Below are 72089 nucleotides of genomic sequence, written 5' to 3'. Positions count from 1 at the left end.
GACGACAAGTTCCTCGACAAGGATTACTTGTAAATGTATAATAACATGTTTTTAAATAACGTATTTTATTTAATAATTAATAAATATGATATTTTTATTTCATGATTAATTTAATAATTTATTTTATTGTTATCAACATATATATAGCGCACTTCTTTTCTCCTCCTCTTCCACATCCAAGGCTCAAAAGAGTCTTAACTTCTTTTCCTGCTCTTGGTGGCTCCAATGATGCTAATGATGGTGGTGTTAAAATGTGAGTTTTCTTCTTTCTCTTCTTTCTCCCTCAAATATGTTCCTCTCTTGTTCTCTCTTTCTATCTTCTTAATTTCGCTAACAATGAGCGAAATGAGAATACGAGTCGATCTCAACCCTCCATGATTATTTACAACCTTTAGTGAGTGGTTAGCTTGGTGATCAAGCTAATTTTCAACACAAACTTTGCATGGCAGCATGCGTTTTTTGTAAACAAATTAGCCCGACTCAAATTTAAATTTGAACTTAGGACGAAGTTGTATTTCCACTACAAATATGCCTAATTATAATTAATTAAAAGTTGAGGGGACCAAAATATAAATAATTTTATTCAAGTCGCATAAAATCAAATTTGGGCATAATATTATGCTATTCTAGTCTTAATTATCTCTTTTAAGGGGAGAAAACATATTAGCCTTTATTTTACAAATAGAAATGTTAGACAACCAAACAATTTTGTATAACTAATTCAAATTTACATACTTGTTCTTTTTCTTCTTCCACCTGCATTATCACCATCATCATCATATCATAAATTTAACGATAACAAAAGTATTAATGACATAAGAAATTTATTAAAAATGACACATGAATTTTTGATAAATGACATAAGAAATTTTGAAAGAACCACAAGTCCCAAACTTTAACACACTTAACTAACAAAACACATCCAAATGTGTTTTGAAATTGAAAAATACATCAATTTATTACAAATGACACATAAATGGCTAGACCTCTTATATATGAGTTTAATACCACTTAATTAACACAAAAAGTTTTCAAAGGACCACAAGTTAAGAAATTTTTTGGATCACGGTTAGAAAATTTTGGTATCAAAATTAAGAAATTTTCTGTGTCATAGTTAAAAAATTTGGGTGCTATTTCTCTAATAAATTCTACAAAATTCAAAACAAAAATATTCTCATAATTTTTTTTGTTTCACCCTCTTAATAAGAACCTGTGTTACAGTTAACAAATTTTGATATTATATTTTTAATGAATTCTGCACAATTCAAAACTTCATTTTCTCCTTCTCCTCCATCATCATCATCGTCGTCATCATCATCATCTTCTTCTTTTTCTTCTCATAATTCTTCTTGTTTCACCCTCTTAACAAGAACCTATGTCACGGCTAAAAAATTTTGATGTCAAAATTAAGAAACGTCTTGTGTCATAGTTGAAAAGTTTCGGTGCTATATTTCTGGTAAATTCTGCACAATTCAAAACTCTCCATCTTCCTTCTCTTCATCATCATCATCATCATCATCATCATCATCATCATCATCTTCTTCTTCTTCTTCTTTTTCTTTTTCATCAACTCTTTTTTATTTCACTTTTCCATAATTCTTCTTGTTTTACTTTTTTAACAAAAATAAAAACAAGAAAAAGAGAAAAAAATCAAACAAAAAATAATAATAAATGTTGTAATAACCATCACCAAAAGGAGGAGGAGAAGAAATTAAAATAAAAGCACAGCAATAATAACAGCAATAAAAAAGACAATGAAGAGAAAATGTACAAAAAAAAAAGAAGAAACGCAAAGTAAAAGAAATGTGTGATTCATATGCATGTTATATAAGTACTTTTTGTTGAGTTTAAATCAATTTAATTGGACTTAGTTAATAAAAATATTCAAATGTTTAACAAGACTATTTTAAAAATTAAAATCTAACTTGTTAATTAGAATTCATTTTCCTAAAATGACAGGATGTTATCCCAAAACTCAATGACACACGCGATGCACGTCTTCTATGTCTTATTATAAAATTGATTAAACCACCAAAAGTAACTATGAAAGATTAATTCGCTGACAAAAGTAACCATAGAAGATCAAAACTCCTCAGATACCCACAATTGATTTGCTCCGTTTGTCAAAAATAGCCAAGTCTAATGTAGCCTTAGCAGAGTGGCATACGTGGACTGTTTACGTTGACGATTACATATGTTGGTAGGCATACGTGCACTCAGTATCATTTAGGGTCAATTTGAACCCTATTGCTTCATTCTTCTTAATTGGAACCCAAATTTCGCAGGGTAACCTAAGCACAGGCATCCAAGGTAACTACAAGCGAAGAACCCTAATTCCTGAATTAATTTATGCTCATAGAATTTGAGTAATGTCAAGGAGAGAGGTAACTACAAGCGACGGAAGCATATTTTCTAGAGCTTCACATTCGAAGATGAAGAAGAAGAAAATTATGGATGGAAGATGTCACTATGGTGAGTATATTGTCTTGTTGGAATCTTTGATGGTTACTAATCCTGGAAGATGGTTCATTCGTTGCCGCTTTTTGAAGGTATGGAACATTATTTATGATAATTAGACAAGTATAAGGTTCCTTTGCATCTCTGATATTTTGATTTTTTGGCTTCTATAGAGTCGAGATTGCCATTATTTTGTTTGGGTTGATAAAATTGATGGGGGATGGCAAAGTTTGGCAAGGTGTTTGATTAGAAGACTCAATGAGCATGAATGTGGTGTTGCTAATCAAGATGTAACAATTGCTCCAACAGACCACAAGGAGAAAAATGTTAACATGGCCACGAAGGTTGAGAAAAAGATTGAAGGTGAAATCAAAGCTATGAAAGTATGGCTTGTGTCCGTGTCTTTAGGATTGTTTCTGCAGTTTACACTTTTTTGTTTGTAATGGTCATGTACAAGTGATTGGTAAGTTTGAGTCCTAAATTTATGCAGAAGTTTAGAACTAGTTTCGGTACAAGGTTGTTTTCTATCAATGAAGAACAATGTAATTCATGTGTGAATGGGATGATATATTTGCTATTTATTGCATTTTTATTCTATCACTATTCTCAATAATTGTTATTCTTTTATAACATTGTTTAAGCATTCTGAGCTAAGAAATTAGTTAATCATAATAACATCAATATCAGAATATAATATGTATTAGCATAATCATAAGCACTTATAAGCATTCATAAGGTTCTAAAAAGGTACATCAATAACTGTTTAAGTAGTATATGTAGCATACGAACATGACATGATAATCCAAAATAAAAATAGAAAACATAACTGATCACTTAGCAGTAAAGTATTGAGGTAAATTACATAAATATAGATTCCAAAAAAGATAAAGACTGTTAATTTTTTTTAATTTGGTGTTGAGTTGCTGCTCCCACTGGATAATCCATAGGTTGTGCCTTGCATAGTAGTAGATGGTCTGGATGGTCTGAATCCAGGAACTGGCCATGTTGGTGTAAGGTGTGATCTTGGTGTTGGCATAAACTGTGCGAACCTGAAAGTTGTGCCTGCACTGGCTCCTTGCATTGTATGTGGGGACACGGTGGGTGGCCTAACAGATGCATTGTATGGCTGCTAAAGAGTGTTCAAAGTTGGAGCCTGAGGCACAGGGTTCTGAACTTGTAATGGAGGAGGCCTCTTAGTGGATCTCTTTGTTCTCTTTATTTTTGTGGTTGGTGGCCTAATTGGTGGTGGCACTTGTGGTGTATGCGGCATATTAGGAGATGGATTCAATGTGGTAGTGGCCTATAAATTAAATTAGACATGAATGTAAGTAAACTTAATTTCTCAAAATATGTTTAAGCAATTAACAAATTTATATTTTTCCTGTGGTTGGGTTCCGACACCCAGAGATGCCTCAAATTCAGCGGCTGCAGCATCCAAGGCTGCCTTTGCCTCTGCATCCTCTAAGGTTTCCTCCCAGTATATCTCAACCAGTCTTTCATCATCCTCATCCTGTGCTACATTAGCAGGTGGTACATGTACAGTTGTTGCTGCAGAAGAGTTTATACCATGTGCTATAGCATCCGCAGCAGTAGCAGCTACTGCCCTGGCTTCCTTTTTAGCCTTGCAACTTCTAGAATTGTGCCCTTCCTGTATAATAATTGAGATTTTATAATAGTTCACAACACAAATATTCATAGACAAATATCCCTAACAATTGTTATGGTGAACAATATTTCACAAACCTTCAAACAGTATTTGCATTTTATTTGACCGTATTTTCTCTTTGTCCTGTAAGGGTCTGGGTTAACCTTGGGAGCATCCCTAGTGGTGTCTCTCTTCTTAGTGGGCCACCCGATAGGCCGTTTGTAATGTGGGAGCAAAATTGGTATAGTGTCTAGCTGTTGCCAATACTCTTGACTAGGCACCAGCTGAACCAAAAATTGGTATGTTGCATTATAAGCACTAATTGTCAGCCATGTGTGTGAAACATCTTTAGCCCTCCTATTTTGATGTGTCAATGCTGCACATGCATGCTTGTAGGGTATGACAGTGAGCTGCCATAGTCTACAAGAACAAGTATAGTTCCCGAGATCAACACTTACTTTCATAGGTAAGCATTGAACCTCAAAGATATTTCTAGCATCATCCGCTGTCCAGAATGGCCTCCAACTACTGCTTTCTTTCTTATTTTTCTCCAATCTACTCTGTTGTACCGAACAAAGCTGTCCATTGTATCCCCTCAACTCCTTATTTCTAGCCAAAATTCTCATAACATAACACCTTATCTCTTCTAGGAGGGTAATGATTGGCTTTTCCCTAAACTTCTTACACTTAGAGTTAAAAATTTCACTATTCTTGTTGGTGATATTATCCACATTTGGCCATTCACTAAAGTGGGATCTTGACCATTGTTTTAGTAGAATGTGGCTTAGATACTCCCAAGCATGTGCATTTAGTTTTTGATTGTTGTCATGGCTGTTGCAAAGTCTTGGGGGGTGGTGCTCCTTGCACACACCCAAACTGCACCCTTGAGGTCTGTGCTTTTCCACTGTTTCGTGAAGTTGTGCCATATATGCATGGCACAATACTTGTGTTATGCCGCCGGCATAATATCTTCTAGAGCTGGAATAAGACCCTGGAAAAATGTATAAACACTTTGTAACTTCAGATGACATCTTTATATGCAAGAAAATGTATAAACACTTTAAATTTTGTACCTTTTGTTGATATGACATAAATGTCCAATAGTTATTCCTCTGATCACCCAAATCTTCTTGCAAAAGTTGAAGGAACCATTTCCAGTTGTCTTTGGTTTCTGAATCCACAATAGCATATGCGATGGGGGCAAATGTGATTATTCGCATCTTGACTAACAGCCGTCAACAATTTTTCACCATAGTATCCTCTCAAGAAGGTCCCATCCAAGTTAATAAACGGTCTGCATCTAGCAAGGAGGCCCTTTCTACACGCATCTAGGCAAATATATATTCTTCTGAACAAGACAGTTGAATCTGGAATTGGTGTGGTGCATATATTTACAGTGGATCCTGGGTTGGTATTCAAAATTTCCATGGCATATTCTCGGAGTCTTACATATTGTGCTCTCTCACTACCTTCAATTCTTTTTTTGCCTTTGCCATTGATCTATAAATTTTTCTTTCACTCAACAAAACATCATACTCTTTCTTAAAGTAATCCTCAGCCTCTCGAACAGTCATCATTGGCTGCACCCTAATTTGCTGCTCTAACTCATCTACAACACACTTTCCATTAGCAGACCGATTATGCACAACCCTGCAACAAGTATGCTCGTTCACAAATGTTTTCACCTGATAGCTCAGGGGATAATTCCTCTTAACACAGTATATCTGCCAAGGACAGTTCTCATTCCAACACAACACCTTCACTCTTGTACTATCTACCCTTGAAAAAAATACTCCTCCCTAAGTTGATATTAAACTTTCTCACAGCCCTCTTAAATTGCTCTAAATATTCAAACTCCATACCTACTTCAAGCCTAACTTGTCCAACCGGTGCATAAGCATTACCTATGTAATAGGAAAAATTGAAGCATATGATTATCAAAGGTATAATAAATAACATGCTGCACAAAATAGTTGTAGTGGATAATAACTGATGTGCAATATAACAAGGATCACAACTTCCTTTGAATTTTGTCTTAAATAATCATATATGAACAACACAAATTAGTTAATATTCATCATACAATAATTTGCACACAACTGCTCAATTCATAAAAAAAAATAAATTATTATTCTAACTTCTAACTTACTAATAATCAAAAGAACACTAAAAAATATTAGTAAATACCTTGTGGGAAGACCTCTGGTTGTTCCTCATCCGAATCTGCACAACTTTGAAGCTCCTTAGACTCATAACAATGTAATCCTGGTTCAAGGTCTGAATATTCTTCAGCCTCATCAACTGGTACAAAAATACCTGGAGCCTTTTTAGGATCTGGGTTCTGTTTGAAAGTTTGTCCAATAGGTTCAGGTCTGCTAGTGCTCCTCCTATTCTGTTTCTTGGTCGCTTCTCTTACTTAATGTTGAGATAGACCTTGATTGTGTTCAGCATTTTGACTTGATGATGGTAGTGGTTGGGACTGAATAATGGAATCAGAATCCTGTACATGATAGGGTTCAGATTGTGGTTCATTACAAGCTTGGGATATATATTGTATTAGTATCTTCAGTGTTGTTGTTGGAATAGCATGAAAAGGTTGAGAACTAGAATTGTATTGTGAATTTAAGGTATTTGTGGCTCTTGTTGCTGTATGGGATTACTAGACTGTCTATTAGTTGTGGTGGGTTGGCTAAGAAAATTTCTGCCTTGTGATAATGATGTCCTTGCTTGTGTATTAGGTTGAGTGTTGGGTTGCATATTGGGATATTGATTGAGTTGGCTATTGGGTCTGGTACCTGATTGTGTGGTGGGCTAGGCTTTGGGATGATCAATTGTGTTGGCCATCTTCGTAACCTTCTTTTTTCTAGGAGTTGGAGTCTTCTTTGCACAACTTTTTTTTCTCCTTTTTGAAGGAGATGCAACATTACCACCACCCTCTTCAATAACTTCTGGCAAGCTTATTGGGTGCTCAGTGTATACACAAATCCTACTATCATTCCTTAATGCAACTTCATACATCTCTATTATGTCTTTATCACTCCTCAACAACTTTAAACCACCATTAAGCTCCATTCCAGGCACTAACCAATAGCATTCATTGATCATGGTGTATCCTATATCTCTAAGGAGGTCATTGATGACAGGTCATCTTAGCCTAGTTTTACTAGTCTTTTTCTTTTATTTTCAATAGATTTTATGCACTTTCTTGAGCCATAAGTAAGCCAATTGGGTAGAATTTCATGTTTCCTTTGATTCAATCAACCATGGATGAATTAATGCAATTACATGAGATTTTGTGCTATAATTTTCATATATTATGAAAGAATAACAAACTCATGATCTTGAGCATAGCTTTGATGTGTTTGGTTGATTGATGATAGGTGAAAAGAGCTTTGAAGAAGGTTGAAGAAAGAAGAAAGGGCAAGGAGCAAGAGAGAACAAAAAGCTTGAGCAAAAGCTTGCCTCAAACTTTTGCTCAAACTTTTGGAAGAGCTGAAAACACACCCAAGAGGAGAAAAGCTTGCGCCAACGTTTGCCTCAAGCTTTTTGGCAAACGTTGGCGCCACACACCAACACCCAGGAGGAGAAAAGCTTGCGCCAACATTTTCCTCAAGCTTTTTGGCAAACGTTGGCGCCACACATGCACACAAGAAGATCCAACGTTTGGCTAAAAGTTTGACCTCAAACTTTAGCCCAAACGTGGACATCAGCAAAAGGGGGTGGCTGATATAAAAAGCTTGAGTAAAAGTTTGCCTCAAACTTTTACTCAAGCTTTTGTGATTTATGTCCCGGTTCAAAATGGGTTTCTCTCCAACTCCAAGTGCAATCAACAGAGGCCTTTTTCAACCCAATTCCATCAAGAGCAAAGGCCCAATTCAAGGCTTGAAGATCATTTGAAGAGAGTGTATAAATAGCTTAGGATTTAAGTTTTTGAGGGAGCTTTCTTTTAGAATTTTTCATAGACTTGCAGTAGAGGCTCATTTTAGATTTTGGAGTTGTTGTTCTCGGGGAAGGAGAATTGAATTCTCTTCCTCTTAGTTTTCTTGTTTTCAATTTCAATTACACTTGTCTTGAATCTTGGGTTGAAGAATTGAGGAAATTCTATCTCAATCTCATCTTGTGATCTCTCTGTTTTCACTTACTGCAACTTTTGGAAATTGAATTTCTGATTTACTCTTCTACTGTCTGATCTTTAAATTTCTTGCAATTGCTCTCTGAATTTGGATCTAGGAAGGCATTGAGATCTAGACTTGGTTATCTAGTCTCTTGGGTCCTGAGATCTGGAATTTTCCTTTTAATTCCTCTGTTAAATGTTTCTTCCAGTCAGTTTATATTTTCTGTTTGAAATCCATTGCAATTACTCTCATCTTCTACTTTCCTGTTCATTGCAATTTACTTTTCCTTGTTTAATTTCTGCAATCCCACCTCCCTAACCCATTTACAATTCAAGTCATTTACATTTCTTGCACTCTAAGATTCTGCAATTTACATTTCTTGCTTTCTAAGTTTCTGCCCTTTAATTTCTTGCACTTTAAGATTCAGCACTTTTACTTTCTTTGCACCTTTAATTTTCAGTCAATTACCCCTCTCCCTTTAATTTCATGCAATTTAGCTTCTGTTAGATACAAATCACTCAAATCAAATCTTGTTCGCTTGACTAAATCAACCACTAAACTAAAATTGCTCAATCCTTCAATCCCTGTGGGATCGACCTCACTCATGTGAGTTATTATTACTTGAAGCGACCCGGTACACTTGCCGGTGAGTTTTGTGTCGGATCCGGATCGTTTTCCGCACATCAAGTTTTTGGCACCGTTGCTGGGGATTGAAATAGATTGACAATGATTAAGTGAGGTGGTGATCTAGATTAATTATTTTTTCTTTATTTTTGGACTAGCACACTAACTGTTCGAGACTTTGTCTCTACTAACTCTAACTGCACTCAAGTTACAGAGTGCTCTGTTTTAGTTTCTGGTTCTGTTTGTGTTTCTGATTTTGTGATAGGAGGAAAGAGCGATGAATCCACACCTTTTGATCCTGAAACATTTTGGAGGTTGAGGAAAGAGACAAGAGATAGAGGGGAGAAATGCTGGGATTCAGAAAATCCCCACTGAGAGTTTCTCACCAAGGGATAAAGTGATATTAAACACCCAACCAATGAAGGTGCCTCCACAATTATCTGAGTACTATACTGTGAATCGGATCCTTCCACATGAACACCTAGAGATCATCAAAGAAGAGACTGGAAGAAAGTTCACAATAAGAAGAGAAAAGCTGAGGCACTATGATTTTCAGCCTCCATGATCAAAGAACAAGATGTCAAGCTAGTGACAATAAAGAAGCGCTTGTTGGGAGGCAACCCAACCTGAGGTAGTTCTCTTTCCATCTAATAAAAAGGCTAAGTAACTTTCTCTATATTGTAAGGAGCTAAGTTTGGTGTTGCACACTAAAACAATTTAAGGGAGAATGAAGAATGCTAAGTTTGGTGTTCCATCAAAAATCTCATTTAAAAACACATTCTTACCTTCTGCATAATCAATGCCAGCTCCAAACACCAGAGAAGCTACTTAACAATTGTTCAATTTTTGGTTCAAAGTCTGTTTTCTATCTCATAACTTACTTTTCTAGTTTAGAGTATGTTTTCTTACTAAGAGCACATGTGGTCTTATGCATATGTACAAACTGCTATATGAGGCAAGGAACTAAGTTTGGTGTTCACTCACCAATCTAAGTTCAGAAGTCTACAAACATACATGCATGCTAACCATTTTTCAAGTGCTTGGGGAACAAGCAACTTTCAAAGTTTATTGTAGGCAATCACTTAAATCTAAGGAAGGATTAAGCACCATCACCCGAAGAAACAAAGAGGGATGCAAAGATCAACAATGGTGCTGAGAAGGAGTAAAGCAAGTAAACTCCAACAGGTTGTATTGTTAAGTGACTGTCTTATATTCAAAACTGTTATGAATGAAAGTGATATTATACCCCATCCATCTTTCTGTTTAGTATAGTCTTTTTGCAATTCAATAATCAAGATGCTTGATCATTTACAACACTGTACTCTCCAAAACTTGTTTGCACTCAATATTTCAAAAAAAATGCATCACATGAAAGTTCTTTGAAAAGAAAGATTGAGAAATTAAACAATTTTGAAGCAAGCAAAAGATTACGAGAAGTGGTGGTTCTAGTTGTATAATTATGTATTGAGGTTGCATGCTTATGAAAGCTTGCATGGGAGCTCATAGGCAGGACATGAAGTTCAAAGAAGTATAGTGGAGATTCTCAAACATTTATTGATCCAAGAAGCAGCAAACAAAAGAAAGAAAACACAAAAAAATGAAAGAACATGGCCCAAGGCTCTGAGCATCAATTACTAGGCAGAAAATAAGAAAGAAACAAGAACTCAAAGAGTTATAATCCTAGTAATGCTTGTGGTTGAATTGTGTCAAAGAGAGAGGCTTGAGCAAGTAAATCCTAAGGGGTGCTTTAACACCTAATACCTTAAAACCAACTGGTTTAGGAGTGTTGATTGAAAGCTTATCTAAAGAGCCGCTTTGAGACATGACACTTAAAGTCAAGGCCAAAGCACAGAAACTATAAGCTGCTTCAAGGTGATTACCTATAGAGAGATCTCCATGATATCATTTGGATGAAAGTCCTAAGACCTAAGACTTCCAATATGTAAGGACAAGTAAGCACTGAAGCCCTTGCATGAGCATATAATTTAGAGTTCACCCCACTATCACTTAATCACTTCACTCACAAGCATTACAAGTTATTCATCAATCCATCTTTATTGAAAGAACATTTGAGCATAATTCCTTTCTTGCTTGGGGACAAGCAAGTTTTAAGTTTGGTGTTGTGATGACAGGTCATCTTAGCCTAGTTTTACTAGTCTTTTTCTTTTATTTTCAATAGATTTTATGCACTTTCTTGAGCCATAAGTAAGCCAATTGGGTAGAATTTCATGTTTCCTTTGATTCAATCAACCATGGATAGCTTTTTGGCAAACGTTGGCGCCACACACCAACACCCAGGAGGAGAAAAGCTTGCGCCAACGTTTGCCTCAAGCTTTTTGGCAAACGTTGGCGCCACACACCAACACCCAGGAGGAGAAAAGCTTGCGCCAACATTTGCCTCAATCTTTTTGGCAAACGTTGGCGCCACACATGCACACAAGAAGATCCAACGTTTGGCTAAAAGTTTGACCTCAAACTTTAGCCCAAACGTGGACATCAGCAAAATGGGCTGGCTGTTATAAAAAGCTTGAGTAAAAGTTTGCCTCAAACTTTTACTCAAGCTTTTGTGATTTATGTCCCGGTTCAAAATGGGTTTCTCTCCAACTCCAAGAGCAATCAAGAGAGGCCTTTTTCAACCCAATTCAATCAAGAGCAAAGGCCCAATTCAAGGCTTGAAGATCATTTGAAGAGAGTGTATAAATAGCTTAGGATTTAAGTTTTTGAGGGAGCTTTCTTTTAGAATTTTTCATAGACTTGCAGTAGAGAGCTCATTTTAGATTTTGGAGTTGTTGTTCTCGGGGAAGGAGAATTGAATTCTCTTCCTCTTAGTTTTCTTGTTTTCAATTTCAATTACACTTGTCTTGAGTCTTGGGTGTTGAGAATTGGGGAAATTCTGTCTCAATCTCACCTTGAGATCTCTTTCTGTTTCTTTTACTGCACCATTGGAGAATTGAGATTTAAATTCAAGTTTTCTTCTGTTTTGATCTTTAAATTTCTTGCAATTGCTCTCTGAATCTGGATCTAGGAAGGCATTGAGATCTAGACTTGGTTATCTAGTCTCTTGGGTCCTGAGATCTGGAATTTTCCTTTTAATTCCTCTGTTGAATGTTTCTTCCAGTCAGTTTATATTTTCTGTTTGAAATCCATTGCAATTACTCTCATCTTCTACTTTCCTGTTCATTGCAATTTACTTTTCCTTGTTTAATTTCTGCAATCCCACCTCCCTAACCCATTTATAATTCAAGTCATTTACATTTCTTGCACTCTAAGATTCTGCAATTTACATTTCTTGCTTTCTAAGTTTCTGCCATTTAATTTCTTGCACTTTAAGATTCAGCACTTTTACTTTCCTTGCACCTTTAATTTTCATTCAATTACCCCTCTCCCTTTAATTTCATGCAATTTAGCTTCTGTTAGATACAAATCACTCAAATCAAATCTTGTTCGCTTGACTAAATCAACCACTAAACTAAAATTGCTCAATCCTTCAATCCCTTTGGGATCGACCTCACTCCCGTGAGTTTTATTACTTGATGCGACCCGGTAACTCATGTGAGTTATTATTACTTGAAGCGACCCGGTACACTTGCCGGTGAGTTTTGTGTCGGATCGTTTTCCGCACATCAGTCATTGATAAAAAAAACCCATTAAGAGTATCAACATTGACCCTTCAAATTTCAGATTTCTCTCCACCTACATACATAGTTTTTCCATCTATTGTTCTCTCAAATTTTCCTCTGTGATAATTTCCAACGTAATATGTAATGTAGCCATCTACGCAAAAGAATAAAAAATCCACCATTAGTGGCAATCTCACAAACTCCAAGTTACTCAAACCCTAACCATCATGGTACCTAACTTCACTATCAATTTGGTTTCAAGAACAATAATTACCACAATATTCAAACCATAAAAAATTATACAGCTTAAATAGAGGAACAAGAATATAATAAAGTTACCACAAAACCAAACCCTATCAGAAATAACAATAATAGAACTAATTTTTCTACATTGAATGAACAACTCTTATAACTCGGAGGTTACAATCATCGAATGACTTAGTTCATAAAAGTATTACCTCATAGAGCCTTCAAGTGTGACAGAGTTTGCCTCTAAACACAGTCCGTTGAAGAAGCAGCAACCTCCTTCTCCAATGTCGTCGCAGGAATGGAATCAGAGCATAATAGGATTACGCAAGAGAAGAAGAAGATGAAAAGCTATCATGTTAGGGCATGATTGATTCGCGTTCAAAAGGGAGGGGTAACACCTCTTTCTGTTCTTCTAATTTCAATGCTTGAAGGAGTAACGTTTTTTTTTATAAACTAAATAAATACAATTTTAACCAAAAAATTAATCCGCATAAGGCATCCTTTTGCCACGTTGTAGTGTATGTGGACACATTGTCTCATGTAACAACATTCTATTAACGTTTAGTCACATTTGACAAATGGAGCAAATCAACTGTGGATATCTGAGGAGTTTTGATCTTCCATGGTTACTTTTGTCAGCAAATCAATCTTTCATAGTTACTTTTAGTGGTTTAGTCTATAAAATTTAAAACATTTCATTAGCCACACTCCGAATAGATTATGTAATTGACTTTGTAATTAACATATATTTTAAAATATATTTAAAAATAATTATATTATTAATTATTAACAAAAAATTTACCTAAAATCTTTTCCACAATTAAAAAGTCATCAAAAATATTTTTAAAAAATTTACTTTTACTTTTAAATAATAAAATATTAAAATATTATTACAATCTATTTTTTATAATTTTTATATATATATTAATGCTCATATATCACGAAATCTACAATGGCATAAATTCTATAAACGATTTAATTTTTGTCAAGGGTTTAGAATGTTTTTCCCTGCCTTGCCTAAGAGTTCAGCGTGTTTCATAATGAAGGAGGAAAGAAATGGCTAAAACCGTTAAATTTGGGTGAGTTGGGTGGGATCTTGGTTCAGTTTAAATTCGGTTCAATCGATTTGGTCTATTTGACCTAATTTTAAGTCAAAACTACTAAAATTAGTGTCAAAATTTATATTTTAATTATTTCTACCCTTCTAACTTATCAAAATTAATTTTCTAATTTCTTTAAATAAAAATTAATTTATTGGTTAACTACTTATTAGTTATCTAAAGTTTACAAGAAGACCACGTCGGAGTGAGATCTGCCTTCTACCCTTCTAACTTATCAAAATTAATTTTCTAATTTCTTTAAATAAAAATTAATTTATTGATTAACTACTTATTAATTATCCAGAGTTTACAAGAAGATCACGCCAGAGTGAGAACTGCCTCCATATTTCTTCCTTCTATTTCTTCTTCTTCTTTCCTCCTCGGTTCTTTCTCCCTCTCGTCCATTTTTTCCTTTTTTTTCTTTTTTTATTTTATAATATTTTTTAGTTAGAGGTAATTAGGAATAAAATTTAAGATTCAATTAAAAAGGACAATTTTAAAACCACGTTAAATTTTAGAGACGATTTTGAACCATTTTAAAACTAAGTTAAATCTTAGGGACAATTTTGTATGAAAAAAAAGTTGAGAACGAAAAATAAAGTCGATACCTTAAAAACTAAAATCGTACTTAACCCTAAAATATATTATCTAAAATATTTTCCACAATTAAGAAGTGATCAAAAATATTTTTTAAAAAATTATTTTTACTTTTAAATAATAAAATACTAAAATATTAGTACAATCTATTTTTTTAATATTTTTTACATATATGTAATGCCCATATATCACAAAATCTACAATGACTTAAATTTTATGAAACACGGACACTTTGCTGAGTTGTCGTATCCAAGCGATACTCGTCTGACACACATATCTGCTTTGTCCAACCGTGTTTTAATAAAAAAAATAAAAAAATTTCTTCGGACACATTTAGATACACCTAAATACTATCACGTATCAATGCGTCCAATCTTATTATTAATATATATTCTTAAAATAAATTTAAAAATAATATATATTATTATTTATCAAAACAAAAAATATTTTAAATACTTTATATAATTAAAAAATATTAAAAATAATTAAAAGAATTTTTATTTTAATATTAAAAAAATATTAAAATATCATTGTAATTTATCTAAAAATATTTTATATTTTATATATATGTTGTGTTCCGCCAACATATCTGTGTCGTTGCATCGTAGCATAAATTTATGGTGTTTTCGTATATATTCGCTCCCGTATCCGTGCATACAAATTAGAAATGAGTTAATAGTCAAAATCGTCCCTAAAAGATACCTCCATCTCCATTTTCATTCCCGAAAAATAAAATTAATCGAATTTATCCCCGAAAAATGTTCAACCGAGTCACGTTCGTCCTTCCGTCATCTCCTTTGCTGAGTTGGCAAACGTTCACTCACATGTGTCGTTAACTGCCAGCGTGGCATACAATCAAAATGACGCAGTTTTGATACAATGCTCTCCTACAGTTGAAACGTCGTCGTTTAGTCTCCAGCTTCTGGGCCACGCCCGCCATATATGAGTTGTGAACCTTGTAACCAAGAGCAGCGAGGAGCTCGTCCATGCCGCCGCCGCCGGAGCTTGGGTCGTGGTCTTCCTCCCACATCTTGGCCTTCCCACTCCACATTGACGAGCATTCGCCTTTGGCCACACTGTTGCTGCTACTACCTTGCTGAGTTGCGAACCTTGTAACCAAGAGCAGCGAGGAGCTCGTCCATGCCGCCGCCACCAGAGCTTGGGTCGTGGTCTTCTTCCTACATCTTGGCCTTCCCGCTCGACATTGACGAGCATTCACCTTTGGCTACGCTGCTGCTGCTGCTACCTTGTTGGCCATAGCTAGAGCCAGCTTCACTGTGATCCCTCTTGATTTCTTTGATTGCAACAAGAGAAAGGGAGAACCCAAAAACGATGGGAATGGAGATAAGATTAGAATTGGGATTCTAATCGGGTCACATAGTAGTGGGAGAATGGAGGGAATGGGAAAAGAGAAGGAGGTTATGAGGTTTGAAAATTGGTATAAGCCGTTGGAGAAGAAAAAAGAATGGGTTGAAAATTGAAAATGGGATTAGGGTTTATCTATTCAAAGACTAATTTGTCTTAATATAAAAGACTTATCTTGTTAGCAACAAAGTACAACATGTCGTCTATCACACTGGCAGTTAACGACACACGTCAGCAAACGTTTGCCAACTCAGTGAAGAAAATGACGGAAGGACGAACGTGATCATATTAAGTATCTTTCGGAAACGAATTCGATTAATTTTATCTTTTGAGGACGAAAATGAAGATCGAGGTATCTTTCAAAGACGATTTTGACTATTAATTCAATTAGAAAAAGAATAAATTTGATAAATCAGCATCAGATATAACTTTTGAGAAATAGAAACTCCCAACATAGTCCCCACCCCTCAAATATCCTTCACCAGCTTACAAATTAGTTCCAGAAAACAAATTGACTCAGTATTTTTAATAAGGACCATCTCAAGAACTCCATTTGCATTTGGACTAATGCATATGATAAGATTTTAGCCGACCTTAAATTTGCAAATTCACTTAAACTCTAGGATCCTGAACCTATATAACTAAATAATTAGTTTCATGTTGAAGTACAGAAGCAACCCTCTCATGGCTATTGTCATTAATCAAGCAATGCCAAAACTGCAGTTTTCTCAAATGGGTTCATTTGAACTAATTGCTTAGACATAGCTTTGTTTGGAAATATGTTATCGGCTTTCATCCGCTCACTGATTCCATATGCTGGCTGCTTGGCATTTATGTACGCTTGGATTAGAACTTGATACTGAGTGAATCGAGAAATGTAGCCAGCTTTCCTCATTTGGTAGAAAATCTTTTCTGCATTATGAATGTCGCCGCTCTTCGCATACTCTTCCATAATAGCCATGAAAGTATCAAACAATGGCTTGTTTCGGTTCTGCTGGATTGCGGTCTGCAAGAGAGTGTTTGCCTTTTCTACTTCCCCAGCTTGGACATGAAGTTTGACAAGAGCATTGTATGTCAATAGGTTAACTTTGCAGCCGCTATCTAACATTCGCTTAACAAGATCTTTACCCTTCAATAGCATATTATGATTAAGATAAACCTTCAGGAGTACATTATAGTTACCAGAAGAGAGTTTCCATTTCTTCGACATAAACTCAAAAATTTCCTCTGCTTTATCAATTTTGTTTAATGCTCCCCATGCTTCAACTGCACTCGTGCAGTCCTCAATTCGAGGGCTAGATTCACAGACCTTCCAAATTCTCTCTACTTCGTCAGCCTTTCCCAACTTTGCATAAAGGCAGAGCAAAGTAGGGCAAACCCATTGTTTCTTTTTCACGTTTTCACCTTCCATCTCCTTCAATATAGCTTCGGCTCTTTCATTAAGCCCAGCAGAGATGTAATGTCTAGCCAAGGCTGCTTGTGTTTGCAAGTCTGGTTCAATGCCTTCTGTCTTCATTGTCTCCACAATTTCCTCCATCCCAGCAATATCATTGGACCCTTTTGTGTCTATCAAAATTTTATAGGTAAGCGTAGAAGGTTTGACATTCTCATTTTCCATCAACAATAACACATCTGCTATCTTCTTCTTGTCAACCCTCTTATACAAAAGAAGCATTTGGTTACAAGCAAATGTTGTACGAGGTAGATCCAAGTCCTTCATTCTATTGAATGTTGCCTCAGCCTTATTCAACTTGTTCTGACTAACATAATTAGCAAGTAAAGTTCGGTATAACAACTCCCTTCTGAAAGACTTTGGAACACTGTCAATAAATTTCTCTGCCATTGGCAGACCACGTAATTTAGCAATCAAATCAAGTCGAGAAGCATAATCCTGCTCTAAGAATTCAAGCTTCTTGTTTAACTCAAGCCACTCGAAGAGCTACAATACCAACAAAAAAAGTACAACAGATTCACAATTAAAATAAGATAATATCATAAGCGAGAAGCTCAAACAAGGCAAAACATGTCAATCAGCAAAAAAGGAAATATATAGTCCTCTTTTCTTTACATGGAAAATATATAGTCCTTAAACACAAAAAAATGCATATATATTTTTTTTCTTTTGAGGTGATAAAGATTTCATAGAATAATGAAAATTTCATAAAGACAATTATTAAAATCAATGAGGAAAAAGATATCCAAAAATATGCCCCAACAAATTATACCAGTGACTATGGTAAAAAGACAAAAGAAGAGCAACAATATAATCCCTCTTATAGAGAAGCCATAAAGGCTGAAAGAGCACTAGATGACCATTAAGGTGAGTCCAAAATTCAATGTCCAGGTTGTTCAAACTTAATCTAGCAAACTAAATTAAATTTACAATATAAGTAATTGGATATTGGCCCCGAGTATCAATCCACTGCAGGAATAGGAAACATTTTCAAGCAGGAAACTGCTAAACGGGAGAGATGCTGAGAGAGAGATTTCCGCTATTAATTATATCACAAACAGGCTGGAAAAATTCAAATATCAAACATCCATAAAAGTAAAGCAATGTCTAATACTCTACTTAATCAGCATGAGTTCACAAATAAAATGAATCGGATTAATTGTAAGAGTAGAATACTATTAACTTTGATCAATTTACCTGCAAAGCCCTCCCATACATTTTACGCCTCCGGAGATTAACCAAGGCCAGTGAGATTTCTTGTCTACTAATGTCTTTCCCTTCTTCAATCCACTTATCCAAAGCCGAACGAACAGACAATCCTGGAGCTTTAATAATCGCCGTGAATATTTTTGACAGACGCTTACTACGTGGTGATTTTTTTGGATCAATCTCAATGTCAGATAACTCCATCTCATCGTGTGATTTCTTAAAATCCTCATCATCATCGCCGAAGTCAGTCTCAACTTCATCATTAATCCCTTGTGTCTGCAGCTCATACGACAGCGCTTCATCCAAATCATCGTCATTGTTCGTACTATTTGCATCAGCTTGTGACGAAAGTTCACGTCTGCTCATAGTAAATTTGGGGGAAGAATGACCTGCATGATAACATGTCATTGTTGACAGAACTTTGCTTCGTGTTATTTGAAAAGATCCACTGATACCAGCCCCATCTTCCACAGCAGCTGGCATTAGCTTGATAGCAGTAGATGCTCCTAGACTAAATCCTTGGCTCCTGCAAACAGTGCACATTAAAAAGTGACTGCAAACTCTTATAGGGACTAGAGCATGACCAAAGGCAAAATGTGAAGCTAAAATAAACCAACACAACCTTTCTATATAATAAATGATAATTCAATGTTTTGTTGCTGGTTCAAGCAACAGAATCATGCACCATGTTATGTAGGAAACCAAGTCTTCATGTTATAGACAATCTACAAATATATAAACTCATCCCCTAAATACTAGCCTAATGGAAACTACAACCCCCAATATATGAATAAAATTGCGCACATTGCAACCCGGTTTAACATTAATTCTTTCTTGCACCCCCTTAGTTTACATTAAAATTAAATTTTACTTCAACTTAAATAACATAAATTGTCAATATTATGTCACCCATTGTTTCTTCCTCCTACAGTCACATAACAAGCTGTCAAGTTCTCATCTCTACAGCTTGCTCAAAAAGAGGAAGAGGCAAATCAAAAACAAAATCCAAGTCCTACCCACCGGGTAGCATCGACAATAGTAGTCAAATATCTTCATAGTACTATGTCATAGATTATTCATGTTCGAACCATACATTTCTAAATCTGTTAATATATGAAATTAGCATCAAAATAAACAAAGTTACAAGGTCTAGTTGCATGAAATGTATTACAGCACTAAACATGTAAACTTTTGCTACGAATTTAAGACGCACTCATTTTGCAATAAAAAGGAAAATTAAGAAACAAAACCTCGATTCAAAGCTCAACATTTAGTTACGAAAAAAGATGGGGAAATACTTCACTTTTTCCATCGAGAGTAGAGAATAATGGAAAGGGCAACGAGGGAGAAGGTAAAGAGTGTTATTTACCTGAGACTAAGACGAATGGAAGCTCGACGAAGAGCCCACATGGTTGACGAGTGGAGATTGAGAAAGGTGCAAAGTTCTTGAAAGCTTAAACCCTAGCAAGTAGCAACAACTAGAAATGTAAAACCCTTCAAAATACTATTAAAAAAAAATAGTATAACTGATCATCTAACCCAATTAGCTGAACATATTCCCAGTTACGTCACAGAACCTATTGTCTAATCAGTAAAACTAATCATTAATTTATCTAATTAGCATCAACTTAACATAAACAAATCTAAACCTAAATTAAAACTGAAAAAACTAAGCATAAACAATTAATAAATAATAACTGAAAAAAATAAAAAATAAAAACTCACCTACAGAAGCAGAAGCAGAGTAAGCGACGGAGCAGCTTCGGAGCTTCAGCCTGAAGCGGAGGGGAAGCACGAGCACAACCTGCAGCGGAGCGGAGACAGACGACGCAATCAGAGGATGCAGAGACGGGCGAAGCACACAGCACGGAGGAGCCAAGACGGAGGAAGGAGAGCGGAGACTGTCGGCGCGGAGGAAGGAGAGGCGACCTCCGTTGGCTGCCGTTCTGTTGGAGGTGACCGGCGCGGTGAGTGAGGTAGGGAGGAGGGAAGTCCGTGCGTCATGAGTGAGTGATGAGTGAGTGAGGTTTTTTATGGTGTGGGGGCGCCGAGGTTTACGGGGGTAGGAAATTAGGGTTTTTCTTTTTTTTTTTTTTTGCAAGGATGAATACCTCCACTTTAGTTTTTTGTATATTGAAAAAATGTTGGTGTAATACTCAATTATTAGATTTTATGGTGTTTTTTAAAATTATGGGAGTAGGATAATACCAGAGTATCGATGTTTTCGAAAAAAATCGGACTTTAATATTTAATTTTATGGAATTGGTTAGTTCTTTTGTCAATAATCCCTCTTTAAAACATATTTATGTGATACATTAATAACTAATTAATTATTTTCCACATATGAACGTTTTCCCATATAAGCAGTGTTGTCAGATTCGGACCGACCCGGCTAGTCGGACCGAAAAACCGGTGAATCGGTGCTATAACCAGTCCGGATGAGGCATCTAACTGGACAAGGAGTCGAACTGGAAAGACCCGTACTGAACCAGTCGGGTTTGATCAGAACCGGTGAACCGGCGGATTTTGTTTAACCCGGACCGGTTCGAATTTTTTTTCTGTGCTGGCAACGACGTCGTTTCTTTATTAAAAAAAAAACAAAAGCTTAAGCTGCTGCTGAAACGCGCCTGTAACCCCAGCCTCCATCCCCTATTTCCCACTTTCCCTTCCCATTCCCAAACGGTTTGAGAGACCACCATCACCATGCACCATGACTCCATGAGAGCTGAGAGCTGAGAGATAAAGAGGTGCGCCACTCACTCAGCCACCTCGTCGCCCCGTTCAGCTTCAACCAGCGCGGCACTCACCTCACCACCATATCCAGAGCAGTGCACCACTCACCACCGCCAAGAAGGCAGAAGCACGTCCACGGTCTATCGTTGCCTACTGCTCGTCGCTCTTCTCTGCTCTTCTGTGCTCTTCTCTGCTCGTCGTTTCGGTCGCCCTCTTCTCTGCTCGTCGTTCAATCCCTCAGGTCCAGGGTCCAGCCGTCCAGTCCAGGTAAGTATTTTTAATTTTTTAAATTTTTGAAGTTAATTTATTATTGTAGATTGATTATGTATGTTGGTTTCTGTTTGATGTCTGTTAGAATTTAGATTGTTGGTTGTTCACATATGTTTGATACTTTGATATCTGTTTGATTTTTGTATGCGGACAAATGAGAACATGAACAAGACCACATGTTTTTCTGTTTGATCTGTCTTGTTTCTTGATATATTTTTGTTTCTATTCAGTTTGTTCATTTGTTGATTACTTGATTATCCATTGTTGGTTACTGTTGTATATTATTCTTAGTAGTTAGTGCCTTAGTGAATTATTGTGTATTATTCTTGGAGATTAGTCATTTAGTCCTAGATCCTGGTTGATTAGGAATTTAGGATGGCTTCATCGAATACACCATCAGAAACACCAACTTCTCAGGAACAAGGATCAACTCCTGATCTAACAATTGGAACCCAAAAAAATAGTAACAGAGGAAAAACTGATCCTGCATGGGGTCATTGTAAACAAGTTTTGGATAAAGAAAACTGCTCTGGTATGTATTTATTGCGAGAAGCTTATTAGGGGTGGAAGAATTAACCGGGTTAAGCATCATTTGGCTGGAAAAGGCGGAGATATTGAGGCATGTCGAAAGGTGCCAGGTGTGGTGAGACACTAATTCAATCAAAACATTGAAGATCTTCGAACCAAGAAAAGGAAAACTCAAGAAGAATATGCAAAAAGTTATGGTGCTTGTGATGACGTTAAAAGGGAATTTGATGAGATTGAACATAATGAGATGCGACAATAACAAGCATCAAGAATTCCAACACCTAGCTCCAGAAAGGGAGTTGGAAAACAACTCAAGGGATTACAATCCTTTTTCCCCGGCAGCAACACCTAGAGCTCAACCAAGTATTAAAAGTGTTCTCTAAAGCAAAGAAATTGTGGAGAAGTGTGATATTGCTATTGCAAGATGGATAATGGATGCCTCTGTGCCATTCAATGCGGTTAATTCAACTTATTATCAACCGATGATCGATGCTATTGCAAACATGGGTGCAGGGTATAAAGGGCCAAATTACCAAAGAGTTCGTGGATATTTGTTGAGTAAATTGGTTGAAGATGTAAAGAAGATGATTGAAGGTTATCATGTGATTTGGAAACAAACTGGATGTACTATCATGGATGATGGATGGACTGATCGTTGTAGGTGTACTTTAATTAATTTCTTGGTTTATTGCCCTAAAGGAACTGTTTTCCTAAAGTCAGTTGATGCTTCTCATATCTCAAAAACTGCTGAGGCTTTATTTAAGTTGCTTAGGGATGTTGTGTTATTTGTTGGTCCTGAGAATGTTGTACATGTAGTGATGGATAATGTTGCAAATTACGTTGTTGCTGGAAGGTTGTTAGAATCGGAGTTTCCTAGATTGTATTGGTCTCCTTGTGCAGCACATTGTATTAATCTAATGTTGCAGGATATTGGGAAGTTTGTGGAAGTGACTGAAACTGTGTCACAAGTTTCAATAATTACGAAGTATATCTATAATCACTGCCATCCTTTGTACTTGATGAGACAGTTCACAGGCGGCCGAGAAATACTTCGTCCAGCTCCAACTCGATTCGCCACTAATTTCATTGCTTTGCAAAGTATTTTGGCTCAAAAGGATGCATTGAGAGCTATGGTGACATCTAGAGAATGGACAAGTTCAGCTTACTCTAAAGAAGCCAAAGCAAAAAAGTTTGTGGATCAAGTCTTAGATTCTAAATTTTGGAATCAATGCACTGATATTGTTAAGCTTACGGAGCCACTTGTTCATGTATTGCGTATTGTGGATAATGAAGATAGAGCTGCAATGGGTTTCCTTTATCAAGCTATGTATAAGGCTAGGGAAGACATGGTGAAGAGGTTTTAAAAAAGAAATAGGGTTGTTGAACCTTATTTGAAGATTTAGATTCACGTTGGGATTTACAACTTAAAAGAAACCTTCATGCTGCTGGTTATTGGTTAAATCCAGCTTTTCGATTTAATTCTGCAGAATTTGACAAGCACAAAGAAACAATTTCTGGTCTACTAGATGTGATTGAGAAATATGCTTACGGTGATGCTGATTTGAATGGTGATGCTAATTTGAATACTAAATTGACAAGTGAGAAGAGAATCTTTAAGAATGCTGAAGGAGACTTTGGGAGACAGTCTGCAATACGTGAGCGAAGCACAGTGATGCCTGGTAAATTTTTATTAAAATTAGTTTTTTATGATTGTGATATGTTTAATATTTGATTTTTATGATTGTGATTATTTTCTTTTTATGTTAAGATCAATGGTGGGAATCTTATGGATGTGGAGCACCAAACCTGCAAAAGTTAGCAATTCGTGTTTTGAGTCAAACTTGTAGTTCTTCAGGTTGTGAGCGTAACTGGAGCATTTTCGAACACATTCACTCAAAGAAAAGGAATCGGTTAAAGCATCAAAAGCTTAATGATCTTGTTTATGTTCATTACAACTTAAGGCTACAACAAAGGTACTTTTTATTATTCTTTCTTGAAGGCATTATTTTAAATTTTTAGTCATAATAAGAATAATCAAGTTAATTGATAATATAGAAACCGAATGAGAAAGCAAAGTTATGATCCAATTTGTCTTGATGCATTTGAGGACCATTCGGAATGGATAATGGAAGATTCACCACCATTTTTAACTCCTGAAGAAGTTGATGCTTTACGGAATGATCTTGCAAATATGTCTCTTCAATCACCTTTAAATGATTTAGGTATGCTTTTCTTTAATTTATTTATAAATTATGATCAACTATGATTTTGGCATGCTTTATAAGATGTTTTATATTCTTTTTTATCTTGAGATGATTTGTGAAACATTATTGAAATGCTAGATGAATTGAATCTGGAAGATGATCGAGATGATGGTGAAGCTAATAATACTTCTGTGGAAAATGCAAATCAGAATGAAACCAATCAGGATGTAGCTCCAGATTTGTCAAATGAAGAAAGATATCCAGACTATGAAGTTACTCCTTGGATATAATCCATGAATTGTTATTTTCATTGTGTTAAATTGAGTTGTTCATGTAATAGACTAATAGTACTAAATTTTATGTTTATTTTCTTATTACTACTTATTTTTAGGATTTGAGACTTAATGTTTATTATGATGTTATTGGAGATATATTTTTTAACTGTTAATTTTTAAGTTTTTAGCTATTTTATACGTTTTACTTATGTGGGACTGGGTTAACCGGTTCAACCAGTGACCCACCAGTTGAACCAGTGACCCAGTGACCCAGTAGCCTGACCGGTTCAATCACCGGTTCGGTTCTAACAACTATGCATACAAGTCCATACAAATCAATATATCCTAATTCACCTCACTCGTGCCTCTTCTAGCACGTATATTTCACGCGCCTCTTAATTTAACAGATTTTTCAATCAACGCACAAATATATAACTTTTTTTTGAAAGGATTTATGTGGTTTCGTGCCTTCTCTCTGCATTCTCTTTTGTCGTTTTCGTGCATTTCTCTATGCATTCTCTTTCGTCATTTTCGTGCATTTCTCTCTGCGTTCTCTTTCTTCGTTTTTCTCGATTTCCTTTGTTTTCTACGTTCGTTTTTGAAATCAAGCTCTGAAATTATTTTAAAGATAATGAATGATTCAAGTTTAGAGTGTCAACTGAACTACAGCGAAGTGGATTTCTGTTTTGAGTCCAATGAAGTGCCTGTGGTGTGGTTCAATTCCAGTTAATGTTTTTGTTAGTAGTTTATGATTGTGGAGGTGAATAATATTGTGAACCTTGCTTGTGAAAATTGTTGTTCATTGTTGATTCTTTGAATTGAATGTAATGTAGTAGTTCTGATGAATCTCTGTTGCATTTTATATCAGACTTTGGTTATAAATCAGAAATATTTGGGTGTATTGTGGGAAAGTTTCGTTATATCTACAGGTTCTGACTTTTTCAATTGAACGAGAGTGAATTGTATTATTGTTTTAGTTGAATTGTTTTAGTTTCTGTTTGATGATGAGTCATGAATCTGATTTTTGTTATTTTTTATGATGATTGTATAGTTGTAGTTGCATTCTATAGTTTATGCTAGCTTTAATATGGTGTATTGTGGACTATTTTGGGTGTGTTTTGTAGTTTTTTTTTTGCGATTTTGATGAGTAGTTTGTTCCCAAGGTTGGGATGATTTTTAACACGCTTGAAGATGCTACAAAATTCTACAAGGATTATTCAAAAGCTGCATGTTTTTCTAAAAGAATTCGGAGCATAAATAAGAAGAAAAATGAAATTAAGAACTAATTGATTATATGTAGCAAAGAGGGGAAATGGAAATTGAAAATATCTCTGACCGAGAAGACAAACCTCTCAGCAGGATTAAATTATCCCGCAATAATTTATATACACGTATTGAAGGATATTGGTGTTTGAATCATTTTGAAGGTCATGTTGCATCAGTCACATCCCTGTTGTGCAAATCAAGCAGAGATGCTCAAATGGAACTAAGCATGTCCATGCGTCGTACAATAGAGAATAACGAGGAAGCCGGAAGCAGGCCAAGCAAAACATACCAATCATTTATCACAGCAGCGGGGGGTTACCATGAGTTAAATTTTATCGAAAAAGACGTGAAAAATTACATCACGAGAAAAGTGCGAAATGTTTCAAAATTAGAAGATGCAAAAGAATTCAGAAAATACTTATTAAAAATAAAAAAGAAGAATCAGAATTTCTTTTTCGAGCTTGAACTCGAGGTCGATCAGTTAATTAAGATTGCTTTTTGGGCGGATGCAAGGAGTAAGGCTGCCTGTGAGTATTTCGGAGATGTTATTTTATTCGATATGACCTACAAAATAAACAGGTAATATGTTGGTTTGGTTTATGTTGTTCAGGTAATGTTGTTTTTTAAATCCGTAGCAGATGTGTACATTGCATATTTTCGGGTATAGAGAGTTATTATTTTGGTGTATTTAACGATTTTGTTTTTGTTTTGTCGTATTCAAGTATAATCTAGTTTTTGGTTCTTTTGTCGGGGTGAATCACCACGGTCAGTCAACACTTCTGTGATGTGCTTTGATGAAAAACGAGGATACTCAATCATTTAAATGGTTATTTGAATGTTGGCTTCATGGCATGGGAGAAAATCCTCCGAAAGGGATTCTCACCGATTAATGTGTATCGATGCAAAAGGCCATCGAGGCTTGTATGCCCACAACAATTCAGCGTTGGTGTATTGGGCACATCATGAAAAAGATTCTAAGCAAATTAAACGGCTACAACAGACACCAAGAAATCGAATAAAAGATGAACCACGTTGTTTGGAACTCTCTTACGAAAGAATCATTCGATAGGAATTGGAATAATTTTCTGATGAAGTATGGTCTTGGGGAAAACAAGTGGCTTTTTAAGTAATGTTGTTTTTCAAAATCTGTAGTAGAGCTGTAAATTGCATGTTTTTGGGTGTATGCTAGTTCTAATTTAGGTATTTTTGCAGAGCTTTACGAAGACCGTCATTTATGGATTCAGTTTATCTCGATCACCACTTCTGGGCCGGGATGAGAAGTACACAAAGGAGCGAAAACATGCATGCTTTTTTTAACAAGTTTATTACGCGGAGCAACTCATTTATCCAATTCGTCAAACAATACGATAATTGCCTAGGAAGCAAAGAGCAAAGAGAGAGAGAGAGAATCGGATGCTGCAGATTTTCACACAGTCATACCGTGTACAACAAAATTCTCAATAGAAGCTCAGTTTCAACACGTGTATACTCTCGAGAAGTTCAAGAAAGTTCAAGCACAATTCAAAGAAAATGTGAAGTGCATCACAAGATCAAAGCATTCCGCTCTAGGCTATACAGTATATGAAGTTGTAGAACAAATTTTCAACTCAACATTCAACAAGTCTGCGGTTACATATGACACGGTAGCAGCCCAAGTGAAATGCCAATTCTTATTATTCGAGTCAAGAGGGATATTGTGCCGTCATGTCCTAAGCGTGTTAAGCTTTGAACAAGTAAACGAAGTGTCACCGAGATACATATTGGAAAAATAGAGCAAGAACGTAAAGAGAAGACACACACATATCAAGAGCAGCCACGACGAGCCACAGTTGGAGCCAAAAAGCAAGAGATTTGACGAATTGGTGTTTCGTTCGCAAAATATATACGAATTTGCATCAGAATCTGAGGAGCTGGCTGCGATTCTGTACCGCGCCTACGATAATGTCATGGTTGAGATGCAAGAATTGAAAGTCAAAAGCAAAGGGGCATGTTCGTTATCTCATGAAGATGCTAACTTGGAAGCCATTAATGAGCTTCAAAGCCCTCCACGGGTAAGAACAAGAGGACGTCCCAAAAATAGATCAGGTTCAAAGATGGAAAAACAGATTGCAAATGCTTCAAAGAAAAAGAAAACGAAAGCTCTAAGCAAGATAAAAGTGATGTTCTTTAAATAGGGGCCAATTGAGTTTAATTTTATTAATAGTTTTGCTAATATGTGAGTTTATTTTTTGCAGTTGAACCTTTTTTATGGCGGATTAGTAGTGCAATCAAATTCCAGCCAATATCATGGACATGTTTTGAATTATCAATTCAGAGATTCAATAGTACATGATAGGTTTTGGGGTGTGGATTGACACTATTTTGGTGTACCAAATGAACATTTTTGGGTGTATTCTACATGCTCTTGTTTTTGACATTTTTTTATATTTTGAGTTGCTGCTATTTGTATTGGAAATTAGTGTCTTGAACTATCTGAAGGGATTTGTTTGTTTTAAATTTACAATACATATACAATTCAATTCCTAAAGAGGGTAACAATTCAAATTTCTGAATTCTCATAAATCTTGGTTAGATTTTCCATGGAAATATATAAGCGCGCAATTTGGGTGTATTCCGGTAATTTTTGGGTGTATTATAAAAGGAATTTGGCATATTAATATATTTGATCTTATTTTTCTTGATTTTTTTGAACCTGTAATTGACAGCTTTTGAATATAGCACAGACAACTTCATAGAAGTTTATTTATGCAAACAAAATTTATAATAAGATTGGATTAAATATTCACAAACTATACAAACAGTGTTCAAACTATTCACAAACTACACAACATTCAAACTAATCACCGTCAATATCATTTGAATCTAATTGACAATATGGACTCAACAATGCTGCAAACGGCATGGACAATCTGATTGCTTCGCTTTCTCGAATGGTTATATCTCTTTCTTGATTCATTTCATCAAACAGAATCTGCGAAGCGTATTCAACTCTGAAATGGTCCACCTCCGCCTACAGTTTAAAGAAATTTCTTTTTTCTAAAATCTGTTAATTTAGTACAGTAATACAGAGTTATATATTTTTAAACATAATTACCTGCGTCCAATTCTCTCAGTCATATTTGCTCTTTTTAATGTTTTCTGGCTCAATTGTCTCGAGCCATTTCATTACATAAACTGGCACAATCGAAGCTAAAAATAAAAATAAATTAGCAAACTAAAATAGAACAATAAGAGAAAATACAAAATTTTTCAGAGCGAGATTTATACTCCATTCTTTGGCCCGCAATGTTGACATATGGCGGTTCAATTTGATAATCATTTTTCCTGAGAGGTTGCCCTCCAGCAAATACCCTTATTCTAGAAATTACATAGCCCTAAAAACAAAAAATAAAATATAAGAAAGGTTATATTTAAAAACCTTATTACACCCAAAGGATCCCATAGTACACCTTATTTTAAACAGCACTACACCCAAATCTTATAATGCTAACAATAGACTTATACCAAAGAATTTATAGAGAAAACAGAATCAACTTACAATAAATTTATTAAGCTTCATTCTGGCTGGGGAGGGACACTTCTTGTTATAGGGGTCAAGAACACGAAATTTTTTGTTTCTAACATCTGCCATCCATGTCCACCAATGATCTACGTAGCAAACATGGGCAAATATCTGAAGTTTAGCCGGAAAGAAAAATGTTTTAGTTTAATTGGCACCTAACAAAAGAATTGTGATAAGAAGTTTTAGAAACAAAAAATTACATGGATGGGATGACAACTTTTTCAAGTCCAAATAAGGGATGAACATTTTGTAGTCTAGAATGTCAAAGGGCTTATTTGATTTTTTATGTAAGAAGTCCCCACCGCCATAATTCCCCAAAACCATATTCTGCATAATTTATATAATTGATAAACCACTATTTCATTGTTTATCCTGTGCTTAATCTAGTAGATTTTATCCATTATTCTCACACTTATTCATACTAATTGCATGGTTTTACGTTTTCCTTCATATTTTGTGATATGATTGAGAACATGCTTCTTGGGCCTTATATTTGCTAATATTAATCCTCTCTTATTATCATTCGATACCTTGATATGTGTGTTAAGTAATTTCAGGGATTACAGGACAGGAATGGTTTAGAGGATGGAAAGGAAGCATGCAAAAGTGGAAGGAATACAAGAAGTTAAAGGAACTGCAAAGCTGTCAGCCAGACCTCTTTGCACTCAAACAGTCATAACTTGAGCTACAGAGATCCAAATGATGCGGTTCTAGTTGCGTTGAAAAGCTAACGTCCGGGGCTTCGATTTGATATATAATTTGCCATAATGGCCGTACAGATAGGTGACGCGAACGCGTGCTACACCCAAACGTATCGCAGTGACGAAAATCAGCGTGGTAGATTTCGCAACCAGCGAATCCTTGGCTATTTTTGGCCCGGTTTCAAGCTCAGAAAAAACAGATTAAAGGTTGCAAAGTTGAGGAATGAAGAGAGATAACTCATAATTCACTTTTTATAATTTAGATGTAGTTTTTAGAGAGAGAGGTTCTCTCCTCTCTCTTAGGATTTAGGATTAGGATTCCTCTTAAAGGATTTATGATTTCTTATTATTTCAACTTACAATTTCTTCTGAGTTCCAGGTTTAATGTTCCTTTAATTTACTTTCCCAACTTAATTTATGAACTTTTTCATGTTAAAATTGATATCTTCATTTAATATAATTTGAGGTATTTTAGAATTATGATTGCTTTCTTTTATTTATATAAATAATTTAGATTTTTCCCTTTTGGCTTTGGTTGAGTCATTGGAGATACTTGAGTTATCAAACTCATTGTTGATTGAAAGTTGGAATTCTTCAAGAATTAATTCGAGTTCCAATAACTCTAGCCTTTCCCAAGGAAAGACTAGGACCTGAGGAATCAAAATCAATTCATCCACTTAACTTATCTTCATAGTTAGAGGTTAACAAAGTGGGGAAAAAAATCCAATTCTCATCACAATTGATAAGAATAATTGGGATAGAACTTCCAGTTCTCATACCTTGCCAAGAGCTTTATTAGTTATTATTTTAACTACTTGTTATTTTACATTACTTGTTCAACCCTTTTGAAAACCCCAAAATATACCTTTGCATAACCAATAATAAGAACACCTCACTGCAATTCCTTGAGAAGACGACCCGAGGTTTAAATACTTCGGTTATCAATTTTATTAGGGGTTTGTTACTTGTGACAACCAAAACTTTTGTACGAAAGTATTTTCTGTTGGTTTAGAGACTATACTTACAACGTGATTACTTTTATTCTTTACCGATAGAAAATCTGATCGTCAAAATGGCGCCATTGCCGGGGAATTGCAAACATGTGCCTTATTATTGGTTATTGTAAATATTTTTCAAAAAAAATTCAGATTTTTATTTTAAAATTTTTATCTTATCTTAACTTAGTTTTAAATTTCAAAATTCAAATCTTTTTAAAAAAATCATATCTTTTTCAAAATCTTATCTTATCTTTTTTTTCAAAAATCATATCTTTTTCAAAATATTTTCTTTTTGTTAGTTTTGGTTTTTATTTTCTCCTACTACTATGAACTCTCACCCCTTTGGCTATGAGTCTGGTTACAATTATGTTACAGGAAGAGAAAATTATAATGACAACATGCACCAAGGATGGGACAATCAAAGATGGGAGGAGCCACAAGGATTTGATCAACCCTCATGGCAACAACCACTTCCAATGGACTATCAACAACCATTCTGTGATGTATATCAAGGCAATGGCTATGGTGAGCACTCTTTTGATTATCAACAACCACCACCATATGCCTATGAATCCCCTCCTCAACATGACTTTGGACCACCATACTCACAAGCCCCTTTCCGCCATTCACCTCCATATGACCCTAACCCTCAACCACCATACCAACTACCATATGAACCATATATAGAACCACTCCAATTCCAACCCAATTACTCCCAAGAACCACCACCTCAATATTCATCATCTCCATATCCATCAATTCAAGAGCATTATGATCCTACTTATGATAGCCGAGCGCAACAAGAGTCAAAGGATCATTTCGAGGAGACAATGGATCGACTCAATGCAACCATTCAACAACTGGGCCAAGCGATAAGCCGACTAGACTCCCGACATCTGGACACTCAAGGAACTCCCATGGCTTCATGTGGAGAATCTACTGAAGAACGCAGCATGAAGGAGAAGCTAGAAACTCCGGTGGACAATGAGCAACATGACTTTGTATTGGAACAATTGGAAGAAGCTGTAATCGTTAAAGAGGAAAAAGTGGTCGAAGACTTAGGAGATGCGGAACCTCCATGGGAAAGTCAGGCTATAGAGCCTCCTTCCAAGGCGATTGAAATTGATGCTGAGGAGGGTGTACAATCTCTAAGGCATATCTTGGTTGAAGACTTGGAAGAGATTGATCAAGAGACGGAGACTAAAGAAGCAGAAGCACAGCCTCCCATGCCCTTGGTAAGCAATGAAGAATAGATTAAATTGGAAGAAAGCTACCAAGAAGAAGAGGTTGAAAGTGAAGAAGCTTGCAAAGAGGTGGAAGTTGTCAGAGAATAGCACAAGGGAGTAAAGCCTGCAACTACCTTGCCAAAGTTGTTGGAGACTCCTCCCCCTAAGTTGCCATCATCCTTCACAACATTCAAGTGGGTAAAATTCATATCCCTTAGCTTTCTAATTCCACTTGAATATGGGCTACTGGAGACGGATGGTCAACTTAGAGCTCTTTGTGGCATTAAGAGTAAGAAGAAGATGGTCAGTGATAAGAATTATCCTGCAAGGTTCATTATGGTTGGAAGCTTTAAGTTTAAACGCAAAGGTTGGTGTAGAGCTCAATTGAATAGGTCTAGGAAGTTGTTTGGATGCTTCAGTGAGAATTCTAAAGCTGAACCACCCGGATGGAATCATGATAATCAATTTGAAGACGGGTGTAGAAACAAGATTTGGGATTCGGGAATATATGATGATCAAATTTGGGAGCTCAAAGCTTGTGAAGAACTCCATCAAAGCTTGAGAAATTTACTTGGTATTAATAGAGCTTATTGGAAGTCCAAGCATTGGTGAAAGTTTCAGGATGAGTTCAAGCACAAGCCACCATGACAGAGAGCTTGCCAAATGTCCAACTTAAGGACTTTAACTAAAAGTGCTATGTGGGAGACAACCCACCGTGGTATGATCGTCCCTTTTTCAGTTTTAATTTTAGTTTGATTTGTTTGTTTTTGAGTTTTGATTGAACCTGGAATCATGCATAACATTTATATTAGCATTGCATTCTGCATTTTGCAAAGAATAAGTGCACGATAGGGAAGTAGATGCAAGATGTTTATTGGCATGCCGGCAAGGGCATGAGTAGCATAGATCAAGCATCACTTCGTAACAAACTATCACGTTTGTATTGACAATTAAATTCAATTAATAAAATAGTAAAGGGAATTTGTGAAAAGCAAGCATTAAATAGTAGAATAGAATAATGTAGAAAAGTGCATGATGCCATACGGGCTTTTTCACAAACACCTAGCATGCATGATAACTAATTCAATGAAAATAATAAATTGGACATGCAAGCAACCCTTTTAAAAATATAATTGCCAAAAAATTTTGTAATACTCCACAATGATTAAATAAATTTCCAGCACCAATAAAAAGGAAAGAAAAAGAAAACATATGCAATGAAAGTAAAAAGAAAGAGAAAGGAAGAAGAAAACATAAATAAAGAACAAGAATAGAAAAGTAAAGGGGGAAGAAGAAAAGAAAAACCTGGATAATGGTGGTGAGAGAAAGAAAAAGTAGAAGGTGAGAATGAGGGAGGAAGGAAGAAGGGGGAGGAAAGAAATAAGAAGGGAAAAGAAAAAGTAGGATTTGGGGAAGAGAAAGATAAGATATTTGGCAATTTAGGATAAGCTGTGCGGCGCAAGCGACGCGGATGCGTAAGTGACGCGTTCGCGCAAATGCGCATTAAGTGAATCGACGCGGACGCGTGACACATGTTATGCTACTGGTGCGAGGGCAGCCTCGCGCTCACACAACTCTCTGTTCGAATTTTTATTTTTTCCAAATGTTGGGTGACGCGATCGCGTGAGTGGCCATTAGAAGGATATGACGCGACGCGTGAGCCATGCGTCCGCGTGGGAAGAATTTGTGCGTTCAGCACCGATCCATCACCACTCTAGCACAACTTTCGGTCGTGCACCCATTTTACATCGAATCCCAGGGCACGCGGCCGCGTGAGTGACGCGGACGCGTGGGAGGCCAATGTTTGCACTTGACACGGATGCGTCAACGACGCAGTCGCGTGTAATGATATGTGCCAAGGGCACGCCTCCAGCCACGCTCTCGCGTGACGTTCTGTTCAATTTCCCTTTCTTCAAAATGCACTAGTGATGTGGACGGGTCAGCGACGCTTACGCGTCGCGTGCGTAAAAATTTTTTTTTTTGAAAAATATTTACAGTAACCAATAATAAGGGACACGTTTGCAATTCCCCGGTAATGACGTCATTTTGAAGAACTGAAGATTGATGGTTTAGAAGTTATAGTAAACTCTCGTTGTAAGTATAGTTACTAAACCAAGCAATCAACCTTTCTTACAAACGTTTTGGTTGTCACAAGTAACAAACCCTTTTAAAATTGATAACCGAGTATTCAAACCTCGGGCCGTCTTCTCAAGGAATTGCAGGGAGGTATGTTCTTATTATTGGTTGTGGGTTTTGTAAATTGGGGTTTTGAAAGTGGGGAACAAGTAAATTAAAGGACAAATAAATAATTAACTATAAAATAAACTCTTGGCAAGATATGAAATTCGGAAGTCCTATCCTAGTTACTCCTATAAGAATGGAAGTTAATCCCACTTCGTTAACCTTTGTGTAAGCAAGGGAACGTCCAATGAACCAATTGGTTAGATTTCCCAAGTCCTAGCCAAATCCTAAGGAAAGACTAGAGTTAGTGGAATTCCAGTTAATTAGCCGACATAACGATCAATCATGAATAGTTGATAACTCAAGAGCTTCCAGTTAATCAATTAAAGCCAATAATATAAAAAGCTAAATATGAATCTTAGATCTGAAATACCTCAAATAAAAATATCAAAAGTAACATGGGCAGTTGTAGCCAAATAAAGAAGTTGAGTTAAACATAGAAATCCATAAACTAAATTGAGGAAATAAATAAAAGGAACATTGAACCTGATATGAAGATGAAATAATCCTGAAGTAAAAAGATATCTTAATCCTAAAATAAATTCTATTCCTAATCCTAATCCTAAGAGAGAGGAGAGAGCCTCTCTCACTAAAAACTACATCTAAACTATGAAAAGTGAATTATGAAAGCATCATCAAGAATGGATGCATTCCCCCACTTTATAGCCTCTAATCTGTGTTCTCTGGGCCGAAAACTGGGTCAGAAACAGCTCAGAAATTGTTGATTGTGAAATCTGGTCTGTACAGGTCGCGGCAAAGTGACGCGGAGGCGTCATCCACGCATCCGCGCGGATTGAAGTTCACAGATGCGATGCGTCCGCGTGGAGTGCGCGTTCGCGTCACCTATCTGTATGGCCACTATGGTGAATTATATATCAAATCGAAGCCCCGGACGTTAGCTTTTCATCGCAATTGGAACCGCATCATTTGGACCTCTGTAGCTCAAGTTATGATTGTTTTAGTGCGAGAGGGTCAGGCTGACAGCTTTGCAGTTCCTTCAACTTCTTGTATTTCTTCCACTTTTGCATGCTTCCTTTCCATCCTCTAAGCCATTCCTGCCCTGTAATTCCTGAAATCACTTAACACACATATCAAGGCATCTAATGGTAATAAGAGAGGATTAAATAAAATAAAATAAAAGCCAAAGAAGCATATTTTCAATCATAGCACAAAATCGGGAAGGAGAATGTAAAACATGCAAATCATATGAATAAGTGGGAAAAGAGTTGATAAAAACCACTCAATTGAGCACAAGATAAACCATAAAATAGTGGTTTATCAGGTAGGTTGGGTGGGAAAAGGGATTTTAAATTTTGAAGGTAGGTGGGATTTATGGGGAATAGTGGATGGATGTGAGTGGTGAAGAGGTGATGGGAAAGAGAGATTGAGGTGATTGGTGAAGGGTTTTTGGGGAAGAGTGTTTATTGGATTGTGTGAAAAAGAGAGAGAGGGTGAGTTGAGGTAGGTAGGGATCCTGTGGAGTCCACAGATCCTGAGATGATCATGTGGGGTCCATAGATCCTTAGGTGTCAAGGATTATCATCCCTGCATCAATGAGGCGTGTAAAACGCCCTCTGCATGCAATCCTGGCATTCAACACCAAATTGATGCTTGTTTCTGGCATTGAACGCCAGCTTCATGCTTGTTTTGGGCGTCCAACGCCCATTTGCAGCAAGTTTCTGGCGTTGAACGCCAGTTCCATGCTTGTTTCTGGCGTTCAGCGCCAGCTCTCCTCAGGGTGTATTTCTGGCGTTTAAATGCCAGGATGTTGCTTGTTTCTGGCGTTCAACGCCAGATCCATGCTCTGTTCTGGCGTTAAACGCCAGCCAGATGCTCCTTATTGGCGTTTAAATGCCAGTAAGCCCTTCCTCCAGGGTATGCTTTTTCTTCTGCTATTTTTTATTCTTTTTTTAATTTTAGTATTTATTTTGTGACTCCACATGATCATGAACCGAATAAAACATAAAGGAAGAATAAAATAAAAGTAAGATTAGATAAATAAAAATTGGGTTGCCTCCTAATAAGCACTTCTTTAATGTCAATAGCTTGACAGTGGGCTCTCATGGAGCCTCACAGGTGATCAAGTCAATGTTGTAGACTCCCAACACCAAACTTAGAGTTTGGATGTGGGGATTCAACACCAAACTTGGAGTTTGGCTGTGGCCTCCCAACACCAAACTTAGAGTTTGATTGTGGGGGCTCTGTTTGACTTTGTACTGAGAGAAGCTTTTCATGCTTCCTCTCCATGGTTGTAGAGGAACACCCTTGGGTTTTAAACACAAGGTAGTTCCCATTCAATTGAAGGACTAATTCTCCTCTGTTAACATCTATCACAGCTCCTGCTGTGGCTAGGAAAGGTCTTCCAAGGATGATGCTTTCATCCTCCTCCTTCCTAGTGTCTAAGATTATGAAATCAGCAGGGATGTAAAGGCCTTCAACCTTTACTAACACGTCCTCTACCAATCCATAAGCTTGTCTTACTGACTTGTCTGCCATTTGTAATGAGAATATGTCAGGCTGTACCTCAATGATCCCCAGCTTCTCCATTACAGAGAGTGGCATAAGATTTATGCCTGACCCCAGGTCACACAGAGCCTTTTCAAAGGTCATGGTGCGTATGGTACAAGGTATTAAGAATTTGCCAGGATCTTGTCTCTTTTGAGGTAAGGTTTGCTGAACCCATGTATCTAGTTCACTAATGAGTAAGGAAGGTTCACCTTCCTAAGTCTCATTACCAAACAACTTGGCATTCAGCTTCTTGATGGCTCCTAGATATTGAGCAACTTGCTTTCCAGTTACATCTTCATCCTCTTCAGAGGAAGAATAGTCTTCAGAGCTCATGAATGGCAGAAGGAGATTTAATGGGATCTCTATGGTCTCTATATGAGCCTCAGATTCCTTCAGGTCCTCAATAAGGAACTCCTTCTTGCTTGGGAGATGTCCCATGAGGTCCTCCTCATTGAGATTCACGTCCTCCCCTTCCTCTCTAGGTTCGGCCATTTTGATTATATCAATGGCTTTGCACTCTCTTTTTGGATTCTCTTCAGTATTGCTTGGGAGAGTACTAGGAGGAGTTTCAGTGACTTTCTTACTCAACTAGCCCACTTGTGCCTCCAAATTTCTTATGGAGGACCTTGTTTCACTCATGAAACTTAAAGTGGCATTAGACAGATTAGAGACTAAGTTTGCTAAATTAGAAGTACTCTGCTCAGAATTCTCTGTCTGTTGCTGAGAAGATGATGGATAAGGCTTGCTATTGCTGAGCCTATTTCTTCCACCATTATTAAACCCTTGTGGAAGCTTTTGTTGATCCTTCCATGAGAAATTTGGATAATTTCTCTATGATGAATTATAGGTGTTTTCATAAGGTTCACCCATATAATTTACCTCTGCTATTGCAGGTTTCTCAGGATCATAAGCTTCTTCTTCAAAAGATGCCTCTTTAGTACTGTTGGATGCATTTTACTATCCATTCAGACTTTGAGAAATCATGTTGACTTACTGAGTCAACATTTTGTTCTGGGCCAATATAGCATTCAAAGCATCAATTTCAAGAACTCCCTTCCTCTGAGGCATCCCATTATTCACGGAATTCCTCTCAAAAGTGTACATGAACTGGTTATTTGCAACCATGTCAATAAGTTCTTGAGCTTCTGCAGGAATTTTCTTTAGGTGAATGGATCCACCTGCAGAATGGTCCAGTGACATCTTAGAGAACTCAGATAGACCATAATATAATATATCCAAAATGCTCCACTCTAAAAGCATGTCAGAAGGACATCTTTTGGTCATCTGCTTGTATCTTTCCCAAGCTTCATAGAGGAATTCACCATCTTTTTGTTTGAAGGTTTGAACATCCACTCTAAGCTTGCTCAGCTTTTGAGGAGGAAAGAACTTAGCCAAGAAGGCCGTGACTAGCTTATCCCATGAGTCCAGGCTATCTTTAGGTTGTGAGTCCAACCATGTTCTAGCCCTGTCTCTTACAGCAAAAGGGAAAAGCATGAGCCTATAGACTTCAAGATCTACTCCATTAGTTTTAACAGTCTCACAGATCTGCAAGAACCTAGTTAAAAATTTGTAGGGATCTTCTGATGGAAGTCCATGGAACTTGCAGTTCTGTTGCAGTAGAGGAACTAGTTGAGGTTTCAGCTCAAAATTGTTTACTCCAATGGCAGGGATTGAGATGCTTCTTGCATCAAATTTGGAAGTAGGTGTAGTATAGTCACCCAGCATCCTTCTTGCATTATTATTTTCGGCAACCATCTCCTCTTCCTTTTTGAAAATTTCTGTAAGGTTGTCTCTGGATTGTTGTAATTTAGCTTCTCTTAGTTTCCTCTTCAGAGTTCTTTCAGGTTCAGGATCTGCTTCAACAAGAGTATTCTTGTCCTTGCTCCTACTCATATGAAAAAGAAGGGAACAAAAAATAATAATAGGGATCCTCTTTACCACAGTAGAGAGATTCCTTTATGTTAGTAGAAGAAAAAGGGAATAGAAGAAGGAAAAGATAAGAATCCAAACACAAGGGTGAATATAGGTTCAGATTCTTTGAGATGAAGAGAAGTGTTAGTAAATAAATAAATAAATAGAAGAAGATGAGAGGAAGAGAATTCGAAAATTAATTTTGAAAAAGAGTTAGTGATTTTCGAAAATTAAAAGAAGAATTAAAATTAAAATTAAAATTTAAAACAATTAACTAATTAAAAAGAATTTTAAAAAGAGGTGAGGAATTTTCGAAAATTAGAGAAGGAAAGTAGTTAGGTGGTTTTGAAAAAGATAAGAAACAAACAAAAGTCAATTAGTTAGTTCAAAAAGATTTAAAATTTAATTTTGAAAAGATAAGAAAAAAGATAAGAAACAAACAGAAGTCAACTTTTTAAAAAAGATAAAATTTTGAAAAAGATATAATTAAAAAGATATGATGGAAAAATATTTTGAAAAACATTTGATTTTTTTTAAATTGATTACTTGACTAACAAGAAACTAAAAGATATGATTCTAGAATTTAAAGATTGAACTTTTCTTAACAAGAAAGCAACAAACTTCAAATTTTTGAATCAATCACATTAATTGTTAGTAAAGTTTTCGAAATTTTGAAATAAAGATAAGAAAAAGATTTTGAAAAAAAATATTTTTAAATATTTTCGAAAATTAATAAGAAAATGAAAAAGATTTGATTTTTGAAAAAGATTTTGAAAAGATAAGATTTTTAAATTTGAAAATTTGACTTGACTTATGAGAAATAGTTAAGTTTTAAAAATTTTTTGACTAAGTCAACTCAAATTTTCGAAATTTATGAGAGAAAAAAGGAAAAGATATTATTTTGATTTTTGAAATTTTTTATGATGAGAGGGAAAAACATAAAAAAAATGACTCACAACATAAAAATTATGAATCAAAACTCATGATGCATGCAAGAACACTATGAATGTCAAGATGAACACCAAGAACACTTTGAAGATAATGATGAACATCAAGAACATGTTTTTGAAAAAAATTTTGATGCAAAGAAAACTTGCAAGACACCAAACTTAGAAATCTTTTATGCTTAGACACTATGAATGCAAAAATGCATATGAAAAACATCATACAACACAAAACAAGAAAATTTAAAGATCAAACAAGAAGACTTACCAAGAACAACTTGAAGATCATGAAGAACACTATGAATGCATGAATTTTCAAAAAATACAAGAACAAGATGAATATGCAATTGACACCAAACTTGAAACATGACACAAGACTTAAACAAGAATCACAAAATATTTTTGGTTTTTATGATTTTATGATTTTTTTTGTATTTTCTTTTATTTTTTTCAAAAAACATATAGGAAAAAGAAAACAAGAAATTCAAAATTTTTAATAAGAATTCTAGGAATCTTTCAATGTTAGCCTAAAGCTCCAATCCAAGGGTTGGATATGGCTTAATGGCCAACCAGCTTTAGGATATAAATCAGGCATGCAACAGCTGATACTTCATCCAACTCTCTATACATGCCCTTTATGTTGACAAGTGGAAGCCTTAATCCAAAAGAATTTGGACATGGCTTTACAGCCAGCTAGGCTTCAACATGTTACCATGAAACTCTAGAATTCATTCTTAAAAATTTTGAATAATTTTTGAAAACAAAAGGGAAATATTTTTTTTTGAAAGATTTTCGAAAAAAAAATTTTTCGAAAATAAAAAAAATTACCTAATCTGAGCAACAAGATGAACCGTCAGTAGTCCAAACTCGAACAATCCCCGGCAACGGCGCCAAAAACTTGATAGGCAAAATTGTGATTTCTGATAATGGCATTCATGTTCGTTCTCTCCCTGGTAATGGCGCCAAACACTTGGTGCATGATACCATGGTCGAAACATAACTTCACAACTTCGTACAACTAACCAGCAAGTGCACTGGGTCGTCCAAGTAATAAACCTTACGTGAGTAAGGGTCGATCCCACGGAGATTGTTGGTATGAAGCAAGCTATGGTCATCTTGTAAATCTCAGTTAGGCGGATAATAAATGGTTATATTGGTTTTCAAAATTAACAATAAATAAAACATAAAATAAAGATAGAAATACTTATGGAGATCATCGATGGGAATTTCAGATGGGCGTATGAAGATGATGTGCTCCTTCTGAATCTCTGCTTTCCTACTGCCTTCATCCAATCCTTCTTACTCCTTTCCATGGCAAGCTATATGTAGGGCATCACCGTTATCAATGGATACATCCCATCCTCTCAGTGAAAAAGGTCCAAATGCTTTGTCACGACATGGCTAATCATCTGTCGGTTCTTGATCATGTCGGAATAGAATCCATTGATTCTTTTGCGTTTGTCATCACGCCCAACAATTGCGAGTTTGAAGCTCGTCACAGTTATTCAATCCCTGAATCCTACTCGGAATACCACAGACAAGGTTTAGGCTTTCTGGATTCTCATGAATGCCGCCATCAATTCTAGCTTATACCACAAAGATTCTGATTGAGAAATCCAAGAGATATGCGCCCGGTCTAAGGTAGAACAGAACTGGTTGTCAGTCACGCGTTCATAGGTGAGAATGATGATGAGTGTCACGGATCATCACATTCATCATGGTGAAGTGCAATGAATATCTTAGAAAAGGAATAAACTGAATTGAATGGAAAATAGTAGTGATTGCATTGAAACTTGAGGTACAGCAGAGCTCCACACCCTTAATCTATGGTGTGTAGAAACTCCACCGTTGAAAATACATAAGTGATAAAGGTCCAGGCATGGCCGAATGGCCAGCCCTCAAAACGTGATCACAGGATCAAAAATACAATCCAGAATGTCTAATACAATAATAAAATGTCCTATTTATACTAGACTAGCTACTAGGATCTATAGAAGTAAGTAATTGATGCAGAAATCCACTTTCGGGACCCACTTGGTGTGTGCTTAGGCTGAGCTTGAGCTTTACACGTGCAGAGGCTTCTTTTGGAGTTGAACGCCAAGTTGTAACGTGTTTTTGGTGTTCAACTCTAGTTTGTGACGTGTTTCTGGTGTTTGACTCCAGAATGCAGCATGGAACTGGCATTGAACGCCAGTTTGCATCGTTTAATCTCGAATAAAATATGGACTATTATATATTGCTGGAAAGCTCTGGATGTCTACTTTCCAAAGCCGTTGCTGGAAAGCTCTGGATGTCTACTTTCCAAATCCATTTTGAGTGCAGGGAGGTCAGAATCCAACAGCATTAGCAGTCCTTTGTTAGCCTTTTATCAGAGTTTTGCTCAGGTCCCTCAATTTCAGCCAGAAAATACTTGAAATCACAGAAAAACACACAAACTCATAGTAAAATCCATAAATGTGAATTTATCATAAAAACTAATGAAAACATTCCTAAAAGTAGCTAGATCCTACTAAAAACTACCTAAAAACAATGCCAAAAAGCGTATAAATTATCCGCTCATCATGTACCATATACATACTCCATTAATAATTCATTAAGTCCATTCCTATTTTACGCTCTTCTACAAGAAACCAAAACCATACCTTGGCCGATTCCTCCCTAAGCTTGGAACACCTCAAAAACCTCTCCTTTCACAAACTCCAAGCTTCCAAATGTCAATTCCTCAAGCTTAATCACCCGGATTTCGTTCCAACCCGCTAAATTAAACTCCAAATCAACAAGAACACAATCTAATTCATACAATATCACTATAATCCTCAAATGGTTCACTAATTCAATAATTCACAAGGGTTCAACAGTTTCTTACCTTACCAAGGCATCAAATGAACAAAACCCAATAGTTTCTTCAAGCTAACTCAAGTCTAGAACATCAAATCACATAATATATCAAACTCAAAACCTTAAATTTTAATCGATCAAACTTAAAACCTTAAATTTTGAAATTAGAGAAGAATGGATGAGTAAGAAATTGCTAGATTCTTACCAAATTGATATGTGGCTTTTGTACAGAATTCCGAGACGAATGCGTGGTCGTTGACGTCTCGTCAATCGGAGCTCCAGATTGAAAGTTATGGATGAAAATTGGAAGGGATGGTTAAGGTTCTTCTTCGCGTTTCCACCCTATTCAGCGTGATTCCATCAAGTGTCTGAGGAAGAAGGCTGAGTTATATATTATATATGCTGGGCCATGGGCTCGGTTTTGGCCCAGTCCAATCGGTTTGGCCTGTTGGCCCAATTTTGTGCCAAAATCTTTAAAATTAGTGTCAAAATTTATATTTGAATTATTTCTACTTCATGAAATTATAAAATTTATTTTTCTATTTTTTTAAATAATAATTAATTTATTAGTTAATTATTTACTAATTACTTGAAATTTACAATAACTGCAACTAACAGAAACCTCTGAACAATAGAAGCTTTTGCCATTATAACATGTGAAATAAATGGTTCTCTTCTTCAAGCTTTTGCCAAACGGAAAGAAATGTGAAATAAAATAAGATGAAATATTGAAGGAAATGTTGGCCTTTTTATTCCCATGTCCAATTCAAAATTTTTAAAAAGCAAAATCAACGGCAATTGATGGTCAAAACCACTGCTCTTTTACAAGAAGAGAAATGGAAAAATTATAAAAATATTGGGTTGGGGAGGAAACAAACTAAACATCCTATCTTCCCTTTCCAAGCTGAACTGCAATTCTATGGTTAGTATTTGCATATATAAAAGGATACTGAAATCAAGACCTTAATCAGAACAGAAGAAGCTAACAACACCAAGTTCGACAATCATAACTCAGAAAGAACAAAAACATCTATAATGAAATATTCATAAGAGACGCTAATCATGTTAAATACTTATATAAGACATAACAAAGTATGTTGCAGAGTTATGTGGAGTATGATACAAGCAAAACAAAAATCATAAGTGTAAGATTTGGAAAAGAGAAAAGGGAGTAGATTGGAAGAGAGGTCCAAAGCACATGTTAATCCTAAGAAAAACTTACTATTCAACAGGATAATCAATTAATCCAAATCTAAAATATTAAGACCTCATTCAATAGAAATCTCAAATTACATAAAGCCACAGATAACCAACCCTTATAATATGCTATTACTCTAAATTTCCATACTAGCATGACATTATAGGGTTCCTTAACTAGGAAATAGCTTTCCATATAAACCATAACTCATAATCAATATGTCAAAAGCAAAGTAGAATGCAGAGGAATAATGAAATCAAATCAAGTCAAAAATTACAATACTATATTAAATGGTAAATAACTTGAAAGTGAAACAAATCATAACCAAGAGGGCAAGGAAATTAAAATTGAAAATTACCTTCAATCATACTAACAGAATGGAATCTAAGTAACCACCAAAAGCACCTATAATATATTCATAACAAAAAATGAATAAGCTCTGTCGCTTGTAATATACAGAAAATAAGAAGTTCATCACAACAACAAAATGAGAACATGGGATGCGATTGTCACCAACTACATTCTCACGAAACAAATGAAGATGTGAATGCTATTCATAGAATATACAACCTAAAACTATTTAGTGTCACAATTAGATCATTGTGAAACTGTGAAAACTATAATAAAGAACAAAAGTGAATCATAGATCATAGAAGCAACATTGGTAGAACTCAAAACTATGCAATTTGTTACTATTCTCTCTTTGGATTAAAGATCCATCAATTCAATGCTGAAACTATCTTCCCTCTTATATTCTAACTCCAATGTGCCCTAAGTCGCTAGCAACTGTAAATTTGAAATCCTATGACATTTGAAGAATTAACACAAGTATTCACAAAATCAAAAGCGAAACATCAACAGTAGCATCTTCAAATTTGAAAGCAACAATACTTGAAATTGCTGATAAATAAAATTGAGCTAGAAATAGAGAGGAAAGAATTGGCAAACCTTGTTGCAAACAGCGGTGGAGTTTAAGGAGAGTGAAGATATGCAGAGAGGGAGAAGATTAGTGAGTAAGGACTCAAGCTTGGAATCATCGCAGAGAGCTAAACAAGTGAGCATCTGATCAAAAACCTCCTCAACCTCCACCTTGGACTTTTCTGCCACCATTAACGATGCTTTTAAGATAGGAACCGAACCTAGCAATGGAGATCTGAGACACTAATGAACAAGAATAGCAATGCAGATCTGAGGGGGGAGAATGGAAACATGAAGAGCGATCAATTTGAATGAGTGAAAGATGATAGACGGTCATTGGCGATGGTAAGGCCTGCAGTGGTAATCAGCGGCGATGGAAAAAGCTTGAGGAGTTTCTCTTTAGGTTACTTGATTTAGGGAATAGAGTTAATGGTCATCTGAATTAAGATGACATAAAAAATATATAATAAAGAATTAGCGGCAATATTGATAATTGCCACTATTAATTTAGAGAAAGTAAGATTACAAATATAAAAATTTGATGATTTAGTCGCAATAGTAATAATTGCCATTATAACATATAGCAATAATGGCAAATATATAATTGCCACAAAAAGATATCTTAAATAAAAGAAATAACGGCTATTATATTATGAGACTTAGTGAGCTCAGCTTTGTTCCTTGCACATACGTGCACTCTTGCTCCAAACCCAATCAGTTCCTCCACAACGGCATGACTTCTTTTGGAGAGAAAGTAAAGTGTTGTGTTGTACTAATTTTGGACAAATGATGCAGATTATCAGTTTAATAGAACAGATTAGGTCTCAAACTAAATAAAATCAGAAGAAAAAAATAACACAATAGAAAATGCAGCAGTAACAAGCTAACAACAACAACATCACAAAAAATCAATGAAAATTAAAATACACAATAACAAAAAAAGAACCAGAGATTCTTTGTTTTTTTCTACTAGAGCATGAACTAGATCTAAAAGTACGAAGAGGAAGAAAAAAATCTAAGAAGAAGATTAAGTAGATTACCTATTAGAAGTGACAGAGACAGCGAAACTAAATTGTAGAAGCTTGCTGAAGGTAGCGACAACGGCGTTGCTTGCCGAGGTGAGGAGATGAGCTAGATTGAAAATCAGATCATAGAAGGCAGTGACAACGGTGTTGCTTGCGATGGTGCAGAGATGAATGACGGCGGTGAGATGAGCGGAGACAAATATTCATATCGAAGCCAAATCGTTGAAGCTTGCTGAAGGCAACAACAATGGAATTGCTTGCGGCGGCGAGTAGATGAGCTAGATTGAGAACTAGATCTTAGAAGCTCGTTGAAGGCAGTGACAACGGTGTTTCTTGCGATGGCAAGGAGATGAACGATGGTGATGAGACAAATGCTGACAAATCTTCAGATCGAAGCCAAATCGTAGAAGCTCACTGAAGGCAGCGACAACGGCGTTGCTTGCAGCAGCGAGGAGTTGAATGACAAATCATTGGAAGATGAACAATGGAAAGAAATTAGGGTTCGTCTTGACATCCTCACTTTCTCGCAACAATACTAATCACAGTCTCATATCCAACATCACTCAAGTTAAAAATAAAATTCTATAGCGGTTCCAAACTGCCACAATCAACAAAAGCCGCCACAAAAACCATGAGCATTATGGCATAAGTTAGCGCTGCCGAAATTAACAAATATAATGGCAGTTCTTTAACCATGCCATAAAATTAGTGCCATTTTTACCAACATTTTTTGTAGTGGTTGTACACATCCATGCAGTCACTGATGCCTCCTCCATTTCTTCCCGTGGTAGGCAATGGTAGCATGAACAGTTCACGAAACGAAAAACCACCCCCCAGACAGGAAGTTGACGTAAATGACGACAAGTTCCTCGACAAGGATTACTTGTAAATGTATAATAACATGTTTTTAAATAACGTATTTTATTTAATAATTAATAAATATGATATTTTTATTTCATGATTAATTTAATAATTTATTTTATTGTTATCAACATATATATAGCTGGTAAAAAAATACTGATTACTCGAGCGTCAGGATAATTAATTTTCAATTTTGTATTTACAGCATCTTTTTATTACCAAAATTGAGGTGTCACTAATAGTTTTTACTTTTTTCAATGACATCGATTGTTTGGCAAAAAATGTTGAATTTTATTAATGGGACTTTGACCCATACAATTTTATCAACAACCTGTTAATAAAATTGGTTGGCAAGGCCATCAATAATAATCAATGTTATTATAGTGAGTAAATGTGGACACTTCTTTTCTCCTCCTCCTCTTCCACATCCAAGGCTCAAAAGAGTCTTAACTTCTTTTCCTGCTCTTGGTGGCTCCAATGATGCTAATGATGGTGGTGTTACAATGTGAGTTTTCTTCTTTCTCTTCTTTCTCTCCCTCAAATATGTTCCTCTCTTGTTCTCTCTTTCTATCTTCTTAATTTCGCTAACAATGAGCGAAATGAGAATATGAGTCGATCTCAACCCTCCATAATTATTTACAACCTTTAGTGAGTGGTTAGCTTGGTGATCAAGCTAATTTTCAACACAAACTTTGCATGGCAGCATGCGTTTTTTTGTAAACAAATTAGCCCGACTCAAATTTAAATTTGAACTTAGGACCAAGTTGTATTTCCACTACAAATAGGCCTAATTATAATTAATTAAAAGTTGAGGGGACCAAAATATAAATAATTTTATTCAAGTCGCACAAAATCAAATTTGGGCATAATATTATGCTATTCTAGTCTTAATTGTCTCTTTTAAGGGGAGAAAACATATTAGCCTTTATTTTACAAATAGAAATGTTAGACAACCAAACAATTTTGTATAACTAATTCAAATTTACATACTTGTTCTTTTTCTTCTTCCACCTGCATTATCACCATCATCATCATATCATAAATTTAACGATAACAAAAGTATTAATGACATAAGAAATTTATTAAAAATGACACATGAATTTTTGATAAATGACATAAGAAATTTTGAAAGAACCACAAGTCCCAAACTTTAACACACTCAACTAACAAAACACATCCAAATGTGTTTTGAAATTGAAAAATACATCAATTTATTACAAATGACACATAAATGGCTAGACCTCTTATATATGAGTTTAATACCACTTAATTAACACAAAAAGTTTTCAAAGGACCGCAAGTTAAGAAATTTTTTGGATCACGGTTAGAAAATTTTGGTATCAAAATTAAAAAATTTTCTGTGTCATAGTTAAAAAATTTGGGTGCTATTTCTCTAATAAATTCTACAAAATTCAAAACAAACATATTCTCATAATTTTTTGTTTCACCCTCTTAATAAGAACCTGTGTTACAGTTAACAAATTTTGATATTATATTTTTAATGAATTCTGCACAATTCAAAACTCCATTTTCTCCTTCTCCTCCATTATCATCATCGTCATCATCATCATCATCTTCTTCTTTTTCTTCTCATAATTCTTCTTGTTTCACCCTCTTAACAAAAACATATGTCACGGCTAAAAAATTTTGATGTCAAAATTAAGAAACGTCTTGTGTCATAGTTGAAAAGTTTCGGTGCTATATTTCTGGTAAATTCTGCACAATTCAAAATTCTCCATCTTCCTTCTCTTCATCATCATCATCATCATCATCATCATCATCATCATCATCTTATTCTTTTTCTTTTTCATCAACTCTTTTTTATTTCACTTTTCCATAATTCTTCTTGTTTTACTTTTTTAACAAAAAAAAACAAGAAAAATAGAAAAAAATCAAACAAAAATAATAATAAATGTTGTAATAACCATCACCAAAAGGAGGAGGAGAAGAAATTAAAATAAAAGCACAGCAATAATAACAGCAATAAAAAAGACAATGAAGAGAAAATGTACAAAAAAAAAAGAAGAAACGCAAAGTAAAAGAAATGTGTGATTCATATGCATGTTATATAAGTACTTTTTGTTGAGTTTAAATCAATTTAATTGGACTTAGTTAATAAAAATATTCAAATGTTTAACAAGACTATTTTAAAAATTAAAATCTAACTTGTTAAGTAGAATTCATTTTCCTAAAATGACAGGATGTTATCCCAAAACTCAATGACACACGCGATGCACGTCTTCTATGTCTTATTATAAAATTGATTAAACCACCAAAAGTAACTATGAAAGATTAATTCGCTGACAAAATTAACCATAGAAAATCAAAACTCCTCAGATACCCACAATTGATTTGCTCCGTTTGTCAAAAATAGCCAAGTCTGATGTAGCCTTAGCAGAGTGGCATATGTGGACTGTTTACGTTGACGATTACACATGTTGGTAGGCATACGTGTACTCAGTATCATTTAGGGTCAATTTGAACCCTATTGCTTCATTCTTCTTAGTTGGAACCCAAATTTCGCAAGGTAACCCAAGCACAAGCATCCAAGGTAACTACAAGCGAAGAACCCTAATTCTTGAATTAATTTATGCTCATAGAATTTGAGTAATGTCAAGGAGAGAGGTAACTACAAGCGACGGAAGCAGATTTTCTAGAGCTTCACATTCGAAGATGAAGAAGAAGAAAATTATGGATGGAAGATGTCACTATGGTGAGTATATTGTCTTGTTGGAATCTTTGACGGTTACTAATCCTGGAAGATGGTTCATTCGTTGCCCCTTTTTGAAGGTATGGAACATTATTTATGATAATTAGACAAGTATAGGGTTCCTTTGCATCTCTGATATTTTGATTTTTTGGCTTCTATAGCGTCGAGATTGCCATTATTTTGTTTGGGTTGATAAAATTGATGGGGGATGGCAAAGTTTGGCAAGGTGTTTGATTAGAAGACTCAATGAGCATGAATGTGGTGTTGCTATCAATGAAGAACAATGTAATTCATGTGTGAATGGGATGATATATTTGCTATTTATTGCATTTTTATTCTATCACTATTCTCAATAATTGTTATTCTTTTATAACATTGTTTAAGCATTCTGAGCTAAGAAATTAGTTAATCATAATAACATCAATATCAGAATATAATATGTATTAGCATAATCATAAGCACTTATAAGCATTCATAAGGTTCTAAAAAGGTACATCAATAACTGTTTAAGTAGTATATGTAGCATACGAACATGACATGATAATCCAAAATAAAAATAGAAAACATAACTGATCACTTAGGAGTAAAGTATTGAGGTAAATTACATAAATATAGATTCCAAAAAAGATAAAGACTGTTAATTTTTTTTAATTTGGTGTTGAGTTGCTGCTCCCACTGGATAATCCATAGGTTGTGCCTTGCATAGTAGTAGATGGTCTGGATGGTCTGAATCCAGGAACTGGCCATGTTGGTGTAAGGTGTCATCTTGGTGTTGGCATAAACTGTGCGAACCTGAAAGTTGTGCCTGCACTGGCTCCTTGCATTGTATGTGGGGACACGGTGGGTGGCCTAACAGATGCATTGTATGGCTGCTAAAGAGTGTTCAAAGTTGGAGCCTGAGGCACAGGGGTCTGAACTTGTAATGGAGGAGGCCTCTTAGTGGATCTCTTTGTTCTCTTTATTTTTGTGGTTGGTGGCCTAATTGGTGGTGGCACTTGTGGTGTATGCGGCATATTAGGAGATGGATTCAATGTGGTAGTGGCCTATAAATTAAATTAGACATGAATGTAAGTAAACTTAATTTCTCAAAATATGTTTAAGCAATTAACAAATTTATATTTTTCCTGTGGTTGGGTTCCGACACCCAGAGATGCCTCAAATTCAGCGGCTGCAGCATCCAAGGCTGCCTTTGCCTCTGCATCCTCTAAGGTTTCCTCCCAGTATATCTCAACCAGTCTTTCATCATCCTCATCCTGTGCTACATTAGCAGGTGGTACATGTACAGTTGTTGCTGCAGAAGAGTTTATACCATGTGCTATAGCATCCGCAGCAGTAGCAGCTACTGCCCTGGCTTCCTTTTTAGCCTTGCAACTTCTAGAATTGTGCCCTTCCTGTATAATAATTGAGATTTTATAATAGTTCACAACATAAATATTCATAGACAAATATCCCTAACAATTGTTATGGTGAACAATATTTCACAAACCTTCAAACAGTATTTGCATTTTATTTGACCGTATTTTCTCTTTGTCCTGTAAGGGTCTGGGTTAACCTTGGGAGCATCCCTAGTGGTGTCTCTCTTCTTAGTAGGCCACCCGATAGGCCGTTTGTAATGTGGAGGCAAAATTGGTATAATGTCTAGCTGTTGCCAATACTCTTGACTAGGCACCAGCTGAACAAAAAATTGGTATGTTGCATTGTAAGCACTAATTGTCAGCCATGTGTGTGAAACATCTTTAGCCCTCCTATTTTGATGTGTCAATGCTGCACATGCATGCTTGTAGGGTATGACAGTGAGCTGCCATAGTCTACAAGAACAAGTATAGTTCCCGAGATCAACACTTACTTTCATAGGTAAGCATTGAACCTCAGATATTTCTAGCATCATCCGCTGTCCAGAATGGCCTCCAACTACTGCTTTCTTTCTTATTTTTCTCCAATCTACTCTGTTGTACCGAACAAAGCTGTCCATTGTATCCCCTCAACTCCTTATTTCTAGCCAAAATTCTCATAACATAATACCTTATCTCTTCTAGGAGGGTAATGATTGGCTTTCCCCTAAACTTCTTACACTTAGAGTTAAAAATTTCACTATTGTTATTGGTGATATTATCCACATTTGGCCATTCACTAAAGTGGGATCTTGACCGTTGTTTTAGTAGAATGTGGCTCAGATACTCCCAAGCATGTGGGTTTAGTTTTTGATTGTTGTCATGGCTGTTGCAAAGTCTTGGGGGGTGATGCTCCTTGCACACACCCAAACTGCACCCTTGAGGTCTGTGCTTTTTCACTGTTTCGTGAAGTTGTGCCATATATGCATAGCATAATACCTGTGTTATGCCCTCGGCATAATATCTTCTAGAGCTGGAATAAGACCCTGGAAAAATGTATAAACACTTTGTAACTTCAGATGACATCTTTATATGCAAGAAAATGTATAAACACTTTAAATTTTGCACCTTTTGTTGATCTGACATAAATGTCCAATAGTTATTCCTCTGATCACCCAAATCTTCTTGCAAAAGTTGAAGGAACCATTTCCAGGTTGGTTTCTGAATCCACAATAGCATATGCGATGGGGGCAAATGTGATTATTCGCATCTTGACTAACAGCCGTCAATAATTTTCCACCATAGTATCCTCTCAAGAAGGTCCCATCCAAGTTAATAAACGGTCTGCATCTAGCAAGGAGGCCCTTTCTACACGCATCTAGGCAAATATATATTCTTCTGAACAAGACAGTTGAATTTGGAATTGGTGTGGTGCATATATTCACAGTGGATCCTGGGTTGGTATTCAAAATTTCCATGGCATATTCTCGGAGTCTTACATATTGTGCTCTCTCACTACCTTCAATTCTTTTTTTGCATTTGCCATTGATCTATAAATTTTTCTTTCATTCAACAAAACATCATACTCTTTCTTAAAGTAATCCTCAGCCTCTCGAACAGTCATCATTGGCTGCACCCTAATTTGCTGCTCTAACTCATCTACAACACACTTTCCATTAGCAGACCGATTATGCACAACCCTGCAACAAGTATGCTCGTTCACAAATGTTTTCACCTGATAGCTCAGGGGATAATTCCTCTTAACACAGTATATCTGCCAAGGACAGTTCTCATTCCAACACAACACCTTCACTCTTGTACTATCTACCCTTGAAAAAAATACTCCTCCCTAAGTTGATATTAAACTTTCTCACAGCCCTCTTAAATTGCTCTAAATATTCAAACTCCATACCTACTTCAAGCCTAACTTGTCCAACCGGTGCATCAGCATTACCTATGTAATAGGGAAAATTGAAGCATATGATTATCAAAGGTATAATAAATAACATGCTGCACAAAATAGTTGTAGTGGATAATAACTGATGTGCAATATAACAAGGATCACAACTTCCTTTGAATTTTGTCTTAAATAATCATATATGAACAACACTCATTAGTTAATATTCATCATACAATAATTTGCACACAACTGCTCAATTCATAAAAAAATTAAATTATTATTCTAACTTCTAACTTACTAATAATCAAAGGAACACTGAAAAATATTAGTAAATACCTTGTGGGAAGACCTCTGGTTGTTCCTCATCCGAATCTGCACAACTTTGAAGCTCCTTAAACTCATAACAATGTAATCCTGGTTCAAGGTCTGAATATTCTTCAGCTTCATCAACTGGTACAAAAATACCTGGAGCCTTTTTAGGATTTGGGTTCTGTTTGAAAGTTTGTCCAATAGGTTCAGGTCTACTAGTGCTCCTTCTGTTCTGCTTCTTGGTCGCTTCTCTTACTTCATTTTGAGATAAACCTTGATTGTGTTCAGCATTTTGACTTGATGATGGTAGTGGTTGGGACTGAATAATGGAATCAGAATCCTGTACATGATAGGGTTCAGATTGCGGTTCATTACAAGCTTGGGATATATATTGTATTAGTATCTTCAGTGTTGTTGTTGGAATAGCATGAAAAGGTTGAGAACTAGAATTGTATTGTGAATTTAAGGTATTTGTGGCTCTTGTTGCTGTATGGGATTACTAGATTGTCTATTGGTTGTGGTGGGTTGGCTAAGAAAATTTCTGCCTTGTGATAATGATGTCCTTGCTTGTGTATTAGGTTTAGTGTTGGGTTGCATATTGGGATATTGATTGAGTTGGCTATTGGGTCTGGTACCTGATTGTGTGGTGGGCTAGGCTTTGGAATGATCAATTGTGTTGGCCATATTCGTAACCTTCTTTTTTCTAGGAGTTGGAGTCTTTTTTGCACAACTCCTTTTTCTCCTTTTTGAAGGAGATGCAACATTACCACCACCCTCTTCAACAACTTCTGGCAAGCTTATTGGGTGCTCAGTATATACACAAATCCTACTATCATTCCTTAATGCAGCTTCATACATCTCTATTATGTCTTTATCACTCCTCAACAACTTTAAACCACCATTAAGCTCCATTCCAGGCACTAACCAATAGCATTCATTGATCATGGTGTATCCTATATCTCTAAAGAGGTTATTGATAAAAAAAACCCATTAAGAGTATCAACATTGACCCTTCAAATTTCAGATTTCTCTCCACCTATATACATAGTTTTTCCATCTATTGTTCTCTCAAATTTTCCTCTGTGATATATCTCCAAAGTAATATGTAATGTAGCCATCTACGCAAAAGAATAAAAAATCCACTATTAGTGGCAATCTCACAAACTCCAAGTTACTCAAACCCTAACCATCATGGTACCTAACTTCACTATCAATTTGGTTTCAAGAACAATAATTACCACAATATTCAAACCATAAAAAATTATAAAGCTTAAATAGAGGAACAAGAATATAATAAAGTTACCACAAAACCAAACCCTATCAGAAATAACAATAATAGAACTAATTTTTCTATATTGAACGAACAACTCTTATAACTTGGAGGTTACAATCATCGAATGACTTAGTTCATAAAAGTATTACCTCATAGAGCCTTCAAGTGTGACAGAGTTTGCCTCTAAACACGGTCCGTTGAAGAAGCAGCAACCTCCTTCTCCAATGTCGTCGCAGGAATGGAATCAGAGCATAATGGGATTACGCAAGAGAAGAAGATGAAAAACTATCATGTTAGGGCATGATTGATTTCGCGCTCAAAAGGGAGGGGTAACACCTCTTTCTGTTCTTCTAATTTCAATACTTGAAGGAGTAACGTTTTTTTTTATAAACTAAATAAATACAATTTTAACCAAAAAAATTAATCCGCATAAGGCATCCTTTTGCCATGTTGTAGTGTATGTGGACACATTGTCTCATGTAACAACATTCTATTAACGTTTAGTCACATTTGACAAATGGAGCAAATCAACTGTAGATATCTGAGGAGTTTTGATCTTCCATGGTTACTTTTGTCAGCAAATCAATCTTTCATAGTTACTTTTAGTGGTTTAGTCTATAAAATTTAAAACATTTCATTAGCCACACTCCGAATAGATTATGTAATTGACTTTGTAATTAACATATATTTTAAAATATATTTAGAAATAATTATATTATTAATTATTAACAAAAAATTTATCTAAAATCTTTTCCACAATTAAAAAGTCATCAAAAATATTTTAAAAAAATTTACTTTTACTTTTAAATAATAAAATATTAAAATATTATTACAATCTATTTTTTATAATTTTTATATATATATTAATGCTCATATATCACGAAATCTACAATGGCATAAATTCTATAAACGATTTAATTTTTGTCAAGGGTTTGGAATGTCTTTCCCTGCCTTGCCTAAGAGTTCAGCGTGTTTCATAATGAAGGAGGAAAGAAATGGCTAAAACCGTTAAATTTGGGTGAGTTGGGTGGGATCTTGGTTCAGTTTAAATTCGGTTCAATCGATTTGGTCTATTTGACCTAATTTTAAGTCAAAACTACTAAAATTAGTGTCAAAATTTATATTTTAATTATTTCTACCCTTCTAACTTATCAAATTTAATTTTCTAATTTTTTAAATAAAAATTAATTTATTGGTTAACTACTTATTAGTTATCTAAAGTTTACAAGAAGACCACGTCAAAGTGAGATCTGCCTTCTACCCTTCTAACTTATCAAAATTAATTTCCTAATTTCTTTAAATAAAAATTAATTTATTGATTAACTACTTATTAATTATCCAGAGTTTACAAGAAGATCACGCCGGAGTGAGAACTGCCTCCATATTTCTTTCTTCTATTTCTTCTTCTTCTTTCCTCCCCGGTTCTTTCTCCCTCTCGTCCATTTTTTCCTTTTTTTTCTTTTTTTATTTTATAATATTTTTTAGTTAGAGGTAATTAGGTAATAAAATTTAAAATTTTGGTAAAAATAACCATTTTAAAACTAAGTTAAATCTTAGGGACAATTTTGTATGAAAAAAAAGTTGAAAACGAAAAAAAAATTCGATACCTTAAAAACTAAAATCGTACTTAATCCTAAAATATATTATCTAAAATATTTTTCACAATTAAAAAGTGATCAAAAATATTTTTTAAAAATTTATTTTTACTTTTAAATAATAAAATGCTAAAATATTAGTACAATCTATTTTTTTAATATTTTTTACATATATGTAATGCCCATATATCACAAAATCTACAATGACATAAATTTTATGAAACGCGGACACTTTGTTGAGTTGTCGTATCCAAGCGATACTCGTCTGACACACATATCTGCTTTGTCCAACCGTGTTTTAATAAAAAATAAAAAAATTTTCTTCGGACACATTTAGATACACCTAAATACTATCACGTATCAATGCGTCCAATCTTATTATTAATATATATCGCCTACATATCCGTGTCGTTGCATCGTAGCATAAATTTATGGTGTTTTCGTATATATTCGCTCCCATATCCGTGTATACAAATTAGAAATGAGTTAATAGTCGAAATCGTCCCTAAAAGATACCTTCATCTCCATTTTCATTCCCGAAAAATAAAATTAATCAAATTTATCCCCGAAAAATGTTCAACCTAGTCACGTTCGTCCTTCCGTCATCTCCTTTGCTGAGTTGGCAAACGTTTGCTCACATGTGTCGTTAACTGCCAGCGTGGCATACAATCAAAATGACGCAGTTTTGATACAATGCTCTCCTACAGTTAAAACGTCGTCGTTTAGTCTCCAGCTTCTGGGCCACGCCCGCCATATCTGAGTTGTGAACCTTGTAACCAAGAGCAACGAGGAGCTCGTCCATGCCGCCGCCGCCGGAGCTTGGGTCGTGGTCTTCCTCCCACATCTTGGCCTTCCCACTCCACATTGACGAGCATTCGCCTTTGGCCACACTGTTGCTGCTACTACCTTGCTGAGTTGCGAACCTTGTAACCAAGAGCAGCGAGGAGCTCGTCCATGCCGCCGCCACCAGAGCTTGGGTCGTGGTCTTCTTCCCACATCTTGGCCTTCCCGCTTGACATTGACGAGCATTCACCTTTGGCTACGCTGCTGCTGCTGCTACCTTGTTGGCCATAGCTAGAGCCAGCTTCACTGTGATCCCTCTTGATTTCTTTGATTGCAACAAGAGAAAGGGAGAACCCAAAAACGATGGGAATGGAGATAAGATTAGAATTGGGATTCTAATCGGGTCACACAGTAGTGGGAGAATGGAGGGAAGGGGAAAGGAGAAGGAGGTTATGAGGTTTGAAAATTGGTATGAGCCGTTGGAGAAGAAAAAAGAATGGGTTGAAAATTGAAAAGGGGATTAGGATTTATCTATTCAAAGACTAATTTGACTTAATATAAAAGACTTATCTTGTCAGCAACAAAGTACAACTTGTCGTCTATCACACTGGCAGTTAACGACACACGTCAGCAAACGTTTGCCAACTCAGCGAAGGAAATGACGGAAGGACGAACGTGATCATATTAAGTATCTTTCGGAAACGAATTTGATTAATTTTATCTTTTGAGGACGAAAATGAAGATCGAGGTATCTTTCAAAGACGATTTTGACTATCAATTCAATTAGAAAAAGAATAAATTTGATAAACCAGCATCAGATATAACTTTTGAGAAATAGAAAATCCCAACATAGTCTCCACCCCTCAAATATCCTTCAACAGCTTACAAATTAGTTCCAGAAAACAAATTGACTCAGTATTTTTAATAAGGACCATCTCAAGAACTCCATTTGCATTTGGACTAATGCATATGATAAGATTTTAGCCGACCTTAAATTTGCAAATTCACTTAAACTCTAGGATCCTGAACCTATATAACTAAATAATTAGTTTCATGTTGAAGTACAAAAGCAACCCTCTCATGGCTATTGTCATTAATCAAGCAATGCCAAAACTGCAGTTTTCTCAAATGGGTTCATTTGAACTAATTGCTTAGACATAGCTTTGTTTGGAAATATGTTATCGGCTTTCATCCGCTCACTGATTCCATATGCTGGCTGCTTGGCATTTATGTACGCTTGGATTAGAACTTGATACTGAGTGAATCGAGAAATGTAGCCAGCTTTCCTCATTTGGTAGAAAATCTTTTCTGCATTATGAATGTCGCCGCTCTTCGCATACTCTTCCATAATAGCCATGAAAGTATCAAACAATGGCTTGTTTCGGTTCTGCTGGATTGCGGTCTGCAAGAGAGTGTTTGCCTTTTCTACTTCCCCAGCTTGGACATGAAGTTTGACAAGAGCATTGTATGTCAATAGGTTAACTTTGCAGCCGCTATCTAACATTCGCTTAACAAGATCCTTACCCTTCAATAGCATATTATGATTAAGATAAACCTTCAGGAGCACATTATAGTTACCAGAAGAGAGTTTCCATTTCTTCGACATAAACTCAAAAATTTCCTCTGCTTTATCAATTTTGTTTAATGCTCCCCATGCTTCAACTGCACTCATGCAGTCCTCAATTCGAGGGCTAGATTCACAGACCTTCCAAATTCTCTCTACTTCGTCAGCCTTTCCCAACTTTGCATAAAGGCAGAGCAAAGTAGGGCAAACCCATTGTTTCTTTTTCACGTTTTCACCTTCCATCTCCTTCAATATAGCTTCGGCTCTTTCATTAAGCCCAGCAGAGATGTAATGTCTAGCCAAGGCTGCTTGTGTTTGCAAGTCTGGTTCAATGCCTTCTGTCTTCATTGTCTCCACAATTTCCTCCATCCCAGCAATATCATTGGACCCTTTTGTGTCTATCAAAATTTTATAGGTAAGCGTAGAAGGTTTGACATTCTCATTTTCCATCAACAATAACACATCTGCTATCTTCTTCTTGTCAACCCTCTTATACAAAAGAAGCATTTGGTTACAAGCAAATGTTGTACGAGGTAGATCCAAGTCCTTCATTCTATTGAATGTTGCCTCAGCCTTATTCAACTTGTTCTGACTAACATAATTAGCAAGTAAAGTTCGGTATAACAACTCCCTTCTGAAAGACTTTGGAACACTGTCAATAAATTTCTCTGCCATTGGCAGACCACGTAATTTAGCAATCAAATCAAGTCGAGAAGCATAATCCTGCTCTAAGAATTCAAGCTTCTTGTTTAACTCAAGCCACTCGAAGAGCTACAATACCAACAAAAAAAGTACAACAGATTCACAATTAAAATAAGATAATATCATAAGCGAGAAGCTCAAACAAGGCAAAACATGTCAATCAGCAAAAAAGGAAATATATAGTCCTCTTTTCTTTACATGGAAAATATATAGTCCTTAAACACAAAAAAATGCATATATATTTTTTTTCTTTTGAGGTGATAAAGATTTCATAGAATAATGAAAATTTCATAAAGACAATTATTAAAATCAATGAGGAAAAAGATATCCAAAAATATGCCCCAACAAATTATACCAGTGACTATGGTAAAAAGACAAAAGAAGAGCAACAATATAATCCCTCTTATAGAGAAGCCATAAAGGCTGAAAGAGCACTAGATGACCATTAAGGTGAGTCCAAAATTCAATGTCCAGGTTGTTCAAACTTAATCTAGCAAACTAAATTAAATTTACAATATAAGTAATTGGATATTGGCCCCGAGTATCAATCCACTGCAGGAATAGGAAACATTTTCAAGCAGGAAACTGCTAAACGGGAGAGATGCTGAGAGAGAGATTTCCGCTATTAATTATATCACAAACAGGCTGGAAAAATTCAAATATCAAACATCCATAAAAGTAAAGCAATGTCTAATACTCTACTTAATCAGCATGAGTTCACAAATAAAATGAATCGGATTAATTGTAAGAGTAGAATACTATGAACTTTGATCAATTTACCTGCAAAGCCCTCCCATACATTTTACGCCTCCGGAGATTAACCAAGGCCAGTGAGATTTCTTGTCTACTAATGTCTTTCCCTTCTTCAATCCACTTATCCAAAGCCGAACGAACAGACAATCCTGAAGCTTTAATAATCGCCGTGAATATTTTTGACAGACGCTTACTACGTGGTGATTTTTTTGGATCAATCTCAATGTCAGATAACTCCATCTCATCGTGTGATTTCTTAAAATCCTCATCATCATCGCCGAAGTCAGTCTCAACTTCATCATTAATCCCTTGTGTCTGCAGCTCATACGACAGCGCTTCATCCAAATCATCGTCATTGTTCGTACTATTTGCATCAGCTTGTGACGAAAGTTCACGTCTGCTCATAGTAAATTTGGGGGAAGAATGACCTGCATGATAACATGTCATTGTTGACAGAACTTTGCTTCGTGTTATTTGAAAAGATCCACTGATACCAGCCCCATCTTCCACAGCAGCTGGCATTAGCTTGATAGCAGTAGATGCTCCTAGACTAAATCCTTGGCTCCTGCAAACAGTGCACATTAAAAAGTGACTGCAAACTCTTATAGGGACTAGAGCATGACCAAAGGCAAAATGTGAAGCTAAAATAAACCAACACAACCTTTCTATATAATAAATGATAATTCAATGTTTTGTTGCTGGTTCAAGCAACAGAATCATGCACCATGTTATGTAGGAAACCAAGTCTTCATGTTATAGACAATCTACAAATATATAAACTCATCCCCTAAATACTAGCCTAATGGAAACTACAACCCCCAATATATGAATAAAATTGCGCACATTGCAACCCGGTTTAACATTAATTCTTTCTTGCACCCCCTTAGTTTACATTAAAATTATACTTATTTTGTTGTATGCATGTTGATATTTTCAGTATTACCTGAATATTCTGGAGAATAGTTCCTGACAGTTTAGATGGGGAAGAGTATGATTCAGAAGACAATTTAGATGATATCTTCTCTGTCAGAATTGACAGATCCATGCAGTTTTATCTCAATAAGGTTTCGGAAGAAGACAATGAAATTTTAGAAGACTAACAAAGAGAAGATGATATACATGTTAAGAAAAGATGCTTTAATCTGAACAAAAAACCATGGTATGGAGATAAAATATCATATCATGTAAAACGTGAAGCCAATAGATTATTGACAGAGTATTTTTCGTCAGGTCAATACGATGTTGAAGAGAAATTTTGATCTTTTATTATAAGAGTTACGTTGATTCCCTTAATTTAATGATTTGGGTTGCAATTTTACATGTTTATCTACTTTTAGAGTTTCTTGATTTAGATTTAGTAAGACATAACTTTAAAGAGAAGTAACTTTAATTTATACTCGTTAGAACTTTATTTTAACTTTATAAATTCAGACTATAACTTTATTTTCTTCTTTTACATTTATGTTTGAATGCAAATTTAGATGACAATAAAGTAAACGAGAAAATCTTATTGGTAAATTTGTTCACATGAATTAACATATATAACTTATTTAACTTATGAACTTTTTTACGTAAACGAATCTAGAAAAAGTGTTACGAGTTTAAGTAACAATGATTTAAATATATGTAGTTTAAAATAGTAGTATTAACTTAATTAGATTATACCCAGATGGTTATTACTAAAGAAAACATTAAAATATGTGGTTATACGCATTTTGCGGCGCCCCACTCTTAACTGCCGCGATATGCGCCACAATTATTCATTTTGCGGCGATTTTATAAAACGCCGCAAAATTTTCGCCGCTATCTACCGGAATTGTTGTAGTGACATGACACATAACTAGGGGTGAACGCGGATCGGATTGGATCGGATATGGCCAAAATTTCGATCCGATCCGCACTAAAATTATCGGATCGGATCGGATATAGGATATATCTGCAAAACACAAAAATATTTTTAAAAGCTTACTTTTATTAAAAAAAATCAATAAAAATTCATTTTTCTGTTCTTTTAAATATGTTTACTCTTAAAATAATATTAAACGTACTTTTCTTAAATAATAAATTAAAATAATACAACATATATGATAATTATTAGTTAAAATAAAACATAAAAATAATATTTACTTTTTTATTTCTTTATTTTTGCGGATACGCGGATATGCGAATATCAACACAAAATCCGCAATCCAATCCGATTAGTGTGGGGATCTGATCCGATCCGATCCGATAGCCTTACGAATCGGATTCATATCCGCAATTTTCAGATCGGATTCAGATAAAAACCGCGGATATGCAGATCGGATCCGATCCATGAACACCCCTAGGTTCATGGACTTAGGGACTGATTTGAATTGATCTAATGAATTTATCTTATCAGCAATAAGAGGGTACACTAAGCGAGTGTCACATTGGCCATTAACAGGCCATGTTAGCGAGCGTTGGCCACCTCAGCGCAGGAGATGACGGAAGGACTAACGTGACTAGGTTGGTTATTTTTCGTAGACGAATTTGATTAATTTTATCTTTTGAGGACGAAAATGAAGATCGAGGTATCTTTCAAAGACGATTTTGACTATTAATTCAATTAGAAAAAGAATAAATTTGATAAACCAGCATCAGATATAACTTTTGAGAAATAGAAAATCCCAACATAGTCTCCACCCCTCAAATATCCTTCAACAGCTTACAAATTAGTTCCAGAAAACAAATTGACTCAGTATTTTTAATAAGGACCATCTCAAGAACTCCATTTGCATTTGGACTAATGCATATGATAAGATTTTAGCCGACCTTAAATTTGCAAATTCACTTAAACTCTAGGATCCTGAACCTATATAACTAAATAATTAGTTTCATGTTGAAGTACAAAAGCAACCCTCTCATGGCTATTGTCATTAATCAAGCAATGCCAAAACTGCAGTTTTCTCAAATGGGTTCATTTGAACTAATTGCTTAGACATAGCTTTGTTTGGAAATATGTTATCGGCTTTCATCCGCTCACTGATTCCATATGCTGGCTGCTTGGCATTTATGTACGCTTGGATTAGAACTTGATACTGAGTGAATCGAGAAATGTAGCCAGCTTTCCTCATTTGGTAGAAAATCTTTTCTGCATTATGAATGTCGCCGCTCTTCGCATACTCTTCCATAATAGCCATGAAAGTATCAAACAATGGCTTGTTTCGGTTCTGCTGGATTGCGGTCTGCAAGAGAGTGTTTGCCTTTTCTACTTCCCCAGCTTGGACATGAAGTTTGACAAGAGCATTGTATGTCAATAGGTTAACTTTGCAGCCGCTATCTAACATTCGCTTAACAAGATCTTTACCCTTCAATAGCATATTATGATTAAGATAAACCTTCAGGAGTACATTATAGTTACCAGAAGAGAGTTTCCATTTCTTCGACATAAACTCAAAAATTTCCTCTGCTTTATCAATTTTGTTTAATGCTCCCCATGCTTCAACTGCACTCATGCAGTCCTCAATTCGAGGGCTAGATTCACAGACCTTCCAAATTCTCTCTACTTCGTCAGCCTTTCCCAACTTTGCATAAAGGCAGAGCAAAGTAGGGCAAACCCATTGTTTCTTTTTCACGTTTTCACCTTCCATCTCCTTCAATATAGCTTCGGCTCTTTCATTAAGCCCAGCAGAGATGTAATGTCTAGCCAAGGCTGCTTGTGTTTGCAAGTCTGGTTCAATGCCTTCTGTCTTCATTGTCTCCACAATTTCCTCCATCCCAGCAATATCATTGGACCCTTTTGTGTCTATCAAAATTTTATAGGTAAGCGTAGAAGGTTTGACATTCTCATTTTCCATCAACAATAACACATCTGCTATCTTCTTCTTGTCAACCCTCTTATACAAAAGAAGCATTTGGTTACAAGCAAATGTTGTACGAGGTAGATCCAAGTCCTTCATTCTATTGAATGTTGCCTCAGCCTTATTCAACTTGTTCTGACTAACATAATTAGCAAGTAAAGTTCGGTATAACAACTCCCTTCTGAAAGACTTTGGAACACTGTCAATAAATTTCTCTGCCATTGGCAGACCACGTAATTTAGCAATCAAATCAAGTCGAGAAGCATAATCCTGCTCTAAGAATTCAAGCTTCTTGTTTAACTCTAGCCACTCGAAGAGCTACAATACCAACAAAAAAAGTACAACAGATTCACAATTAAAATAAGATAATATCATAAGCGAGAAGCTCAAACAAGGCAAAACATGTCAATCAGCAAAAAAGGAAATATATAGTCCTCTTTTCTTTACATGAAAAATATATAGTCCTTAAACACAAAAAAATGCATATATATTTTTTTTCTTTTGAGGTGATAAAGATTTCATAGAATAATGAAAATTTCATAAAGACAATTATTAAAATCAATGAGGAAAAAGATATCCAAAAATATGCCCCAACAAATTATACCAGTGACTATGGTAAAAAGACAAAAGAAGAGCAACAATATAATCCCTCTTATAGAGAAGCCATAAAGGCTGAAAGAGCACTAGATGACCATTAAGGTGAGTCCAAAATTCAATGTCCAGGTTGTTCAAACTTAATCTAGCAAACTAAATTAAATTTACAATATAAGTAATTGGATATTGGCCCCGAGTATCAATCCACTGCAGGAATAGGAAACATTTTCAAGCAGGAAACTGCTAAACGGGAGAGATGCTGAGAGAGAGATTTCCGCTATTAATTATATCACAAACAGGCTGGAAAAATTCAAATATCAAACATCCATAAAAGTAAAGCAATGTCTAATACTCTACTTAATCAGGATGAGTTCACAAATAAAATGAATCGGATTAATTGTAAGAGTAGAATACTATGAACTTTGATCAATTTACCTGCAAAGCCCTCCCATACATTTTACGCCTCCGGAGATTAACCAAGGCCAGTGAGATTTCTTGTCTACTAATGTCTTTCCCTTCTTCAATCCACTTATCCAAAGCCGAACGAACAGACAATCCTGGAGCTTTAATAATCGCCGTGAATATTTTTGACAGACGCTTACTACGTGGTGATTTTTTTGGATCAATCTCAATGTCAGATAACTCCATCTCATCGTGTGATTTCTTAAAATCCTCATCATCATCGCCGAAGTCAGTCTCAACTTCATCATTAATCCCTTGTGTCTGCAGCTCATACGACAGCGCTTCATCCAAATCATCGTCATTGTTCGTACTATTTGCATCAGCTTGTGACGAAAGTTCACGTCTGCTCATAGTAAATTTGGGGGAAGAATGACCTGCATGATAACATGTCATTGTTGACAGAACTTTGCTTCGTGTTATTTGAAAAGATCCACTGATACCAGCCCCATCTTCCACAGCAGCTGGCATTAGCTTGATAGCAGTAGATGCTCCTAGACTAAATCCTTGGCTCCTGCAAACAGTGCACATTAAAAAGTGACTGCAAACTCTTATAGGGACTAGAGCATGACCAAAGGCAAAATGTGAAGCTAAAATAAACCAACACAACCTTTCTATATAATAAATGATAATTCAATGTTTTGTTGCTGGTTCAAGCAACAGAATCATGCACCATGTTATGTAGGAAACCAAGTCTTCATGTTATAGACAATCTACAAATATATAAACTCATCCCCTAAATACTAGCCTAATGGAAACTACAACCCCCAATATATGAATAAAATTGCGCACATTGCAACCCGGTTTAACATTAATTCTTTCTTGCACCCCCTTAGTTTACATTAAAATTAAATTTTACTTCAACTTAAATAACATAAATTGTCAATATTATGTCACCCATTGTTTCTTCCTCCTACAGTCACATAACAAGCTGTCAAGTTCTCATCTCTACAGCTTGCTCAAAAAGAGGAAGAGGCAAATCAAAAACAAAATCCAAGTCCTACCCACCGGGTAGCATCGACAATAGTAGTCAAACATCTTCATAGTACTATATCATAGATTATTCATGTTCGAACCATACATTTCTAAATCTGTTAATATATGAAATTAGCATCAAAATAAACAAAGTTACAAGGTCTAGTTGCATGAAATGTATTACAGCACTAAACATGTAAACTTTTGCTACGAATTTAAGACGCACTCATTTTGCAATAAAAAGGAAAATTAAGAAACAAAACCTCGATTCAAAGATCAACATTTAGTTACGAAAAAAGATGGGGAAATACTTCAATTTTTCCATCGAGAGTAGAGAATAATGGAAAGGGCAACGAGGGAGAAGGTAAAGAGTGTTATTTACCTGAGACTAAGACGAATGGAAGCTCGACGAAGAGCCCACATGGTTGACGAGTGGAGATTGAGAAAGGTGCAAAGTTCTTGAAAGCTTAAACCCTAGCAAGTAGCAACAACTAGAAATGTAAAACCCTTCAAAATACTATTAAAAAAAAATAGTATAACTGATCATCTAACCCAATTAGCTGAACATATTCCCAGTTACGTCACAGAACCTATTGTCTAATCAGTAAAACTAATCATTAATTTATCTAATTAGCATCAACTTAACATAAACAAATCTAAACCTAAATTAAAACTGAAAAAACTAAGCATAAACAATTAATAAATAATAACTGAAAAAAATAAAAAATAAAAACTCACCTACAGAAGCAGAAGCAGAGTAAGCGACGGAGCAGCTTCGGAGCTTCAGCCTGAAGCGGAGGGGAAGCACGAGCACAACCTGCAGCGGAGCGGAGACAGACGACGCAATCAGAGGATGCAGAGACGGGCGAAGCACACAGCACGGAGGCGCCAAGACGGAGGAAGGAGAGCGGAGACTGTCGGCGCGGAGGAAGGAGAGGCGACCTCCGTTGGCTGCCGTTCTGTTGGAGGTGACCGGCGCGGTGAGTGAGGTAGGGAGGAGGGAAGTCCGTGCGTCATGAGTGAGTGATGAGTGAGTGAGGTTTTTTATGGTGTGGGGGCGCCGAGGTTTACGGGGGTAGGAAATTAGGGTTTTTCTTTTTTTTTTTTTTGCAAGGATGAATACCTCCACTTTAGTTTTTTGTATATCGAAAAAATGTTGGTGAAATATTCAATTATTAGATTTTATGGTTTTTTTAAAATTATGGGAGTAGGATAATACCAGGGTATCGAAGTTTTCGAAAAAAAAAATCGGACTTTAATATTTAATTTTATGGAATTGGTTAGTTCTTTTGTCAATAATCCCTCTTTAGAACATATTTATGTGATACATTAATAACTAATTAATTATTTTCCACATATGAACGTTTTTCCCATACAAGCAGTGTTGTCAGAATCGGACCGACCCGGCTAGTCGGACCGAAAAACCGGTGAACCGATGCTATAACCAGTCCGGGTGAGGCATCTAACCGGACAAGGAGTCGAATCGGAAAGACCCGTACTGAACCAGTCGGGTTTGATCAGAACCGGTGAACCGGCGGATTTTGTTTAACCCGGACCGGTTCGAATTTTTTTTTCTGTGCTGGAAATGACGTCGTTTCTTTATTAAAAAAAAAAACAAAAGCTTAAGCTGCTGCTAAAACGCGCCTGTAACCCCAGCCTCCATCCCCTATTTCCCACTTTCCCTTCCCATTCCCAAACGGTTTGAGAGACCACCATCACCATGCACCATGACTCCATGAAAGCTGAGAGCTGAGAGATAGAGAGGTGCACCACTCACTCAGCCACCTCGTCGCCCCGTTCAGCTTCAACCAGCGTGGCACTCACCTCACCACCGTATCCAGAGCAGTGCACCACTCACCACCGCCAAGAAGGCAGAAGCACGTCCACGGTCCATCGTCGCCTACTGCTCGTCGCTCTTCTCTGCTCTTCTGTGCTCTTCTCTGCTCGTCGTTCCGGTCGCCCTCTTCTCTGCTCGTTGTTCAATCCCTCAGGTCCAAGGTCCAGCCGTCCAGTCCAGGTAAGTATTTTTAATTTTTTAAATTTTTGAAGTTAATTTATTATTGTAGATTGATTATGTATGTTGGTTTCTGTTTGATTTCTGTTAGAATTTAGATTGTTGGCTGTTCACATATGTTTGATACTTTGATTTCTGTTTAATTTTTGTATGCGGGCAAATGAGAACATGAACAAGACCACATGTTTTTCTGTTTGATCTGTCTTGTTTCTTGATATATTTTTGTTTCTATTCAGTTTGTTCATTTGTTGATTACTTGATTATCCATTGTTGGTTGCTGTTGTATATTATTCTTAGTAGTTAGTGCCTTAGTGAATTGTTGTGTATTATTCTTGGAGATTAGTCATTTAGTCCTAGATCCTGGTTGATTAGGAATTTAGGATGGCTTCATCAAATACACCATCAGAAACACCAACTTCTCAGGAACAAGGATCAACTCCTGATCCAACAATTGGAACCCAAAAAAATAGTAACAGAGGAAAAACTGATCCTGCATGGGGTCATTGTAAACAAGTTTTGGATAAAGGAAACTGCTCTGGTATGTATTTATTGCGAGAAGCTTATTAGGGGTGGAGGAATTAACCGGGTTAAGCATCATTTGGCTGGAAAAGGCGGAGATATTGAGGCATGTCGAAAGGTGCCAGCTGTGGTGAGACACCAATTCAATCAAAACATTGAAGATCTTCGAACCAAGAAAAGGAAAACTCAAGAAGAATATGCAGAAAGTTATGGTGCTTGTGATGACGTTGAAAGGGAATTTGATGAGATTGAACATAATGAGATGCGACAATAACAAGCATCAAGAATTCCAGCACCTAGCTCCAGAAAGGGAGTTGGAAAACAACTCAAGGGATTACAATCCTTTTTCCCCCGGCAGCAACACCTAGAGCTCAACCAAGTATTAAAAGTGTTCTCTAAAGCAAAGAAATTGTGGAGAAGTGTGATATTGCTATTCCAAGAAGGATAATGGATGCCTCTGTGCCATTCAATGCGGTTAATTCAGCTTATTATCAACCGATGATCGATGCTATTGCAAACATGGGTGCAGGGTATAAAGGGCCAAATTATCAAAGAGTTTGTGGATATTTGTTGAGTAAATTGGTTGAAGATGTAAAGAAGATGATTGAAGGTTATCGTGTGATTTGGAAACAAACTGGGTTTACTATCATGGATGATGGATGGACTGATCATTGTAGGCGTACTTTAATTAATTTCTTGGTTTATTGCCCTAAAAGAACTGTTTTCCTAAAGTCAGTTGATGCTTCTCATATCTCAAAAATTGCTGAGGCTTTATTTAAGTTGCTTAGGGATGTTGTGTTATTTGTTGGTCCTGAGAATGTTGTACATGTAGTGATGGATAATGCTGCAAATTACGTTGCTGCTGGAAGGTTGTTGGAATCGGAGTTTCCTAGATTGTATTGGTCTCCTTGTGCAGCACATTGTATTAATCTGATGTTGCAGGATATTGGGAACTTTGTGGAAGTGACTGAAACTGTGTCACAAGCTTCAATAATTACGAAGTATATCTATAATCAATGCCATCCTTTGTACTTGATGAGACAGTTCACAGGCGGCCGAGAAATACTTCGTCCAGCTCCAACTCGATTCGCCACTAATTTCATTGCTTTGCAAAGTATTTTGGCTCAAAAGGATGCATTGAGAGCTATGGTGACATCTAGAGAATGGACAAGTTCAGCTTACTCTAAAGAAGCCAAAGCAAAAAAGTTTGTGGATCAAGTCTTAGATTCTAAATTTTGGAATCAATGCACTGATATTGTTAAGCTTACGGAGCCACTTGTTCATGTATTGCGTATTGTGGATAGTGAAGATAGAGCTGCAATGGGTTTCCTTTATCAAGCTATGTATAAGGCTAGGGAAGACATGGTGAAGAGGTTTTAAAAAAGAAATAGGGTTGTTGAACCTTATTTGAAGATTTAGATTCACGTTGGGATTTACAACTTAAAAGAAACCTTCATGCTGCTGGTTATTGGTTAAATCCAGCTTTTCGATTTAATTCGGGAGAATTTGAAAATCACAAAGAAACGATTTCTGGCTTGTTGGATGTCATTGAGAAATATGCTTATGATGATCCTGTATTGAGATCTAAACTGACAAGTGAGAAGAGGCTCTTTAAGAATGCTGAGAAAGATTTTGGAAGACCCTCTGCAATACGTGAACGAACCACTGTTATGCCAGGTGAAATTTCTTCATAAATTTGGTCTTTTACTATTGTGATGAATTTATTATGTGATATTTATGATTGTGATAAATTATTTATCTGTTTTTTATGTTAAGATCAATGGTGGGAATCTTATGGTGTGGAGCACCAAACCTGCAAAAGTTAGCAATTCGTGTTTTGAGTCAAACTTGCAGTTCTTCAGGTTGTGAGCGTAACTGGAGCATTTTCGAACACATTCACTCAAAGAAAAGGAATCGGTTAGAGCATCAAAAGCTTAATGATCTTGTTTATGTTCATTACAACTTAAGGTTACAACAAAGGTACTTTCTTGATTGTTTTAAGTTGAAACTTGAAAGCATTATTTTAAAATCTTAATCATCACATGAGTAACGAAATATATTGATAACATAGGAACTTCTGTGGAAAATGCAAATTAGAATGAAACCAATCAGGATGTAGCTCCAGATTTGTCAAATGAAGAAAGATATCCAGACTTTGAAGTTACTCCTTGGATATAATCCATGAATTGTTATTTTCATTGTGTTAAATTGAGTTGTTCATGTAATAGACTAATAGTACTAAATTTTATGTTTATTTTCTTATTACTACTTATTTTTAGGATTTGAGACTTAATGTTTATTATGATGTTATTGGAGATATGTTTTTTAACTGTTAATTTTTAAGTTTTTAGCTGTTTTATACGTTTTACTTATGTGGGACTGGGTTAACCGGTTCAACCAGTGACCCACCGGTTGAACCAGTGACCCAGTGACCCAGTAGCCTGACCGGTTCGATCACCAGTTCGGTCCTAACAACTATGCATACAAGTCCATACAAATCAATATATCCTAATTCACCTCACTCGTGCCTCTTCTAGCACGTATATTTCACGCGTCTCATAATTTAACAGATTTTTCAATCAACGCGCAAATATATAACTTTTTTTTGAAAGAATTTATGTGGTTTCGTGCCTTCTCTCTGCATTCTCTTTTGTCATTTTCGTGCATTTCTCTATGCATTCTCTTTCGTCATTTTCGTGCGTTTCTCTCTGCGTTCTCTTTCTTCGTTTTTCTCGATTTCCTTTGTTTTTTACGTTCGTTTTTTAAATCAAGCTCTGAAATTATTTTGAAGATAATGAATGATTCAAGTTTAGATTGTCAACTAAACTACAGCGAAGTGGATTTTTGTTTTGAGTCCAATGAAGTGCCTGTGGTGTGGTTCAATTCCAGTTAATGTTTTTGTTAGTAGTTTATGATTGTGGAGGTGAATAATATTGTGAACCTTGCTTGTGAAAATTGTTGTTCATTGTTGATTCTTTGAATTGAATGTAATGTAGTAGTTCTGATGAATCTCTGTTGCATTTTATATCAGACTTTGGTTATAAATCAGAAATATTTGGGTGTATTTTGGGAAAGTTTCGTTGTATCTACAGGTTCTGACTTTTTCAATTGAATGAGAGTGAATTGCATTATTGTTTTAGTTGAATTGTTTTAGTTTCTGTTTGATGATGGGTCATGAATCTGATTTTTGTTATTTTTTATGATGATTGTATAGTTGTAGTTGCATTCTATAGTTTATGCTAGCTTTAATATGGTGTATTGTGGACTATTTTGGGTGTGTTTTGTAGTTTTTTTGCGATTTTGATGAGTAGTTTGTTCCCAAGGTTGGGATGATTTTTAACACGCTTGAAGATGCTACAAAATTCTACAAGGATTATTCAAAAGCTGCATGTTTTTCTAAAAGAATTCGGAGCATAAATAAGAAGAAAAATGAAATTAAGAACTAATTGATTATATGTAGCAAAGAGGGGAAATGGAAATTGAAAATATCTCTGACCGAGAAGACAAACCTCTCAGCAGGATTAAATTATCCCGCAATAATTTATATACACGTATTGAAGGATATTGGTGTTTGAATCATTTTGAAGGTCATGTTGCATCAGTCACATCCCTGTTGTGCAAATCAAGCAGAGATGCTCAAATGGAACTAAGCATGTCCATGCGTCGTACAATAGAGAATAACGAGGAAGCCGGAAGCAGGCCAAGCAAAACATACCAATCATTTATCACAGCAGCGGGGGGTTACCATGAGTTAAATTTTATCGAAAAAGACGTGAAAAATTACATCACGAGAAAAGTGCGAAATGTTTCAAAATTAGAAGATGCAAAAGAATTCAGAAAATACTTATTAAAAATAAAAAAGAAGAATCAGAATTTCTTTTTCGAGCTTGAACTCGAGGTCGATCAGTTAATTAAGATTGCTTTTTGGGCGGATGCAAGGAGCAAGGCTGCCTGTGAGTATTTCGGAGATGTTATTTTATTCGATATGACCTACAAAATAAACAGGTAATATGTTGGTTTGGTTTATGTTGTTCAGGTAATGTTGTTTTTTAAATCCGTAGCAGACGTGTACATTGCATATTTTCGGGTATAGAGAGTTATTATTTTGGTGTATTTAACGATTTTGTTTTTGTTTTGTCGTATTCA

At 35.8% G+C, this 72089-nt stretch overlaps 2 protein-coding genes and 1 non-coding gene across 7 annotated transcripts; 1 reads left to right on the top strand and 2 right to left on the bottom strand.

Moving 5' to 3' along the window:
* Positions 1-16159: 16159 nt before the first annotated feature.
* LOC107474492 (pentatricopeptide repeat-containing protein At1g80270, mitochondrial) lies at positions 16160-66286 on the bottom strand. 2 transcript variants are annotated; one of them, XM_052257540.1, is made up of 4 exons: positions 66149-66286; positions 19804-19895; positions 18423-18960; positions 16160-17711 (listed from the first exon to the last, which is right to left on the bottom strand). In XM_052257540.1, the coding sequence occupies exons 2-4, from the start codon at positions 19842-19844 to the stop codon at positions 16470-16472; spliced, it is 1821 nt and encodes a 606-aa protein (XP_052113500.1). In that variant the 5' UTR covers positions 19845-19895; positions 66149-66286; the 3' UTR covers positions 16160-16469. The 2 variants fall into 2 exon arrangements, with proteins under 2 accessions (XP_052113500.1, XP_015949602.1); XM_016094116.3 differs by lacking the exon at positions 66149-66286 and adding an exon at positions 20160-20496.
* Positions 38201-38308, top strand: LOC127745081 (small nucleolar RNA R71). Its single transcript, XR_008006272.1, has one exon. It is a non-coding gene; the product is annotated as a small nucleolar RNA R71 (small nucleolar RNA).
* LOC107474494 (pentatricopeptide repeat-containing protein At1g80270, mitochondrial) lies at positions 57342-66296 on the bottom strand. 4 transcript variants are annotated; one of them, XM_052257537.1, is made up of 5 exons: positions 66149-66296; positions 65793-65884; positions 64412-64949; positions 62921-63700; positions 57342-58097 (listed from the first exon to the last, which is right to left on the bottom strand). In XM_052257537.1, the coding sequence occupies exons 2-5, from the start codon at positions 65831-65833 to the stop codon at positions 57636-57638; spliced, it is 1821 nt and encodes a 606-aa protein (XP_052113497.1). In that variant the 5' UTR covers positions 65834-65884; positions 66149-66296; the 3' UTR covers positions 57342-57635. The 4 variants fall into 4 exon arrangements, with proteins under 4 accessions (XP_052113497.1, XP_052113498.1, XP_052113499.1 ...); XM_052257538.1 differs by lacking the exon at positions 62921-63700 and having other exon boundaries at positions 57342-58877; XM_052257539.1 differs by lacking the exons at positions 62921-63700; positions 64412-64949 and adding an exon at positions 59589-60126 and having other exon boundaries at positions 57342-58877.
* Positions 66297-72089: the final 5793 nt, after the last annotated feature.

This window comes from Arachis duranensis, chromosome 2 (genome assembly GCF_000817695.3).
Source record: "Arachis duranensis cultivar V14167 chromosome 2, aradu.V14167.gnm2.J7QH, whole genome shotgun sequence".
Classification (NCBI taxonomy): Eukaryota; Viridiplantae; Streptophyta; class Magnoliopsida; order Fabales; family Fabaceae; genus Arachis; species Arachis duranensis.
The sequence above is the reverse complement of the archived record's forward strand: the minus strand, read 5'-3'. Positions and strand labels throughout refer to the sequence as shown.

Bases quoted from the DNA above. Each gene is read 5' to 3' on its own strand.
- LOC107474492 (XM_052257540.1), bottom strand. From the start codon at position 19,844: ATGTGGGCTCTTCGTCGAGCTTCCATTCGTCTTAGTCTCAG. The intron at 18,961-19,803 runs GTAAATAACACT...CACTGTTTGCAG, and splicing joins TCCATTCGTCTTAGTCTCAG to GAGCCAAGGATTTAGTCTAG. The intron at 17,712-18,422 runs GTAAATTGATCA...TTGGTATTGTAG, and splicing joins TGTATGGGAGGGCTTTGCAG to CTCTTCGAGTGGCTTGAGTT.
- LOC107474494 (XM_052257537.1), bottom strand. From the start codon at position 65,833: ATGTGGGCTCTTCGTCGAGCTTCCATTCGTCTTAGTCTCAG. The intron at 64,950-65,792 runs GTAAATAACACT...CACTGTTTGCAG, and splicing joins TCCATTCGTCTTAGTCTCAG to GAGCCAAGGATTTAGTCTAG. The intron at 58,098-62,920 runs GTTTATCTTAAT...GTGCTCCTGAAG, and splicing joins ACTATAATGTACTCCTGAAG to GTTTATCTTAATCATAATAT.